The 72,089-nt window shown below is 36.7% G+C and overlaps 1 protein-coding gene across 1 annotated transcript; it reads right to left on the bottom strand.

Annotated features, from left to right (window-relative positions):
- Nucleotides 1-45,414: 45,414 nt before the first annotated feature.
- On the bottom strand, nt 45,415-68,716 carry LOC114301109 (anaphase-promoting complex subunit 7). Its single transcript, XM_082879383.1, has 4 exons — nt 67,338-68,716; nt 67,142-67,204; nt 66,555-66,670; nt 45,415-45,700 (listed from the first exon to the last, which is right to left on the bottom strand). Exons 1-4 carry the CDS (start codon nt 67,416-67,418, stop codon nt 45,604-45,606), a joined length of 357 nt encoding a protein of 118 aa, XP_082735509.1. The 5' UTR covers nt 67,419-68,716; the 3' UTR covers nt 45,415-45,603.
- Between the last annotated feature and the right edge of the window lie 3,373 nt (nt 68,717-72,089).

Genomic DNA, 72,089 nt, shown 5'->3' with positions numbered 1-72,089 from the left:
CAATAAACCAGTCGTTACACAACACAAACTCTACTATTTTAAGGTCACATTTACACCCACAATCATACAAATCGGTTAACCTATGCTTTAATACTAATTCCACAACATCTTGACCAATCATCCTGGCCATATTACTCTAGCTTACACCTTCTTCTTCGGGAAAAGGTATCCTCCTACATGAGAACATCCCGGGCACCCCAAGTGCCTCTATTATGGCCTCTCCCGCTTTATGACATCTTATATAAGAGACAGAATTTAGCACAGAAGTAAGTACTCCACACTAGTTCTAACACGCTGCATACGGCTTAAACATAAACCTACACATGTATCTACATCACATAAGGCAAACCATATAAGCACATAGTCACATAGAGCACATACGAGTTACCCCTCCAAGATATTGACTCGTTCCACAAACATTCAAAGACTTCCAAATAGAAATAGCATTGATCAGGTGCTTCTCTAAAAGGACCTTAAAGAATTTCATGGACGCAAATCACATCTCAAAAGTTTAACCCTATACCCACATAGTCACATAAACATGTTATCAAATAGCACATAAGATATGGCACTAGCGAAATGAACCCACTATGGTACAAACCACTTCTCACGAACCCCAAGTATTCAAACTCGGTAGCTCTGATACCAAGTTGTAACACCCCGAAAATTGGGTAGGGTATATCTATTTATGCTACAAAACCCACCTGATAGACAAACACACACACACAAATATATATATATATATATATATATAGCTAACTATTCTATATATCCATTTCCATTAAATCCAAAATGCCAAATACATGCAATTCAAATCTCAATGCCCCAGTTCCAATCCCAAGCATACATTTTATAACAAGTATGAAATGGAAGCCAAACAAGTAATAAGTGCCCTACAGGCTTACAAATTTATCCAAGAACATTCTTGGTTACACAAAATGGAGTTTCAACTCAACGCAAATACAACCTTGGGCTTACATTCAACAAATAACAATAAAACAAAAATAAAGCCTCAGCTCCGAGTCCTACCAAGTCAATGCCTTGGCAGAGGCATAGCACCTGTACCTGAAATGGTTTTCCTTATAGGGTGAGCCACAGCCCAGTAGAGATATACTACACAACATATGAACAATGACAAGACTAAAGAGGAGTATGCTCATGCCATGCTCATGATAAAATAATTTATCTCTCTTTTTGATAAAGCATGCAATGCTGAGATGCAACAACAGATATAAAACCATTTCCATTTTAAACCATATCTGTTACATGAATACAGGCTCTGTGAATCTCTAGGTAAGTGTCTGCAAGTAGGCCCTAATGCACTACCACTGTCATTTTTACTAGAAAACTAGAAGGCTGGACACCTAACCGCGCGGTTCTACACCCCCTACCCAAATTCACCAAGTATTCATCTTTTCGCAAACAAATACATTTCCAAACATTTCTCAAAAATCGATACATTTTCAATGAAATGAATGTAATGCAATGTCCAATGCAACAAATGAAAAATGTGGTTCAATTTACCTAAGTCTCATGCATTTCTACAACAATCATGGCTATCCTCCACCGATAGCCCAAAACAGATATTTCTAAATGGATATTTAAACAATTAAATTCCAAAAAAAATTTCGATAAATACAATCTATTCCACATCTCATCAAATATGAACAACTACACTAGTTTTCATATCACAATCACGTCCGGTAACCTCTCAAGGTCCATTTCTAACCGTGTCGGTTTTATTGAGAAAACAATTATATCATTTTATAGCTTATGTTACAAAATATTATAATGTTCCTAAAATATACCTTTAGTTATATATATATATATATATATATACACACGGGTGTACATTGATTTAAAAAAAAAATGTGAGGAGGCAGCAAGCCCACATGGAGGGGCTGCCCCTAAATCCCAATTAATTTCACTTTCACTTCTTTCATTCTTCTTTACAATTGCACAGCTCATTCTCTCTCTCTCTCTCTCTGAATTTTTTTTTTTTTTTTGTTACTTCTATCATATAAAGTCTTTGATCTACCAAAATCTATTAGGTTTTAGACCATAGTTCTTAAGATCAAAGTGAAAAGCTAGGCGAGAGCAACGTTTTGACCGGTGGAGATCGAAATCCAATTCAACAGAAAATTAGGGTTTTTGCTTGTTTCCTCTTCTAGCTTGAGGTAGGGATTTTTCCTACACTTCTTTATACACTTTTACTTGATTATATGGAGTTTAGAGTTGTATATAATGTAATTAAAATTTTTGAAAAATTTGTGATTTATTTGCTTAAAAGGGAATTTTGACAAAAATAAAGAGTTGATGCCTGGGAAAGTGTATGCTTGGAACATGTTTGTAAGGTTATGAAAGAGCTATGTTTTAAATTTGAACAAAAACAGACTTTGACTCAATTGGTTTTGAAATTTTTACTGGTTTACGACCAAAAGAGCATTTTTAAAGAAAACAAAGGAATTACGTTTAACTTTTGGGGTTTTTGATCAAAATAGGATGTCATAGTTGAATAATGCTTGGATAATGAGTTTGGAAAGAAAATGATGTTTTCTTGGGCATTAACGGTATTATTTTGTTTAATGTATCTATTAGAATAAAACCGACACGGTTAGAAATGGACCTTGAGAGGTTATCGGGCGTGATTGTGATATGAAAACTAGTGTAGTTGTTCATATTTGATGAGATGTGGAATAGATTGTATTTATCAGAATTTTTTTTTGGAATTTAATTGTTTAAATATCTGTTTAGAAACATCTGTTTTGGGCTTTCGGTAGAGGATATCCATGATTGTTGTACAAATGCATGAGACTTAGGTAAATTGAACCACATTCTTCATTTGTTGCATTGGACATTGCATTACATTCATTTCACTGGAAATGTATCTGTTTTTGAGAAATGTTTGGAAATATATTTATTTGCGAAAAGATGAATACGTGGTGAATTTGGGTAGGGGGTGTAGAACCGCTGGTTAGGTGTCGAGCCTTCCAGTTTACTTGTAAAAATGACAGTGGTAGTACATTAGGCCTACTTGTAGACACTCACCTAGAGATTAACAGAGCCTGTATTCATGTAACAGATATGGTTTAAAATGGAAATGTTTTTATATCTGTTGTTGTATCTCTACATTGCATGCTTTATAAAAAGAGAGATAAATTGTTTTATTATAGCGACCCCGGTCTTGTCCCATTTGATTATTGTATCCGGACTTAGGTTCCGTAGATTCTGTCATTGTATAATTGTTGTTGTTGTCCCTTATTTCTCATTTGGACCTATAGGATGTGTTGGGCAGGTTTGTTTCAGGTTGGTTGGGTTTAGAAACCAAGTGTTGCTGTCCAGAATTTTGGATCTTCGCTCGAGCGAGGAGTGTGTCGCTCGAGCGAGCTGTTGTTTTGGTTCTTCGCTCGAGCCGGGGTTTGGTAGCTCGAGCGAGAGTTTGCGTCTGATTTGGACCTGTAGCTTTGCATTCTTGGCTCGAGCGAGCTTTTCTTCGCTCGAGCGAGTTAGTTCATTCTTCGCTCGAGCGTGTGTCGGGTTACAGACCTGAGGGTTTGAGTTCTTCGCTCGAGCGAGTTTTCTTTGCTAGAGCGAGCTTTTGGGTTGTTGGCTCGAGCAAGGCTTCCTTGGCTCGAGCGTAGATTTTCTGTGTCTGGTCGCTCGAGCGACCAAGTCTTCGCTCGAGCGAGCCTGTCAGGTTTAAATAGGCAGCAGCGTGTTTCAGATCTGTTTTTCATACACTTTCATATTCCAAAACCTTAGTTACGAGTTTTCTCTCCCTATACACACCTTCTCTCTTAGGATTGATCTGCTTAGGGTGTGTTTCTACCCTAGATCCTTCATTAAAAAGAGTGTGTGAGTCGAGGGCTTCGTTTTAATCTGAATTGTTGGTTGTTTGGAGCACTTTGAAGTTTGGGTCTTCATCTCCACCTTCTCTTTTGGGGCTATTTCTTCGAGGTAGGGATTTCCTACTCCATTCTATAAGCTTTGTTCTAAGTTTTGGTATTTTGATATGTTGGGGACACTTTGGTAATTTTGGGAAAAACCCTAGTTGTATTATTAAATTAATTTGTATAATTAATTCATGGAATTGGAAAAAGAGGGTTAAATTCATGGAATTGGGGAATTCAGTGCTTAAATGGCATAGTTGGATAATTTGAATCATTTGTCCATTGAATTGTTGGCATAGTTATTTTCAGTGTAGAAATAACTGTTTTGGGCTATCGGTGGAGGATAGTCGTGCTTGTTGTAGACACTGCATGTGGATTAGGGATAACTGAAACTAATCACATTGGTTGAGTCATTCATTTTGACTGCTGAATTAATACAGACATTATGTGTATTGATTGTGTGTTGTATATGTTATATGTTTGCATACATTGTTTTGTGTGGGAGGAGATAGGGGATGTACTCCACGGTTTAGGGGAAGATAGGGGATGGACCTCTAAACCGGATTTTGTTTGGGAGGAGATAGGGGATGGACTCCATTAGCATCACTTTTATGTGTGCTTATTTATATAGAAGTGTTTTTATTGATACAGCACTAAAATGTGTATCAATCTGGAAGTATGAAGTGTTTTGATTTGAGCTTGAGTCTCACTTGTTTGTTGATATTGGAAGAATGTGAATATGATATATATATATATATATATATATAATTCACTGTTGTAAGTTCGGCCAGGTTCTGAGCCATACTGATAAAGTTGGATAGTAAAACGTGTATTAGACAATAGTGGCATGAGACTGTAAAATGAAGTAATTGATTAACTTGGTTAACCATCTGTTGAATGCTATTGCTTTATTCATTGCTTATATGTGGTTTAGTATATTTCTACTGGGCTGTGGCTCACCCTTTATGGGAACATCATTTTCAGGTTCAGGTGATAAGCTACCACCAAGGACTTAGCTTGGAAGGACTTGGATTCTGAAGACTATTTTCAGTTGTTTGCTTTTATTTGTTAGTACATGTAAACACTCAAGCCTAGGGCTTTATTTGTAATTGAGTTAGAACTCATACTTTTGTGTCCAAGCGTTGGCTTGGAAAGATGTAAGCCTGTAGGGCATTTAATTTAATGTTACATGTAATGCTTTTGTTTAGTAAGACTCTGATGAAGAATGAATTATTAAAGTGTTTTCTATAAATAATGCATGTCAATGATATATATAATGGGTTAATTCTGAGGGCGTGACATTTATCATGAGCATGGCATGAGCATACTCCTCTTTAGTTTTGTCATGGTTCATATGTTGTGTAGTATATCTCTACTGGGCTGTGACTCACCCTATAAGGGAAACCATTTCAGATACAGGTGCTATGCCTCCGCCAAGGCATTGACTTGGGAGGACTCAGAGCTGAGGCTTCATTTTTGTTTTATTGTTATTTGTTGAATGTAAGCCCAGTGCTGTATTTGCGTTGAGTTGAAACTCCATTTTGTGTAACCAAGAATGTTCTTGGATAAATTTGTAAGCATGTAGGGCACTTATTACTTGTTTGCCTTCCATTTCATACTTAGCTGAGGCTTCATTTTTGTATTATTGTTATTTGTTGAATGTAAGCCCAGTGCTGTAATTGCATTGAGTTGAAACTCCATTTTGTGTAACCAAGAATGTTCTTGGATAAATTTGTAAGCCTGTAGGGCACTTATTACTTGTTTGCCTTCCATTTCATACTTGTTGTAAAATGTATGCTTGGGATTGGAACTGGGGCATTGAGATGTGAATAGCATGTATTTGGCATTTGGGATTTAATGGAAATGGATGTATGGAATAGTTAGCTATATATATGTGTTTGTCTATCAGGTGGGTTTTGTGGCATAAATAAATATACCCTGCCCAATTTTTGGGGCGTTACAATCTCTTTGCGACAACCTTGAGTTTGAGAGAGGCTGTTAGTGAATATAATATATATATATATATATATAGAAGCAGCAAGTGGATGAAGAAAATGGATTACGAACTCAAATATGATTAAAACTAAACAACAGACTTGGAATGCACTAAATAATTAACATCATTTTATATAAAACTTTTAATTAAAATACAGAAAATAACTTACAATTACTTACAATTGTAGCAACTGCAAGGATCTTAACTGGGTTACAAACGGGGAGAGGTGATTATCACTCAGAGCACTTGTGTTTTTCTTATTACAATAGAGGGAGAGGAAAATTGAAGATTGCTGAGTGATTACAATTGATTACAATATATAGAAAATAAATTTAACTATGCAGCTTGTGACTTGAATGATCAGAGGTAGCTGGCAGCATTGGAGACTGAGCAGGGCTATCGGTTGCTTTCGGTTGATTGATTGAACAGTTGAGTAGCTTTGACAAAAGTTGATTGAGTGAATAGTGACAGTGAACAGTAAAAGTGAACAGTAACTTTTACTATTCATCACTTTCGGTGGAACATGTGAATAAAGGAATCGATATAAATACAAATTGGCAGCTTTTCTCAAAAAGAGTATTGATTGAAGCTAATTTGTATCTATATGGAATCCAATGTTGATCAGGCAAATGGATCCTGAGCATCTTGAAACTCTGGACCTGAATATTGATTAGTTGATTTTTCAGAAGAGTGGGCACATTCTGAACCTTCCTCTGAACTATCTGAACCGGAAGTTGATTGGGCTTCAGCTTGATCCACAAGTTTGCGGGCTAACTGGAGTAGTTCATCTTTAGATGACTTGGGCTTGATTTTTGACTTTATTTTGGACTGAGCAGGAGATGAAATGGGCTTAACTTTTGCTTTGGGCTTTGATTGAGTCTTGGGCTGAGCCAATTCTGCAGGGATCTAGGACTTAGCCTTGGACTTTGACTTATCATTTGTGGGTTGAATCTTGGACTTGGATGGAATGGGCTTGGAGCCACTAGATGAGGGGCTTCCAAGATTGATTGGAGGAAGACTGGGCTGACTTCCTTGGCTGATTGCAGCAGTTGGGTTCTGTTGGGCTTTAACAGTTGCAGGAGTAGGAGCACATTGATCAACAGGAAATTCCTCTTGAACAATTTCAAATATACGGGGCACATTGAATTTAGCCCACCATTTGACTGAGTGTTGACGAGTAATTATTTTATCATCAATCCTATAATGCCATTTAAATATCCATGGAATTTTATATTTGGATATAAAAATTAGCAATAATGGAAATTGCCTTTGATGAGCAGTGAATGGGTAAACAGAAGCAAAATAATTAATTAGTTCAAGAAGATCACCAGGGAGAATATCGGAGATGGCACCATAATGAGTCCACCATCTCAGAAACCAGAAAGGTAATTCATACTTGAATTTTTGATCAAAAGAAATGAACCAGGAGTGACTGAAAGTTTCATTTTGGTACAAGAAGATCTTGAACCAAGCATCAATGTAATCATGGTAATTATATGGAATGGAGTGACCGGGTAAATCACGAAGCTGATAAGGAGGACTCCATTCAGCTAAGGAAACAATGTTGTGAATGTAAATAGAATGGTACAGGACCTTGTAAGCATAGGTTTTATCCTGGATTGGTTTGATCAGAACTGATTGATGATGAATAAGAATATCTTTGTAATAGGAGAGGGTTTTTTCTGGATGTGAGAGGATGAAATGGCATCTAGAGCCAAAATAGGATTTAGCAATTTCATTGATGGTTTGACTCTTTGGGTGACTGGGTTCTTTGTAGAACAGGTTAGTAGTATGTGATTTGGTATAATCAGATCGAGATGACCTAACTGGGTTAGCAGGGAATGGAGTAACTGAAATTGCTTGGCTGGAAGAAGCAAAAGGATCAGTAGCCAAAGCAAAGGAGTAATTAGGTCGGTAAATGTTACCAAGGACTTGGTAACAGTTAACCATTTCCAGAGAGTGAGATTGGGTAATTGATTCTGGAGGAGGAGGAACAAGGAGTTGATTAGGTTTACTAGAGGATGGCACCAAAGCCTTAGAAGGAGGCCTTGGGCGAGACATCTATGAAACAAGAATTAATGATTAGCAACCAGAAAGAAGATCTAAATAATTATGGTAATAATTCAAATGACTAATGTAATTAGTAAGTAGATTACGACGAGCTTGAATCTGATGGTAAATGATATATTGGGCTCGTTTAGTAGTTTTTCTGGCTAATTGGAGGCGTTGGATTCGGAAGGTAACTTGGTGTATCAGGGTTTGGTAATGGGTGATTTGGGTTTTAATATAGGCAATTTGTGGAGTTGCACTCATCGGTTACCCCCCTGTAAAAATTCCCGGGTAAGAAAATTAGGAAGGGAATTTTGACAACCAGGGATATAGGTGATATCAAAATAAAAAATACTCAAAATAGATTGCCAACGGGAAAAAAATTGTTTACTAGCAAGGTTTTGAACATCTTTTTCCAAAACATATTTAGCAGATTTGCAATCAACACGAAGTAAAAATTTTTGATTTAAAACATCATCTTGAAATTTTTGAATACATAAAACAGTAGACAAAATTTCTTTTTTAATAGTACTATAATTTAATTGTGCTTTATTCCAGACACCAGAATGGTAACGAACAAGTTGTTCAGATGATTAAGGAGTGACTTTCTGAAGAAGAATGCCACCATAACCAATATCAGAAGCATCAGTTTGAATAATTTTGAATGAATTTTCAGTAGGAATACCAAGACAAGGAAGAGACTTAACATATTGTTTGACTTGTTGAACAATAGCAGTATGAACAGAAGACCAAGGAGGAGGATTATCCTTTAACCTATCAAACAGAGGTTGACAGACTTTCCTAAGGTCTTTGTAGAATTCAGCAATGTAATTGAGGGAACCTAAAAACCTTTGTAATTGGGTTTTATCAAGAATTTCATCAGGAAACTTAGACGCAAATTGAATGGAGCGACTAATGGGCAGAATAGTATTATGATGAATATCATATCCTAAAAACCTAACTTTAGTTTGAAACAATTTAATTTTAAGAGCGGATATGACTAAACCATGACTTTTAATTGTATAAAAGAATGCAGTTAAATGTTTCCAATGTTCATTGATTGATATGAAAAAATTAATATGTCATCTATGTAAACAAAAGAAAAATGACTAAATGGGTTGAATATATCATTCATTATGTTTTGAAATTCATTAGGAGCATTTTTTAATCCAAATGGCATGACATTCCATTCATATTGACCGAAGGGTGTATTAAAAGCAGTTTTGTATCTATCTTTAGGATGAATTTGAATTTGCCAAAAACCACTTTTAAATCAAATTTACTAAAAATAACAGCTTGACTAAGTCTTTTAATTAAATCTTTTTTTATTAGGAATCGGATATCGAATCCATTCTAAAACAGCATTTAATGGTTTGTAATTGATAACTAGGCGAGGGACACCTCGTTCTAATTCAGCATTTTTATTAACATAAAAGGCAGGACAAGACCATGGTGATTTACTAGGACTAATGATTCGATTTTTTAATAATTCATTTATTTTTTTTTTACACATTTCAAGTAAATCATGATTCATTTGAATAGGTCTAGATTTAGTAGGGATTTGTCGTTCATTGAAATTTTTAATGTAGGGCAAAGTAACTACATGCTTTTTCCTATGCCAAAATGCAGTAGGTAAAGTTGAACAAATAGTTGATTCTAGTTTTGATTTAAAGTCATTAATTTGAGAAATAAGAACGGGATCAGTCAATTGTTGGTCAGTACGTTTATAATTAATTTCTTCTTTGAGAAAATTTAAATGTCGAGTTAATCTATTAATAGTATGAGAAATAGAGCAATCTTTTAATTGATTTAATTCTAGCATTTCAAGTGGAGATAAAAATTTAAATGTAACAGACTGTCCTAAAACATGAGTAGTTATGTCAGTACTAGATGTAGTAAATGGATATAGTAAATAAATAAATGGTGTACCTAAAATAATTTTATCAGTCATATTTTTAACCAATACAAATGAAGTTTTAAAACATACATGATCTAGACAAACATGAACTTTAGGTAATTTATATTTAATATGCATTTGACTACCATTAGCAGAAGTTAATTTCTCATGACATTTCTCATAATATTTAGTAGGAAGTAATCCTTCTTGTATGCAATTTAAATCAGCACCAGTGTCAATTAAAGCAATTAATTCTAATTCAGAATCTTCAACAATGATTTTAATTTTTGAATACCATTTTTGAATATAAAGTTTATTAATTAGATTTAATCGTTTGTCTTCAGAATTATGAGATTGAGAACGATTATCAAATAAAAGTTAATCTGGATTAGTATGATCAGAATCATATTCAGAATTATTTTCAGATTCATGAGGTGATATATCTGGATTGGGTTGGAAATTTTCTAAACTTTGATTAAGTTTCAGAGTAATAATTTCGTCTTCTAATTTTTTATCTTTATTTTGTAAGTCACGGATAGTTTGCTTAATTTGATTGATTTCAGATTGTAAATCTTGAAGTGTAACTTCCTTATGTTTATTTTTAAACCTTTCTAGAGTCTTGGATAGACTAATAATAGGTTTATCAAATTTAGGTTTATTATCTGAATGAATTAATAGCGATTTTAATTTATCAATATATTTTTGTTTTAAAATAGGATCATCTAATTTGCTGATTAATTCAATTAAAGTAGATTCTTCTTGATTTGATTTAGTAAGAATAGAAATTTGTTTGACTGGTTTACAATAGACATCATTACATCCTAGGGTTATATTATTATCAGAATCACTATTAGTTGAACTATCATTAGAGGAAGTTTCGAGATTGTCAGAAGAGGAATTACTAACAGATTGGTTTAATTGAAAGATTTCAAATATTTGATTATTAGATTCATCATTTATGTATGATTGATTAATCTTATCTTTTAATTTTTGTTTTTCTTTGCATTTATTTGAATAATGACCTTTTTGACCACAGTTATAACATGTAATATCTTTATTAGATTTAGATTTTGGATGTGATCGTTTGTAATATTTCTTTTTGGGTTTAGTATAAAATTTATCATTGGATTTAGAAGGTGAATAATTCTTTTTGTATTTATTAGAATATTTGGATTTATATTTATGTTTAGAATATTTATGTGATTTCCGATGAGAGGGTGCTACAGGAGGTAAACCATATTGTTCACAGAAATTTCCTAATTCATATTTAGCTTTGTGTTTATCTTTAGTGGCTTTTTGACTAAGTTTAAGATCAATACACATTTTTAATCCTTCTCTTTGAATAGTACTAATTATATCACCATAGGTTAAATTATCATATTCAATAACACAAGTAGGTTGACTAAGAACATCTCTAATTTTGTGAGCAAATAAACTAGGTAATCCATTAATAAATTTTTCTTTCCAGAATGATTTAGTACAGTCTTCTCTTAACATAACTCTAGAGGTAAAGACATCTTTATACCATCTAAAATCACTTAAGGTTGGACAAGTAAGATTACTAAGTTGATCATGTATGCGAGAATAAATAATAAAATGTCTAACTATAGTATAGATTAATGCATTAATTCCATCAGGGTGGCAACATCCAATATTTTCATCAAAGATAGGCAAACCATGTTCATCAGTTTGATTAGCATGAATTATGGATTCTCTTTCATCTTCAGTAAGATATTTTTCCCACCAAGATTTGAGCATACCAGTAAAACCAGAGGTAATTAAATTAACAATTTCAGGTTGAGAATATTGGGAATAATTGGAGAGATAACTATTGGAAACCATAGATAAATGATTTAATTTTTGGAGGATTTGATCTTCACTAAGACCATCAATATTCCATTCGTATAATTTTTTAGTTGAAACAGAAAATTGATTGTTTAGATTAGTTTCTTCAAATTGGAGATCAACAGGAGTAGGTCTAGAATACCAATTTTTAGTAGTCTGAGGATTAATTTTGGGATAATGAATTTTGGCAAGCTGAGTAGAAGATTGGAATTGTTGAGCTAATTGATTTATTTCATTATCAGTGGATTCAGTTTCAGATTGGGTAGAAACAATTTCAGTATTAGGTTGCTGATTTAAAACAGTAAGACCTTTATCTTTAAAGGGTGAAGCATTATCAGAGGTAGATAATTTAGTAAATAATTTTTCAATAGCTTTGATAGTGGTTTGATCATTAGTAACTAAGCTGGTTCGTTTGGAGCGGTTACTGGGTAGATTAAGTGAAGGTGGATCTAAAGGTTGTTTAGTGGATATGTTTTGAACAGATTCTAAATTAGTTTCTATTTTGTCTAATTGTTTACCAATTGTGTTTAAACACTGATTAGTATAATTATTTTGTTCAATAACCTTTTTAATTTCATTATCATTACCAGGTAATTTGAAAGGTGAAGCAGGGATGTCAGAACCTTGTTGATTAAGAATGATTTTCTCTAAAGGAGGATGACTAGAACTAACAGAAGTAGTGTCAGAAGTTTTCCATTTATGTTTTGTGATTGTATTAATCTTTTTGTAATATTTGTCAACATATTCTAATAGAGGCAATTCAAAACCATATTCAACCATAAAATCATACCATTATTTAGCATATATATATATATATATATATATTATATTCACTATATATATTAGATGTTGTAATTAAGTTTACCATATTAGGATATTTCTATAACTTTCTTGTTGCTCACTCTTACCTTGCCTATATATAGGCATCTTCATTGTATTGTAAGGTACATAATATTGAATATACACATAATATAATATCTTTTTTTCTCTCTCTCGTAGATATTGTAACATAATAAATCACATAATACTTGCAAGTAATAAGTTTCATTGTGAGATAAACACCCTTATGAGTATTATGTGACCTATTATGAGATTTAATTATTTTGTACATATAGAATTGTTGTTTAGTCATTTAGGACTAGTTTGACAATTATTTTCTTAGTAACTCCTTTACCTTTTTAGAATAAAGTTGTTGCTAAAAAAATTAATGCGTTTGAATTGAAAATTAAAATTTTTCACTAAAGACAAAATAAAGTAGGATATGACATTTTTAGTAGTTGTGAAATAGGGATTTCCCTTCTTTTTTTTTTATTTGTCATCTAAATAAGACGAAATAAAATGGTATTTTTTTAGCTTAAATAGCCAAAATTAACTTTTCTAGCGAAAATTAAAAAAAATCAATAAATTTAACTTTAGGTACTTACAAAAAAAGAAAAAAAAAAACAATTGATCCAAATTCAACTATTATATAATTCTAATTACTTTTTCACAATACTTAAAAAATTGTAAATAAAGTTAGAGAAGGGCTTCGACATATATTCTAACTTGAGTGTTAGATACCTTGACCGCCTTTTTGTGCCGGAGTCTTATGAAAATGAGATACTCCGAGAGTTTCACCATCAGTGCATCCGGGAGGCACAAAGATATATCATGACCTTAGTCATCAGTTTTGGTGGAAAGGGATGAAGAAGGACATAGCTGTGTTTCTATCGAAGTGCCTTACTTGCAAACAAGTGAAGGCTGAGCATTAGAGGCCAGCGGGTTTGTTGTAACCCTTGCCTATAGCCGAGTGGAAGTGAGAACATGTCATAATGGATTTTGTTGTGGGCCTTCTGAGGACTCAACGGGGTAATGACGCCATGTGAGTGGTGGTTGACCGATTGACCAAGTTAGCGCACTATGTACTTATGCGCACGAATGACTCGGTAGATTATTTAGCTGACCTTTACATTAGGGACATTGTTCGACTTCATGGGGTCCCTGTGACTATTGTCTCATATAAAGATCCGTGTTTTATGGCTCAGTTATGGCAGAGCCTGCAGAATGCCTTGGGCACTAGGTTGACTTTTAGTACCGCCTATCATCCTCAGACTGACAGACAGTCAGAGCATACTATTCAAATCCTAGAAGATATGCTTCGGAGTTGTGTTCTTGACTTTAAGGGGTCGTAGGAGAGACACTTGCCTTTAGTGGAGTTTGTATAACAACTGTTTCTAGTCGAGTATTGGTATGGCACCATTTGAGGCCTTGTATGGCCGACAATGTAGATCTCCTGTATGTTAGGCTGAGGTGGGTGATGCACCTATGTTAGGTTCAGAGTTGGTCGGGGAAACGATGGAGAAAATTACACTTATCCGTAAGAGGTTGGTTACAATTCAAAATTGTCAAAAGAGCTATGCCGACCGTAGGAGGAGACTGTTATCCTTTGAGGTGGGAGACCACGTTTTCTTTAAGATATCACCTAGATGGGGTTTCATGAGGTTTGGGAAGAGCGGGAAGTTGTCTCCTAGGTTTATTGGACCTTTTGAGATCCTAGAGCGGATTGGAGAGGTAGCTAATCGTTTAGCCTTGCCACCATAGCTTTTCAGGGTTCATGACATGTTCCATAGCTGTATACTTCGAAAGTATGAGTAGAATCCTTCACACGTGTTGGATTGGACTGAGTTAAAGGTTGATGAGGATGCCTCGTATGAGGAGAGACCAATTAGAGTCCTAGATACCCGAGACCAAGTCTTGCGTGGCAAGATGATTCGACCAAGTCTTGCGTGGCAAGATGATTCCTTTGGTAAAACTGTTGTGGCGACACCATAGGGTTGAAAAGGTCACTTGGGAACGTGAGTTGGAAATCTGTGAGAAGTATCCAGACCTATTTATTGATATTTGAGCTTTTATTGAGAATCTTGTCTTGTTAATATAACATAGACATTGTCTATGTTTGGAAATGTGAATTGTATATTCAATGTTGGAGACTTGTTTATCATGGTTATAAGAGGAATGACCAGTGAATGGGTCATTGTGGTGAATTTGAATTACTATCATGGTTATAATTGTTTTGAACATGGTTTTGATGTTTAATTTTAAATTTCGGGGACGAAATTCCTAAAGGGGGGAGATTATAGCGATTCCGGTTTGGACCCGACCCGTTTGATGTTTTGAATCCGGTTTTCACTATCTCATATAGTTATCCATGTCTTGCTTCCCCTTATATCTCTTTGAGTTTGGCTTTTGGGACGTGTTGGTTACGTTTGGAACAGGTTGGTAGCTTGTTTTTCAAGCTGTTGTTGCCCAGAATTTTGTTTCTTCGCTCGAGCGACACTTCTTGCGCTCTAGTGGTCTTTGTGAACCTCCAGTACTTTTGCAGGTCTGCAAAAGTACTTGGAGTTTGTATGCTTTGCCCGAACGAAGCTCTTGCACTTAAGTGACGGTCTTTTGTCTGTAAAACTACCAGGAGTTTGTATTCTACGCTCGAGCAGTGAAACTTATTGTGTCTGGTTGCTTGAGTGACACATCTTGCGCTCAAGTGAGCTGCGCGTATATAGTTCATAAAGTCACTTTTCTGAGTCACTTTTTCACCTCTCTCCCTCTCTAAACAGTTCAAAACCCTAATTTCTCTCATTCTCTCTCTCTAAAACTCATCTATTTCACTCAAATCCACCTAGATCCATCAATCTTTTCACCTGTGTCCCTTTGTTAAAAAGGTAGAGCTCGGTGAGGGGTTCGTTCTAATCGGAGCAAAGTTGATTTTTGCTGTCTTTGAGTTTCCTCATCACTCTCTTGTTCTCTAAGCTTGAGGTAGGGATATCTTCACACTTTTTATGAGTTTTAACTTAGTTATTTGTTATTTCTAAGCAATATTGAGATTTTGAAAGATTTAGAACAAATCTAGGGTTTTGGGTAAAAATCAAAAGAGGGGTTTTTCAAATGGATTATTGAAAATGATTTTGATGTAGTAAATAATGTTGAGTTGGAAATAAATGGTTGATTTTGATATATGGGATTTATTTTGGAAGGAAAATGGGTTTTGCCCTAAATGCCTCAAATGTTGGTTTTATATAACTAATGAGATTGATATTGAAATTATGAAATTGGAATCATGTTGATAAGGATAATGGAGTTGAATATGTATTATCACTCACCTCTTGAAAATTTCGAGAATTTATCTTTACTAATAATTATTTATCTATTTAGAAAGACCTGTTTTGAGTTATTGGTAGAGGATAGCTATAATTGTTGTAGAAATTGCATGTGATTTAGGAGAATTGAAACCATTTTCTCATTCATTTGCATTGGGCATTAACTCACACTTGTACATTGGAAATATTTGTCTTTTGAGAAAAATGGGTGAACCTGGGAAACATGTTTTGCCTTGTTGAAATAAGTTGGCCTGAGTGTCCATGGTGAAAGTCCTAAAACAATGCGTATACATGGGTACTGATCCCGCGGATGAAATATCTGTAAAATGATAATAGTAGTGCTTGTATAGCCTACATTTACATGGGTGTCAGTTTCACGATTTCCTGCGAACGAAATTTCTGTGAAAGGTTGTATTGGTTTTGAGATTTCTAGAGTGTGATTCACTATCCTATTTTCTACTGAGAAGGAAATGATTTATGAGTCATGATATTAATTTGGGATTGCATAGTTTTGGAAAGAGATATAAAAATGTTTTGGCACAAGCATTGGATATGCATTCACCTTATAGTTTTGTTAAGATTCATATACTATGTTAGATTATTTCTACTGGCCTTTGGCTCACCCTATGTGGGAAAAATATTTCAGGTGCTGATGACATGGCTCCGCTAAGGCAATAGCTTGGGATGATTTAGAGCAAGAGCTTCATTTTTGTTAATTTTTGTATATGTTTTGTACAGACCAAGGGCCTTTAACTGTATTAAACTTAAATTCCACTTTTGCTGTTACCAAGCACTATCTTGGAAAGTTGTAAGCTTTTAGGGCATTTATTATCTGTTTTATTTTCTTTTCTTATCTCTTGTCGTAACATATGCTATAGATTCAAGATTGGACTTGTGAATGTATACTTGCATATGTTACCCTTTTGTACAAGTAATTAGGATTAATAGAAGATAACTATTTCATTGTATGTTACTATGCAATTAATATTGTGGGTGGTTTATAGTAATTATTTCGGGGCATTACAAAAGATAAGTGACTAATCATACAAGTTTTGGAATAATTTAGGGAGGAAAACATTTATACAAGAACTTTCATCATTCTTTTTCCCATTCCTAATGTGAGATTGTACACATTTAAAAAAAAAAAATCTCATGTGAATCCTTCTTCTACATCAAACCGACAAAACTAAAAAAATGAAACCGCGGTCCATTTCTTTTCCTCAACCAACAAAATCGAAAAGTTTTATTTGATGCTATTTTATTTATTTATTTTTTTTCTCAATTCCAACCGAACTGAACTGTTTGCACTCCTAATATATATATACATATATAAAAAACTCAATACAACAACTATTACTTCTTTTATAAATTTTAGCCTAAACTTAATAAGATGCATAAATAAGATGTCACATTTGAACAGATATCAGTAAAATATATTTTTATAAATTATTTTAAGCCCTTCATTACATAGTAAATCCCAAATATCCAGAGTCAAGTTGCAAACCGTCTGTCCATTAAATCCATAAATTTTTATCAATAAGTAATCCCATTATATATGAGATTTGCCGAATTACAATAATAAAGTATTTTAATTCCACTATTAACCCAATGTTCGTATCTACTTAGGAACCGTACAATTCTAATTCTTATTTTTATACCTTATGAATATGATATGAAGCTCTTGAACCATATGATTCCATTAAACAATCATTGGAATAGCATACTTCCAGAAAACATGTGAGATGTATTTATATGATTGGTTAATTTTTTGAAAAGAAAAACCAAATTCCAATCATGAAAGTTGGAAGCTATCATAATATTATACTAATTAAAAATAGAATACTTTATAATAAATGACGACCACATGTCTTGATGAGGTTAAGCACATTTTTCCCAACCATTTGGTGGAGCACAAACCTCTTTCGGTTTGTTTTGTCTACACCTATCAAGATTCTCTCATCATTCAGTTAATTTAATCAAGCAGTTGGGGGATTAATGAAATTTCACTATTTGCACTTCACTAAAAAAATTAATGATTCAATTTCGTATTATAGATAAGATTTTACATTCCCCAAATATGACCTTGTCTAATGTAAAAATAGTGTTAGTACATATAAAATTGTTAGGGGTTCAATCTGAGTAATCCAATTCAAAATAAAATAAAATAGAACTTTGATAATGGAATTTTAAATTGAAAAATGTTAAAAATAGCCGATGGTGTTGAAAAATATATAAAATTAGGGACATTTACAGGCAAGTCCCAATTTATGAACTTACACTTCATTAAGTCCTAACTAAGATTTTTTGGACCTTCAAGTCCCATTAAATTTTAATAGTCGGAATTGCAAATAATGATTTGTTCATCATTTATGATTATCTATAAAGAAACATGATGATTTGACATATATTTTGATTTTCAAAACTTTATATCATCAACTTTCAAATTAAGAAAACTAAAAGAAAAATGATGTGAAAAAAAAAAAAAAACACTAATATTTTTTTTTAAAAAACATTGAAAAAACTAAATTATTTTTTTATGCAAAACTAAAAATTTTGTGTCTATAAAGGAGTATGATGATGGAACATTAATATGCCAAAAAAAAAAAACTTTAAACATGAAAAAACTAATAATGTTCTCAGTTTTAAAACTGGAAAAAAAACTATTAATGTTCTCGATTTTATTAGATAGTTGAATCAAACCAATAAGTAGAAGGGCAAAAACATTTATCTCATGCTTTGTTTTTTTCATCAATTAATGAAACAATTATCTGAAACATTACTATGCAAAATTCATAATGTTTTTAGTTTTAAAAATTAGGAAAAACCGATAATATTCTCAATTTTATTAAATAAGACTTACTGGTTCAAAAATCTTAAATAGGACCTGAACTATCATAACATTTGTAAATAGGACTTGTATGCAATTAATTCATAAAATTATTTTGAATTGTGTAAAAGGTATATAAAAGTATGTTAAAACATGTAAAAAACTATATTGAAATTATAAATATTTCATCATTTTTTATTTCTTATTAACAACTCTTGAAACTGCCATTAATATAGCGATCTCGGTTTTACCCCGACCTTTGTTGTGTTCTGGACTCGGACTCCATGATTGTGTGTTGTTGTCTATGTCTTGTTTCCTCCCTTTAATTCTTTGAAATTGCATTTTGGGATTTGTTAGGTGAGTTTGGAGCAATTTGGGTGTTAGTTGGTATAAATGGTTGTTGCCCAGATTTTGGTCTCTTCGCTTATAGCGATCCCGGGTTTACCCTTGTTGTACAGTGATCCGGACATGTGTCCGTGGATGTTGGTAGTTGTTTATTGTCTTGTTTACATCCTCTTTACTTCATATTTGAGTTATAGGATGTGTTGGGCAGGTTTGTTACAGGTTGGTTGTGTCTGGGAGCCAAGTGTTGCTGCCTAGATTTTTGGCCATTCGCTCGAGCGAGGAGTTGGTCGCTCGAGCGAGAGTGAGGTTTGTGTTTGGTGGGTCGAGCCAGGGTGGCTTCGCTCGAGCGAGTGTTGCGTCTGGTTCTGGACCTGAGAGTTGTGTTTCTTGGCTCGAGCGAGATTTTCTTGGCTCGAGCGGTCTGGGTTTTTCTTCGCTCGATCGAGAACTTCTTGGCTCGAGCGAGGGTTTTCTGTGTCTGGTCGCTCGAGCGACCATGTCTTCGCTCGAGCGAGAGTGTTTTATATCAGCGGACAGCAGCGTCTTAAACATCACTTTTTCACTTCCTTTCTTTGAGCAAACCCTAAATCCGAGCCTCTCTCTCTCTAAACTTACATTCTCTCTAAGATTTGATCTCCCTAGGGTGTGAATCTAGCCTAGGGCCTTTGTTAAAAAGATAGAGGGTGTTGAGAGCTTCGATTTAATCTGAAAAAGTTTGGATTTGGAGCACGTTGATCTTCGAGTCTTCATCTCCTTTTGGGCTTAAACTTTGAGGTAGGGATATCCTACTCCTCTCTATGGATTTTGTCTTTAAATTTTGGTATTTTGAGATGTTGGGCTTGGTTTGGTAATTTTGTAAAAGTTTGGGGCTTTTGTGCAATTTTACAAAAGTTGGGGTTTTATTCATTATAAACCTAGATGCATGTTTGGCATAGAAAAATGGAATGATTGTTGGATCATTGATGAAAAATGGGACCTAAGGGTTGAAATGTTAATTATGGGAATTGACCTAATTACATTGTTTAATTAATTGGGATAATTAATTGAGAAGAATGAGGAAATGAAATGTTGATTGAATATCCATTGTGCATTTATTTTCTGTTTATAAATATCTGCTTTGGGCTATCGGTGGAGGATAGTCGTAATTGTTGTAGACAATGCATGATGATTAGGCAAACTGAAACTAATCATGAGATGTGTCATGGAACTTGACGATTGATAGAATACATTAATTATATGTATTGAGTGATTGTATATAGAACCATTGTGTTTGTATACGTTATGTGTAGAGGAGGAGAAAGGGGATGTACTCCGCGGTTTAGGGGAAGATAGGGGATGTACCTCTAAACCGGATAGTGTTGGGAGAAGATAGGGGATGAACTCCGTAGATACAGCTCATATGCTTGTCTAAAGAAGTGAAGATAGAGCTTATATGCTTATCTTTGTGATGTGTGGATATAGCTCATATGCTTATCTGTGGATATTGTGGTTATACATATCTGTTGTAGAATGTAGATATAGCTTATATGCTTATCTATGGATATTGTTGTTATACATATCTGTTGAGAATGTGGAAATAGCTTATATGCTTATCCGAATGTGGGATATAGTTTTTATACATATCTGTGGAAATGATGATAGAGCTAGCATGCTTATCTGTTGAAAAGGGAAAATGAAAGGTAACTTAGACTCATAAGTTGTATGACATAAATGTGTAATTTATGTGAATGTAACAGTGTTGGCCATCTATCAATTGCTAATATTTTAGTCATTGTCCATGGTTGGTTTAGTATATTTCTACTGGGCTGTGGCTCACCCTATATGGGAATATCATTTTCAGGTGCAGGAAGCATGCCACCTCCAAGGACATAGCTTGGGAGGCTTGAGGCGGACATAATGTTGTCGCTAAATTTTTGATGTATTACATGTAACTTCAAGCCAAGGGCTTAATGTGTAAACGAGTTAGTACTCTTTGTTGTAACCAAGTGTTAACTTGGAAAGCTGTAAGCCCGTAGGGCATTTTGTTTTGATGTTAACATGTAATATCTATGTAATGGAACACTAATGGATAATAGAAGGTGGTTTGTTTATATGTCAATGTATGCCTTATTTGATGAGTTTAATGTTGTTATTTTGAGGGCGTTACATCGCTCAAGCGAGGCTTTTTACGCTTGAGCGAGCCTTGTGCAGTTTGCTTCTTCGCTCAAGCGAGGTTTCTTGCGCTCGAGCGAGGATTGAGACTCCTCAGGTCTTTTTCCTAGACGCAGCTTTTCTGGAAAGGTGGAGTGCTTCGCTCGAGCGAGACTTTTTGCGCTCGAGTGAGCCTTGTGAAATTGTTTCTTCGCTTGAGCGAGACTTTTTGAGCTCGAGAAAGCGTCTGCGTTTGTGGCAGACCTGAAGCTTTGCATTCTATGCTCGAGCGCGTCGCTTAAGCGAGGTCACTTGTTATGTCTGGTCGCTCGAGCGACAACTCCTTCGCTCGAGCGAAGACCGCATATATCAGTTCGCAGCAGAGATATTTTACACCACTTTTGATCTTCTTTTTTCCTAAAAAACCCTAACCCAGCACCTCCTCTCTCTAAAACTCTCTCTCTACAAATACTTCATGATCTGGGGTCTTTCTACCCTACTTCCTTTCTTAAAAAGATAGAGAATTATAGCGACCCCGGTCTTTTCCCATTTGATTATTGTATCCGGACTTAGGTTCCGTAGATTCTGTTATTGTATAATTGTTGTTGTTGTCCCTTATTTTCTCATTTGGAGTTATAGGATGTGTTGGGCAGGTTTGTTTCAGGTTCGTTGGGTTTAGAAACCGAGTGTTGCTATCCAGAATTTTGGATCTTCGCTCGAGCGAGCAGTTGGTCGCTCGAGCAAGCTGTTGTTTTTGGTTCTTCGCTCGATCCGGGGTTTGATCGCTCGAGCGAGAGTTTGCGTCTGGTTTGGACCTGTAGCTTTGCATTCTTGGCTCGAGCGAGCTTTTCTTCGCTCGAGCGAGTTAGTTCGTTCTTCGCTCGAGCAATAGTTCCTTCGCTCGAGCGTGTGTCTGGTTACAGACCTGAGGGTTTGAGTTCTTCACTCGATCGAGTTTTCTTTCGCTCGAGCGAGCTTGTGGGTTGTTGGCTCGAGCAAGGCTTCCTTGGCTCGAGCGTAGCTTCTCTGTGTCTGGTCGCTCGAGCGACCAAGTCTTCGCTCGAGCGAGCCTGTCCAGTTTATATACGCAGCAGCGGGTTTTGATCAGTCATTTTCATCTTCTTTTTGATTCCAAACCCTAGGTCTGACTTCTCTCTCTCCCTACTCACCTTCTTTCTTAGATTTGATCTATTTAGAGGGTGTTTCTACCCTAGTTGCTTTATTAAAAAGATAGAGGGAGTCGAGGGCTTTCATTTAATCTGAACATTTGGCGGTTTGGAGCGCATTGGTATTTGGGCACTCATCTCTGTCTTCACCATTTGAGTTGTTTTCTTTGAGGTAGGGATTTCCTACTCCATTTTATAAGTTTTGTTCTAGGTTTTGGTATTTCGATATGTTGGGGGTACTTTGGTAATTTTGGGAAAAACCTTAGTTGTATTAATAAATTAATTTGTATAATTAATTTAAGGGAATTGGGGGAAATTGGTTAAATTCATGAAATTGAGAAATTCATTGATTAAATGGTGTAGTTGGATAATTTAAATCACTCACCTATTGAATTGTTGATTTATTTATTTCCAGTCTAGAAATAACTGTTTTGGGCTATCGGTGGAGGATAGTCGTGATTGTTGTAGACAATGCATGTGGATTAGGTATAACTGAAACTAATCACATTGGTTGAGTCATTAATTTTGACTGTTGAATTAATACAGACATTATGTGTATTGATTGTGTGGTGTATATGTTATGTGTTTACATACTTTGTTTTGTGTGGGAGGAGATAGGGGATGTACTCCACGGTTTAGGGGAAGATAGGGGATGGACCTCTAAACCGGATTTTGTTTGGGAGGAGATAGGGGATGGACTCCATTAGCATCACTTTTATGTGTGCTTATTTATATTGAAGTGTTTTTATTGATACAGCACTAAAATGTGTATCAAACTGGAAGTATGAAGTGTTTTGATTTGAGCCTGAGTCTCATTTGTTTGTTGACATTGGAAGAATGTGAATTTGATATTTATATAGTTCACTGTTGTAAGATTGGCCAGGTTCTGAGCCATATTGATAATGTTGGAAAGTAAAACGTGTCATAGACATTAGTGTCATGAAATTGTATAATGATGTAATTGATTATCGTGGTTAACCATCTATTGAATGCTATTGCTTTATTCAATGCTTATATTTGGTTTAGTATATTTCTACTGGGCTGTGGCTCACCCTTTATGGGAACATCATTTTCAGGTTCAGGTGATAAGCTACCTCCAAGGACTTAGCCTAGGAGGGTTTGACTTCTGGATTTTGAAGAAGACTATCTTTAGTTAATTGTCTTAATTTATTAGTACATGTAAACATTCAAGCCTAGGGCTTTTCTTGTATTGAGTTAGAACTCATATTTTTGTATCCAAGTGTTGGCTTGGAAAGATGTAAGCCTGTAGGGCATTTTATTCAATGTTACATGTAATGCTTTTATTTAGTAATACTCTGATGAATAAATTAATAAATTGTTTTCATTAAATAATGCATGACAATGTTATATATAATGGGTTTATTTTGAGGGCGATACAAGAATTGCGTGAGCTTCCATTTGATCTGAAAAAGGTGGAGTTTGGTCATCTTCAAGGTTTCTTCCTTCTTCTTCTTTGAGCTTCTATACTCAAGGTAGGGATATTCTACTCTTTAATATGAGGTTTAACCTAGATATTTGTCATTTTGTATAAATGGTGGGATTTGGGAAGATTTGGGTAAAAGTTATGGTTCGGGCTCTAAACTAAAGGGGGGTTTTCATGTTGACTTACAAAGTAACCTTGGGGGTTTGTGCATGAGGTTCTTTATTGTTGAAATTGTGAGATCTGGACCTATGGGTTGATGTTTTGGAATATGGGGAAAATTGTCCTAAGTTGAGTTAAAATAACTATTTGTGTAAATAATGAAATTAGTTTGGGAATTATGAAATTGGGGGAATATGTGATGGAATGGTGTAGTTTGGTTTGATAAATCACACACCTATGGAAAGTTGATAATTTATCTGTTGATAGATTTGTTTATCTGTTTAGAAAATATCTATTTTGGGCTATCGGTGGAGGATAGCTATGATTGTTGTAGAAACTGTATGAGGACTAGGTAAATTGGAACTAGTCATATGAATATTGTCATTGAATATGGCGGCTTGATTAAGTTGTTGAATGTGTGAATTTTGGTAGTCATTGTCTATGGCATGCTTTTAAATACATTGTATATGTATCGTTGTTTGGGAGGAGATAGGGGATGTACTCTATTGTTTAGGAGGAGATAGGGGATGGATTCCATTGATAATTAAGTTAGCCGGAGTGTCCAGGGTGAAAGTCCCGAAATTACACATATATAGGTGTCGGTTCCCTCGGATGTGATTCCGTAAAATGACAAGAAAATGGAAGTGTTGAATAATGTTTGATAAATGAGTTGTAGTCTCGTTTTGAATTGTTTAGACAACAATGAACTATGCCAATGAATTGATTTGGATAAATGAATAGAAATGGACTGAAATATGGATGTCAATATTGATTGGTCATGAAAGAGATGTAAGTTGATTTACTAGTATTGAACATTTATCTAATGCTGATAGCTTAGTTAATTCTCATATATCGTTTACCATATCTTTACTGAGCCTTGGCTCACCCTACTTGGGAAACCATTTTGAGGTACAGGTGACATGCCACCTCCAAGGACACAGCTTGGAAGGCTTAGGGGCTGAAAACTCCACTTTTGTGAATTTGTTTTGTGTTGAATGTTTATCCAAGCCGAGGGCTCTGTATGTAAAGAGCTAAGGCTCTTCTTTTGTTGTAACCAAGTGATAACTTGGAAAGTTGTAAGCCCGTAGGGCACTTATTTTGTTGTTAGCAGTTAGAGTTACATGCTATAATTTCAAGATGAACACTTATGAAAGTGTAATGCATGTAATATCTTTTGTAATACAAACTATAATGTATGAGAATATAACATTTCTATTATATTTATAGATCTTATGAATGGTTGATTTATGTAATATTTTGAGGGCGTTATAATTAACAGGACTCTTTTAAATTTAATCAATTTCTAAGATAAAATTTTTCAAACCAAAATTTTGATTGGTATCTAGGCATAACTCTCACAATCCAAACAATCTGTGTGATGATCGGGCCCCTTCTCCTCTCTTTCTTCTTCCTTTTTTTGGTTCGCTCTCTTTTGTTCTCGTTGGGTTGGCACTCCCGGAAATCATTTCCAAGATAAGACTCTTGTTCTTGTGTGTGTGTGTCAGTGTTGAAGTTTCTTGTTCCGAGAGGTGCAGGGTTAGGTCCGGAATGCCCGAGGGCGAAGCAGATGATTTTCTAGGCTACTGGGCAGGGCCGCACGTGCGGGGACCTAGGGCCGCACGTGTGGGAGACCAAGCCGCACGTGCGGGAAGAGGGGAGTTTGATGAAGTTCCATTCTGCATAAAAGGCACGAGCGGGGAAGGTGCAGGAGGACCACCGCACGTGCAGCGGTAAGGGCCGCACATGCAAGAAGGGGGCTTCGCACGTGCGCGGATGGGTGCCACACGTGCGACACTCTGGCAGTCCGAAAATCCCTATTTTTCTTCTCTTTTTGTCTAAAAGTGAATCATTTTTTTGACATTTCCCTCTCACTCTAAACTATATTTTCCCCCTTCTTCTCTCTAGAAATCATCCCCTAAACATTAAAAACTCTTGATTCTTATAATCCCTTGGGTTTAGATCATCATCCTCACCCCAAATCTTGAAGATCTAGCTTGGGGCTCTCCTTGGTGTAGTGGAAGTTGAGGAATCCACCATTGAAGTTAGGGTTTCATCCTTCTCCATCATCAAGACTTGAGGTAGGGATTCTTGAGTTATATATACTAGTTTTGCTATTTTGATGATAATTTAAGGGTCTTCTACTAGTTTTGAAAATTTCAACCTTGTGATTTCAAAACTGTAGAGATTTTCTTCAAAAGAGGGTTTTGCTTTAAACTTTCAAAATTTTAGTTAATCTTTGGGGGTTTCATCTTGTGGACCTAAGAAAAATGTTTTGATGAGGGTTTCTACCAAGAAGTAGGAAGTCATTGTCTTGAGGAAAAACCTTAGAAATTGGGGATTTTGAGAACACATGAAAATACTTGTGAAATCCTTTATTATTTTGCATCATGATGTTGAATGAGATGTTATTGTTGCATAATTGTTAAAAATGTTTGAAACATGTGTTGGAAGTGATGAATGACTTTGTATCATGGGTATGAAAAATTGTAAGATCTTGGAATTTTGTCGAAAATTTCGTATTGCCTTGAAAAGGTTGATTGTTGTGATTTGTTGTTGTGAGAAATGGAGGGCACATGGATGTTTTGAGAAATGGCTTGAAAAGAAGAAAAGAGGAATGGGATTGATTGATATTGTTGTAGAGATTTCTTGAGAATAGAAACATGTTATGACATAGTGATTATTGCATCTTGTTTAAATTGAATTATTATCATTATTGTGCATCTTGGCATGTGTTGGAAAACATTTATATTGGGAAAGAATACATATTGCAATGACAATTATGATAATGTACATGTGGTAAATACGTGGTAAGTCCGGATAGGGGGTGTAGTGGAACTTAATAAGTTGGCCTGAGTGTCCATGCTGAAAGACCAGAAAACCGCGCGGATAGGTGCCGAGCTTTCCGGTTAATACCGGTAAAAATGACAGTTTGGTAGTACTCGTAGAGTCTACTTGCAGACACCAGCCTAGGGATTACCAGTGTCGTATTTACCGCCCCTATTGAATTAATATTGGAAGTTTGAAATTGATGAGATTACAAGATAATATTGAGAACATGGTGATTTTGAAATAGTACATTGAAATGAACTTTTTCCTCATTTATGAACCTTGGCATGACATTGCATTTACGTTTATTTTTTTATGTTGAGGAAAAAGCACAACTGTATATACTTTGTGAGAATTCTCTACTGGGCTTTATGCTCACCCCTATGGGATTTGGTGCAGGTAAGGATGTGGTGATCTCGTCGAGTTGATGGCGTGGACGTGATTGTGAAGAGTACTTTGCTCTTATATTTTTGTGTAAATTTTTGTAAAGCCAAGACCTAATGTGTATGGGTCCAAGAGGCCATTTTCTGTAACCAGGCTATTGCCTTGGAATTTGTAAGCCCTTGAGGGCCTTATTCGTTTTGATTTGATGATCTTACATGCTATAGATTCATGTACTAGTTTATCAATGAATATATAACCGCATGTGAGATTATTTTTGTAAAACATTTGATCTTATGTAAAGGAATATGGTTAATATCTTATTTTGGAAGTGGGTTGATGTAATAGTTATGGGGTTACTTCATGTCGAATTATTTCAGGGCGTTACAATCTGAATACTATTGATATATAAGGATAAATTACAACCACACCCTCTGAAATTTGCTTAAAATATGAATTGTCTCCTATAATTTTTAAAATTAAACCCCCGCCCCTTAAGGTTTCTAATTTCATAATAAATAACCCATTTTATTAATATATCATCAAATTAATTAACAATTTTTAATGATTTTAAAAATGTATTTTAATTAATAATTTAAATAATTTTATTATTATATAAGAGAGCAGTTAGAAATTTTTTTCCCAATTAATTCTATTAAATAAAAAATGGGTAAATTATACTGACACGCCCTAAGATTTGGTCCAATTACATCCCATTCCCTGATGTTCTGAAAATTACATTCCCATCACTGTGGTTAATAGTCTCATTTCACAAATCCCCCTGCTTATATAAAAAGTAACAACTCCTAATAAAAAAATAGAAGCAATTACATTTTTAAAAAAAGAAAGTAAAGCAAAGGGAAAAAAAAAGTAAGGGAAGAGATAGTACATGAGTTCAATGTCTTCATTGCCGTCTAAATAATTACAATGATAGGAGATTAGTGTAATTTCCCAAACATCAGTGGGTGATATGTATTAAACCCAAACCTCGGGGGGTGTAAGTGTAGTTTACCCATAAAAAATTCTAACAATGGAGTATTTATAATTTTTCAAATCATAGAAGGCAATCTGTATTTTAAACAAATCTCAAGGGATATATTTATAATTTATCCTAATATATAATTATATATAATACTAGCTAATTATTTTTCCGTAGTTGAATTTAATTATATTGCAGTGACTTGGGCTTTGACAAGTTAGTTAAGACAAAGAGATTAGTTTGGATCGAATTTAGGCAAATCTCTGTATGTTTTAGAGTGAAATTGAATAACCAGACAACCCGATCGAATTTATTCAAGTTTCAGCCTGAAAAAACCGTTTGTCCCATCATTAGATAAGTCACTGGAGCAACAACAGTCTGAGAAGAAGGCATTTTATGTAATGAGGATGTCATGTAAATAATTTATTAATTAACATATGATAAAAATAAGATTTAATAAGTCATTTTGTACTTGACCCGAAATATTGAATGTTCGGCCATATCAAATTTTGACCTCACTTTGTATCACATGTGAATTATTAAGTGGATTCGAGAAGCCGACAATGTTGAATTTGTTGTAGATTTAACCTATCCAAAAAAATAGGTCAACTGTCCATATAAATCGGCCACCATCTTAGCCAAATAGTGGTTAAAAATATATAAATAGTGAGCTCTAAAAATACCCCCAAACAAACCCACAAAATATGATACCACAAAGAACCCAACTTTCCCTTTCCATGGCCACACTGCACCTGTTGTTTTGAGGCCATCCCACATGACCTTTTTTTTCACCGCTTAAGCTTCGCCGGAAAAATAAAAATAAATGAAATGTTACGTGTCACCGCCCGCCGACGAATCCTCCACTGGGCCTCCAGTACCCATACTCTGCTTCACCACCTCATGGGATCTTTTAAGGGAAAATTTCAATTTAGTATACATTATAATAAAATAATTATCGATAAGTGATAGGTTTTACAAATATTAATAATTAAAGTAATAATTTGTTTTTTTACAAATTTATAATAACTGTCTAAAAGTACTACTGAGTGGTAATTTCCCTATCTTTTTACCCAATTCTCTGTCTTTTAGTATTAATATATTCCCAAAAAGTAATGATCTACAAACCCATGTTTATGAAGAATGATGTTGCTTCTTATGATCTTTTAATTTTTTATCAAAACACTCATTATTGCCCTCATATTTTAAAAAAATGTCATGGACAATCATTTTAGATATATTTTTTGTACAAAATTTATGTTCACAAATCATTTTTCATTCATAACTTCTTTGTTCTTTTGTCTCAATTATATTCCTTGATGGATGATGTAGTGGGAATTTCAAGACAATCGTTGGGTTGAATTGAATGTGAATTAATTGAGATAGTATTACATGACATAAATTTTGAGACATAATTGTACAATTAAAACAAATGCATCAGATCAGGAGGACACAGAAATTTAAATATTGAGGACTCTTGACCTTGTCTCTAATTCATATTAACTAAAGTTTTTGTAATTGTTGTAGACAGCAATTCTAGTACTCATAGGGACTAAATTCAATGATTTTGTACAATTACCGATAGATGTTCAGTGGACAATTGCAAGTCAGGTAATATATTTGATCTCTTCTAATCATGCAACAATATGCATATGACCGATTCAGACACAAAATATATATGACAAAATTAACAATCTCTGAAGTCTTATCTATTTACAAATATTATGTACCAAAATGTGGACCAAGCTGGTGAGAATCATGGATCAATTAACTGAGAAATTTGCTGTAATTAATTTTCACATGATAGAAGAACAAACAGAATTAAAAGTAGAATGATTTGAAAAAGAAAAAAGGGGAGAGAAAACAAGGACATTAGGGCATGCATGATTTACTGGGTCATATACATTTAATGATTTTTAGCTCGAAAAAATATAGATCAAATTTGATTGTTCTTCTTTTAAGTATAGTCATAGAAAGGGATTGAAGGGACACAAACATCTTAGTCATTTCTTCAGTAAGAAACATCTTTTTCACTCTTGGAACACACTAATTAAGTGGCAAGCATGGCCTGTTCGATATTGTTTTCAAAAAGAATTAGTTTCGTATTTTTAGAAACAAAAATAATGAAAAGTTTCAAAAACAGGTTTCATTTTCTTTTTTGTGTAGAAACAATTTTCAAAAATTCATGAGACAGTTTATAAGTGTTTCCTAAAACAGATATGTTTCCAAAAAATAATTTTCAAAAAAACACAAGTTTTCAAAATCAACTCCCAAAAAAATTTGAGAGCGATACCAAATGTTTCCAATAATCTATTTTCAGAAGAACAGCAGTTCGTTATTCCCACCAAAACCCTAAATCCAATATCATAAACTATTTAACATGTGTATTGTTGTTAACAGGCAAGAGCATATGCAAGGGCGCTTAATGCAACACTTTTCTTTTCAAGTGCAACCTACAACATAAATGTGAACAGGATCTTCAAGTTCATCACGGTAAAGCTGTTCAACCTACCATGGGCTCCTGAGCGAAACCTCACAATCGGAGAACCCATCATCGATTTCTAGATGTTGCTTGGGATTAAATGTATTTGGTTTGTAAGTAGACTAAGAAATTTATGGATCCTAAGTAAGACGATTGAAATCAATCGGTTCACTGGGTTCGTATTAATTGTCTGTTCCAGTGAATATTCAGAGTTGTTTCATTTGAATATAATGAAGTGGATGATAAGAGGCTCAAGAGCCCACATCTCCATGTAAGAACAACTCTATTTCATTCAACCTATTACTGAGCTTAATAAGCTTACATATTATAAAAATCAAGCTACTTGAGTTCTACTCGTTATCAGCTCAATCAAGGCTTGTTTGAAATCGGCTTGAAAGGTAAACATGCCAAGCTTGAACATATTTTGGAAGCTCGTTAAGTTTTTAAATCAAGCTTGAATAACCTACTACTTAGCTCAACTCAGCTCATTTACAACCCTATATGTGTTCAGTTGAGGACATGATGCATCTTTTGAAAATAAGTGGGATTCTAAAAGACACACTGACTTGTTGGGGGAGAAAATGTAAGGAAGCTAGAGGGAATTTGAATGGTCACAAATGCTGCTTATCAAAGGAAGAATTAAAAGTGTCATCAATCGACTAGTTTACTTAGAACAAGCTTTTCCACCACAACGTGAAAAATCATATTATTTTGAACTTGAAAGCCGAAATATATGCCATGTTAGCGTATCAGGCAATGATAATAAAACTTGAAATTCAGAGGACAAAAGGGTCCAACCTAAAAATAGATATATGGCATTTGGAGACAAGCATCACTCAAGTTTCACTTCTCTTGTTGGTGGGTCCAATTGCAAATAGTAGAATTGTTCCGTTGGTTCTTCGCTGTACACCAAACATTCAATCAATTGATTAGCAGCAACAATTACTTCAGAATGTAATGGAGCAATTGAAATTAGAATTAAGCAATTAGTTATCTCAAAAGAGTATAAAAGACTTCAAATTATTGTGCGATGAAAATTTTGGTCAATGAAGCAACTTCTAACAAATTATAATCTACATATCTGGTGTTCTATGTGATTAACTACCAATGAAAAGCTTTCAGTGACCAATTAAAAAATTCTGAAGATTTAAAGAAGACATAATCTTAGATGCTTCATGACTATATCAAAAGAATGTACTATAGTATAAATGAATGAAAATAAAAAAAAAAAAATTAAAAAAATGATCTTTTTTGGGATAAGTCATCCAAATGAAAGAAAACATACCCAGGTTTTGAGCGCATGCATTGCCAAAAGATCTTGAAAGGACCAGAAATTGTCTTAAATGGGTTACCTTAAAAGCACGCCTACACAACACAACTGAAATAAACTCAAAATGTACTAAAATTGAGCATAAACTTATTAGTGAACCTTCAAATACAAGGCCATCATAATACATGCCGACAAAGGTCAAATAGTCATAATCTATTTCCACTTAAACATAGCGTTTCATTTGGGATGTCTACCATCTCCTTGCACATCTAAGCATTATTGGTCATTTTCATCTCCTTGCGAAGCGGTCATATTAAATTTTCTATAAATGAACTTACTTCTACTTTATTCCATGGTTGCCAGCAAGGGAAGCAAAAATGGAAAAACAACAATGAAGGCCGAAATGTGATATGGAATCAAAATTATAAAATAGGGGCTTGATAGGAAAACTTTAAGAAAACTTTGAAAAAATAACAATATGAAACATTAGAAGACTTCCACGATAAATAGACATGTGACCTCAACATAAAAAGATGAGTTTGATCCTCCACTTCTATGCATTGGGGTTCCTTGTATGTGTATGTGAAAAAAACTAGAAATCCCCTAGATGTTGATTTGTGATTATGTATCAATTTTAAGCAGAATATAACAATCCCAATCAAACAATCAAGATAAAGAGACACAATGATTTTACGTGGAAAAAACCACAATTGGACACCTCCAACTGTGATCAAAAAACCACGAGCAACAGCCACAAGAACAATCCACTAAGAAGATTTAAAGGAATTACACAGGTATACTCTCAATTACCTAGCGAATCCACAACGCCTAATTGAACCAACCTCTATGTGCCTCTTCCAACCCCATCTTCACCACGGAATTGTCTTTCTGATGAGCCACTCTGGATTCCACCAAAGCTTCAGGCTCGAATTCTTCAGAATCCACAACTGAAGAACAACTCTCTCTTTTGTGTATAACAAACAAACCTTTGATGTACTCTCTTTAAATCATGAGTTGAAGACTCAATAAAAACATCAAAGAAAACAAACAAAATATCTCCAGATATAAACCTTAAGATCCAAAAAATAAGATCTGGAGAACTTCAATCAAAATCACTTAGTTTTGGGAGAAAACCAAGTATTTATAGAGAACAAAAAGTAATCCTAGATTGGGAAGAAAACAAACTCCTTGAGAAATCCGGATTTTGAGGCTCGCTCGAGCGAAGCTTTTCTGGCTCGAGCGAGGAGTGTATTTTTCATGATTTCTACTAGTGCCTTGGCTCGAGCGACGAATCCTTGGCTCGAGCGCGGAATACACTCTTTCAGTTTTTTGTATGGACGCAATCCTTGGCTCGAGCGAGAACTCCTTGGCTCGAGCGAGAAAGCCTTAGCTCGAGCGAGAATTCCGTGGCTCGAGCGAACATGGGCGGACATGCAATTTTGAATGTAATTTTGCAATTTGCTTCGGCCGCGAGCTGACCGGGCAGCTCGACCCCCGTAATAATCAGCGAAGTGGCAATCTTGAAAGCATTAACATCACAAACTTCTCTGAACGGCACAATTCGGGTTGGATTTGCATCTAATAAACTCATAGCCTCACTGAAATAAAAAAAAAGTGCGAATAAAATTACAACTCAAAGGAGTTTTGTCAAACGGGATTGCCAAGAAATAAAACCTAACAGTATGTGTTTAGGTAATGGCTAATATAAATGCCAAAACCAGTATAACATATTCAATCAAGAAAGTCTATTAACTCTAGCAAAATATTATACAACATCCAGCTAAAATAATACTGATTTTAACAATGGTAGCATGCAAGTCCAATAGTATGAAGCTAAGACATACTACAAACTGTTACACAAGAATCTTTGTGAAATTGAAGACGACATGTTCTCCTAAATCCTTTCAAGGTAGGTTCTACGTGTGGATTGCAGCTCTTAGAAAGATTTTGTAAATTTATAATTGCATTTGAAGACGACATGTTCTCCTAAATTGAAGTTCAAAGTGCAAAGAGGTGAGGAAGTTGGAGGGCCATCTCCCTTTGTAAAGTGACTAGGGAGGTCTGGAATTGCTCTGGGTTAGTTTCATGCAGACCGGATGTTTTCCAGGTTGGTGGGTGAAGGCTGAGTTATTTCAAAGTTGGTGGGAAGTAGAGTAAGTAGAAGGAGAATCGAACTAAGGATGAAGTCCTCTATGTGGAGCATTTGGGGAAAGAGACTTTCATGCTTCTAAGGAGTTGAGTCAATTGACAAGAAGGCGAAGGACAAATTTAAGAGTTTGATATGTAGTTGAGCCCACAAAGAGTTTAGTCCTTCACTTGATGATTTTAAGAATTTTTTGATGATGAACATTAAAAATAGCTAAAAGATACAGTCAATAAATTCTAAAGATAGAAATAAAATAAACTAAAAATCCAACCAAATGAGGGATTTTCCTAATGAAACAACTACAGAAGCACTATAATGCCTTTTGCTCCCAAGGAGTACACCTAGGAAGAGCCATACTTAATCATATAAGCCTTGACGCATGTTTTGTGTGAACGTCTAAAAATATTTCTAAAACTGTAACCTTTACACTATATAGCTTTAGAAAACACAACCCCACCAGAAAAGGGTCCGTCAACAACTAAGATTGTTTTGCAAGACACCTTCATTCAGTCCCCTTTTGCCACAATTACAGGTATCACCCTCAAAGAAGTTTCTGAAAGATATATCATTCGTTCTCAAACCCCAAAACCCTTGCGCACTAATTCTTTGGAGAAACACCTATTCATGATGACAGGCCACAAAAAACTTCTCCATAGCACTACTTTTTCAAGTTTCATATGATTAAAGAAGAATCCATTGGATTATCAAATAAATGAGAAATCAATCTTTTTCATAAGTACAACATCCCTATTTTCGTAGTTTTCTACTACTAATTCAAAGCAGTGATCCTTTTCTGAAGGTCTAGCCACATCACAGTTAATTGGAAAAATCATACCTTAATTCCTTGAAACTGCGTTCTTCTGGTTACAAAGTTCGAGTAAATTAGAAACATTATAAAGCGGCATAATTCAATAAGTTTTGAGTAGTAATCACATTCTGGGTCTCGATAAATCTGAATAATTTTGAAGGGGAAGTACTCTAGGCTCATAAGCTTAAACAGATCATTCTACTTTCTTTCTACTTTCTTGCCTAGTAGTGGTTACTTTGTTCCCTTATGGAAGTTCAAGCCTTCGGTAATTGGCATTTCCTTCTATACTCTTTCGACGCATCTTAGTATTTCTGGTTCATCCATCATATATAACAACAACAACAACAAAAAGGTGCACATTGGAATAAGGATATCATCAGACAAAATTTCCCACAACTCACAACATAACATCATCAGGTAACAAATCATTTGAGATTCATCAATCTCTCATCAAAGAGTATCTGTAAAAATTACTTGATTTTGTATAATCTACATGCATAGGACTGATTCTTGAAAATTAGGGAAAAACTGTTTTTTTTTTTTTTTTTTTTGGATCAGAATGAGTTTACTTGTCACTTAAATCAATTCAATTGTGTCTAACTCTCTTAATTTCTAGACTTGCTAAAAATAAAAAGCTTAAATAACAACCAAACACAAAACTTTGACTCAGTACACATTGCAAAGCGCAATGTAACGCCCTCAAAATAAACCCATAATAACCATAACATTAACATGCATTTATAAAAGAAAATGAATCATTTGAGTTATTCATCAGAGTATTCTTATTGAAAGACATCACATGTAACATCCTGCAACATCAAAATAAATGCCCTAAGGGCTTACATCTTTCCAAGCTAACACTTGGACACAAAAAGGATGAGTACTAACTCATTTACAAGTTAAGCCCTAGGCTTGAATGTTTACATGAAATCTCAAAAATAACAAAATAAAACATATAACTAAAGACAAGTCTTCAAAATCCCAAACATCAAATCCTTCCAGGCTAAGTCCGTGGAGGTAGCTTATCACCTGAACCTGAAAATGATGTTCCCATAAAGGGTGAGCCACAGCCCAGTAGAAAAAATACTAAACCAAATATAAGCATTGAATAAAGCTATAGCATTCAATAGATGGTTAACCAAGATAATCAATTTTATCATTAAACAGTCTCATGACACTAATGTCTAAGACATATTTCCCTTTCTATTATTATCAACATGGCTCAGAACCTGGCCAAAATTACAACAGTGAATTATATATCACATTCACATTACTTCCAATATCAACAAAACAAATGAGACTCATGCTCATATCAAAACACTTCATACTTCCCATTTGATACACATTTTAGTGCTGTATCAATAATCATGTAAAAACACTTCAATATAATAAGCACACATAAAAATGGTGCTAATGGAGTCCATCCCCTATCTCCTCCCAAACAAAAATCCGGTTTAGAGGTCCATCCCCTATCTTCCCCTAAACCGTGGAGTACATCCCCTATCTCCTCCCACACAAAACAATGTATGCAAATGCAATGCTCAATCAATACACGTATTTTCTGTATTAATGCAATAGTCAAATTGATGACTTACCCAATGTGATTAGTTTCAGTTATTCCTAATCCACATGCAATGTCTACAACAATCACGACTATCCTCCACCGATAGCCCAAAACAGTTATTTCTAGACTGGAAATAAATATAACAACAATTCAATAGGCGAGTGATTTATATTAACCAACTACACCATTTAATCAATAAATTCCCCAATTTCATGGATTTAACCAAATTCCCCAATTTCCTTAAATTAATTACTCAAATCAATTTAGCAATTCAACTAGGTTTTGTTCCCAAAATTTTCAAAGTGTCCCCAACCTATCAAAATACCAAACTTAGAACAAAACATATAAATTGGAGTAGGAAAATCCCTACCTCGAAGAAAATAATCCGTATAGAGAAGATGGAGATGAAGACCAAAGACCAACGTGCTCCAAATCCCAAGTTTCTCAGATTAAAACGAAGCCCTCAACTTACTCTAACTTTTTAATAAAGGATCTAAGGTAGAAACTCACTCTAAGTAGATCAATCGAAGGAGAGAAGGTGTGTAGAGGGAGAGAAAGAGATAAAAACACTCCAGGGGCGGTTTTTAAAAAGTTATGAAGGAAAAGTAGGTCAAAAAGTGATCCAAAAAGTGAAATCACGGACTGATATAATCGACTCTACGCTCGAGCGTAGAAAGCCCCGCTCGAGCGTAAGACACAGAATCATGCTCGAGCGTGAAGAAAGCAGCTCGAGCGTCGATTGCCCCCTTCCAGAAGTTTTGCAGGCGCTGACACCCGCTCGAGCGTCAAACTCACCGCTCGAGCGGAGGAGCAAAAACAAGGGATCACGCTCGAGCGTAAAAACTACCGCTCGAGCGGAAGAACTACAGAGCAAAATACTGGGAGATGGAAAATCACGCTCGAGCGTCAAAATTACCGCTCGAGCGGAGAAGCAACAACGAAGGGACCGCTCGAGCGTTAAAACTTCCGCTCGAGCGTAAAGGCCAAAATCTGGGCATCACCTATTGGCATCTAAAATCAACCAACCTGTAACAGACCCGCCCAACCCAACCTATACTTCAAATACAAAGAGATTAAAGGACAACAACAACCAATAAGTAATGACAGGATCCACGGAACCTAAGTCCGGATACAATAATTTAAAGAGAAAAGACCGGGGTCACTATACGCAAAACAAATGAAAGCATTAAAACCTAGAACTAGTTCTTCAGATGCCTCAATTCAGACATTGAATACCAACCCACATTGCCCATACCTATTCTCTAATCAAATAATGTATATGAAACATATATGGAAAAAAGGATAAATTTTTGTATGCCAATAGGCACATCGGTGCACTACCTTCCACCAATTTATATACCTAACATAAATATAATGGATTCGACAGTCAAATTCAATCATAATAATAGAAAGTACGTGACATATATCTTATCTGCATACAAAAATTACTCGAAACAAGGGTTTGAGGGTTTGATGAGGAAGAGAAAGCTTACTTGGATGACATCTTCAGGTAGATCATTGCATCTGTGGGCCTTTGGTCGCCGATGATCTCCCTCGGGAGTGCCCCATGGGCTCTCTCTTCTAGGTACGGGTCTCGTATTACTACCACTGCTCATCTTCTCTCTCTCTTCTCAATCTTCGCTTCGTCTTTCTTTCTCTAAAATTTCTCATTAATTTATAATTATTTTTTAATATTTTTCCTTTTTTGAATCCACTCTATTTATTTACTTATTCTTTTTAAGAATTTGTTAACATAAACTCTCTGAGTATATGTTAAAAAAATTAAAAAAGCAATTGGAATTCAAGTGAAATGTCAAATATTTTAATAAATACTTACATGAGTGTGAAATTCGTGTAAGTATTTTAATATTTTATTAAATACTTACACGAATTTTACACTCATATAAATATTTAGTAAAATATTTGATAATTTATTTAGAGTTTTTACTATTTTTTAATTTAAAAAGATGGTACATTATGTATAAAAATAAGTGTAGTAAAAAAAATTTATAATTTTTTTAAACCATTTTACAATGTATTTTAAAGATACATTTTTAGAAAAAAAAATGAATAATAAAAAATCAAAGTGGACTGGAAGAGCCATATGTTTGGGTTTTTTTTTTTTTTTTTGCCCAACTCCCTCTAATAATAATTTGCCCATATAACTGTACTTTTTTTTTCTTTTCTTTTTTTAACATCCCATATAACCATACTTGATAAAAGGGAAATTTTACTATACATACCTTTTAAAAGAGGTGTATTATATGCACATTTAATTATATTATTTTTTTTAATTATGAAATTTTTTTTTTTAGTGTCTCATGTGATATTTCATTATATTTTATTTTAATTATGACTCAAAAAGTATAAAATTATATCATTTTTTCTTTAGTTATAAGGTGTGTATGGTACATAATCTTTTTAATAAAATATACTTATAATTGCTTTGGCCTGCAAATTTAAAATTACCAATAAAATTACCGAATAAACTACACATCATAAAAGTCATACTTCATATATGTAATGCGTATGTACCGTAATTTTTTTAGTGATTTTTGTTAGTAACTCCAACAATGTTCTTATCTAAACATAGACCAACACTATTTAGGGATGAAATTGACAAAAGTTAACACTTGTGACCTCACCCTCTTTGAGGATTCGAAAGACCTCAGATCCAATGGAGGACTAGTGGACGGATTGATTTTTGCCACCATTGTCTAGAGCCATGAACTAAAACCATGAATTTCAATTTTCTTTTCTTTCTTTTTGGTGGTGGTCTGATTGCAAGTATTTGTTGTTTGATTTGAATTTGTAGGTTTGAGGTTAGAGGTGTGACTGAGGTCTCGTTTGGCAAGCGACTTTTTTATTCAAAAAGCTAAAAAGTCACTAAAAAAAATCAAAAAGTTAATAACCTATATCAAAAAGTCAAATATTCCCTTTTCTCTCTACTTTTTGCACATCTTTTCATAAAAAACTAAAAAGTCATCCCAAAAATACTAGTTTTTTTACATCATATTTTAGCCAAAAAGTCAAAAAGTTACTAAAAAAACCTATTCCCAAACGAGGCCTGAGTACTTTGAGAGAGAAAAAAAAGGGGACGGGGAGGGGGCACTTGCTAGTAAATACCATATACAAATTTTAAAAATTATTTAAAACACTTGCACTAATTAGTCTTACATAATTTTAATTATTACCAAAAAATTCTTTTTTCTTTTAAATTTAAAGGCATTGCTACATCACACCGCCGCCGAACTTCTTTAGACAGCCACTGGAGACTCGGCAAAATGCTAAACATCACCAGGAAGTTACCGGAGTATCGCCCGAAATTCGTCAGAGTATCGCTAAAGTATTCTAAATATCATTAAAAGTCATCGGAATATCCAGAATGTTCGCTGGATATTAAGAACATCATCGAAAACTCACCAGAATAAATAGAGAAAATAGAGTAAAAAAACGTAGCAAAATGTGTTAAATATTAACAAATTGAAAGAGGAAAAAACGTAACATCAATAAACAGCAACAATGGGAAAAAAACATATGTTATTTTTTAATTTTTGTAGGGTTTAACCAAATAATCTCCAATATTGATCAAACTGAAAAGCAAGTTTTAAAACTGTAAAATTGTTACAATTTCAAAGCATGATTCTATTAAACATTTATCCTTATTAATCAAACTAAAAAGTATGTTATAAAATTACAACAAAAAAAAAATTTACTGTAAAATTTTACAGTTTTAAAGCATGATTCATTTTAGCACCAAAAAAATTAAAATTGGGAAATTTTACTATTTTCAATGCATGTAACTAAAACTTGAAAACAATTTGTTTAGAATTTAAAAATTTTCTCCATTAAAATAGAAAAAGAGAAGTGTATAGCAAAGAAAAAGTAGAAAAACTCAGAGATCGAAAGAGATAGACATATATAGAGAGAGGATTGTATTTCGATAACTACTTTTGATTTAGATCTAGCTAGATTTGATGTAGATCTATATTAAATTTGAGTAGAGCCACACATCTTCTTCTCTAGGAACTCATTCCATTCACCATCGGTGAGAGCGAACTAAGAAGTCAATAGTCGATGGTTGCCCGTGAACCCCAATTAATGATAATCGGTGGTGACTGTATATCAGAAAGAAAAGGAGAAGAATGAAGGCATGGTCGTCGATCACCGGACATCAGAAAGAGAGATACAGAGAAGAAAGAAGGTGTAGGACCTTTGTTATATCTAAAAGGTTTTGGGATTAAATAGAGTACACCTCTTTTCAAAGAGGACTTGCGATTAATTTGCCCAAAAGAAATTTTGAGCAAAATGAAGAGGTGTTACCTATCAAAGTTCTAGCTGAGGAAGATGAGATGTGGAGTTAATATTTTTAGAAGAAAACTGCTATGAACCCCACCTTAACTATCCTAAATTTATTCCGAAAGAGATTGTGTGGTTGAGATTAAATTTTTGTGATGTGCCGTCCACTTGTCGAATAAATCTAAACCATAAGATGATGATTCTGGGTAATTTCTGGATAGTTAAGTTTGAATTTATAGTATTACTGGATAACACTGAGAGCATGTTTGGCACGATGGAATGGACTAGAATGGAATACCTATTCTAACTTTGCATTCGTTTTCGCTTGTTTGGTACGCCTTATCTAACTGGAAATAGTCATTCCACTGGAATGACTATTCCAACAAAATATGAGAATGCCTATTCCTTCCTCTAATCTAATAAATGACCATTCTATCCCATCATAGAATTACTATAAAATTTTGTTTATTTATTTGTTATTTAGCTACTACCACTATTCCGTTCTCCTACCATCCTACCGCCACCGCCACTATCACCTTATTGTCACTACTACCGCCACTACCACCTTATTGTCACCACCACCACCACGGTCACCGCCACAACCACCACACCATCATACTACCACTATCGTACTACCGATGTCGCCACTATTACCACCACCACTACCGCCACAATCACTACTACCACATCTACAACATAAAACCACTACTATCACTATCGAGAGAACCACTTCCCTACTACCATCGCTCGTACTACCACCATTACCTCTACCGCCACAACCACTATCTTACCACTACTACTTCTACCTTTATAAACATCACACCACCACCATCACCATCGCGAGAACCATCACTTTACTACTATTAGCTGTCGCCGCCGCCGCCACTACCATTGCAATCATAACACCACCTTACCACCACCACTAAGGCCACAACAACCTTACTACCACCATGCTACTATCATTTCTATCACCGCCACCGATACCGCCACCACCGCTACTATGACTCACACTATCACTTTCACAACTATTAATATTATCATGATCTATATAAAATTTTAATTTATTTGTTACTAACTTGTTAAAAAAAAAAATAAATAAATAAATAATTTCAATTCCATGAATTTAATAGGCATAACCAAATATGAGAATAAGACTTGTCATCCTATTCTTATGTCATTCCATGTTGACAACCAAACAATGGAATAAGAATAGACATCCCATTCTATTCAACCTTATATTTATTCTCACTCTCATTTTATTCTCACTCTATTTCATTTTATCATACCAAACATGCTCTGAAAGTTTTTTTTTTTGTTATTTCCAAAATATCAAGATAGGTTTTTACAATTTTATTAAATTTTTGGGTGGGTCACTGTAAATTATCCTAAATAAAATCATTTATTTGTTTTTTTTTTAAATTTTATTTTATAATGTAGTTGCACTCAGTTCTCCGCAACTTTCTTATTCCCTTTTTTATTGGTATAATGCCAGGCCCTTTTTGTTTTTGATCTGAAGAAAGCCAGACCCTTGACCACACGAAACATGTGTTAAGTAATCTCTCTCTCTCTCTCTCTCTCTCTCTCTCTCTCTCTATATATATATATATATATATAAGAAAAAGAGTATTTTTAGTGAAGGAGTTTCAATATCTCATAATTTTTTTTTGATTTTTTTAATTTTAAATAATTAAGAAAATTTTTATTGGTTAGTTTTATTTGATAATTCCACATTAGAAAAAGAAGAAAAAAAATGAGTTGTTTTACTCATATAAAGGAAATTTTATACTCTCATCCCATTTATGAGGACCCTTGTGAGAGTTTCAATATCTTATACTAATTTTCTTGATTTTCTTAATTTTAAACAATTAAAAAGTTTCTATTGGCTAGCTTTTATTTGATAATCTCACATCGGGAAAAAAAAGAAAAAAATGAATTATTTTACTCATATAAAATGAAGTTTGCACTCCCATTCCATTTAATGTTGTAGTGTTGTGCATGTTTCAATTCAATATAGTTTAAATTTTAAAAATTTTAATTAATTAATCATGACCCAACCGATTAGGCGAAATCATTATTGATTTAATTGATTTGTTGGTTTAACCACAATTGTATCAGTTTTTCAAAATATATTAATTAGATTTCTTTATTTCGAAATAAACAAAAGATTAATGTAATTAAAGATTGAAAGTCTGAGATTACTTGATTAGAAACATACTTTCCGTCTGAATAATTGTTAACTTTTATTTTATAATCCCACATTGGAAAAAGAAAAAAAATAAAATAAATTGTTTCATTTATATAAAGTGAATCTTAATAGCGTAGTATTGTGTATATTTCAATTCAAAACAATTTAAATTTTAAAATTAGAAAAACATTTAAAAGTTTTAATTACTTAATTTTTATATAAGTTGGTTAGTCATTTGACCTAACGATTAGGCTGAACCATTTTTGGTTTGACCGATTTGTCGGTTTAATCACAATTTCTCATGATGTTTTTAGTAATTTTAAAAAATTAAAAAAAATTCATTGGCTAATTTCCATTAAACCATATAAAAATAAAACTTTAATTAGTTTATGATTTATTTTATAATCCCACATCGGAAGAAGAAGAAAAAGTAAAGTTTTTTTCACTATCTATTTATATATTATATAAGGAAAATGAGATTTTTAGGGAAAAACCTTCTAGGAGCTCCAAACCCTTATTTTAAAATTGTTGAATTTTCTTAATTTTAAACAATTAAGAAAATTCCCGTTGGCTAGCTTCCACTTACCTTTTATTTTATAATCTCACATCGAGAAAATAAAGAAAAAGTGAATTGTTTCACTTACATAAAGTGAATCTTATACTCTCATTTATATAAGCAAAATGAGATTTTTATTGAGAAGCCTTATGATCAATATCTCATACTAATTTTTTTGATTTTATTAATTTTAAACAATTAAAAAAATCTCGATTGATTACTTCCATTTAACTTTTATTTTACATAATATAAAAAAAATTAAATATAATTATTATATTTTTTTAAATAAATATTATTTAATCTCGTACATAGCACATGTGATATGCTAATTTGTTATTGTTACAATTTGATAAGAGTACAAAAGAGTTTTAAAAAGGTTTATAAAGCCAAGTATATTTTATTAAAATTTAAGAAGGCTCCTTATCTTACTTTTATCAGGATGGATTTACAAATAATATTTTTATTTAGCATTTTTTAATTAAGTGGTCTAAAGTAATATTAAGTAATACTATAATAAAATATAATTTATCCAATATTTAAATTACATATCTGTTCACCTTTCCAAACTGTGCCAACTAATTTGGGGCATGTCGGTTAAGGATTAAGTAACTTTTTGGGATACTATAAAATAAAATAAAATAAATTATTAAGAAATATTCTTTTAAGTGTTTGTATTTTAATTAGTTCATAATATATTATTACATTTCAATAAATTTTATTATGTAAACATTTGATCTATCAATTCCTAATTCTCATATTTAAGATATTTTATAAATAATTTTATTTTTACAAATATTTTTTGAACCCTTAGTAATTTTGTGATGTAAGCATTCATATTTGATAGTGTGAATGTTTACATCACAAAACATTCACACTATATTTACACTATCAATATGAATATTAATGCGCGTTTCACCTTATCATTAAAGGTATTTTGGTAACTATATCATCCATAGAACTTATCGAAACATAAAAAAATAATTTGAATTAAGAGAAACATAAATACGTGAATAGAAATTTATGAATATATATCCCTTGTATGGAAAAGATTATGATACACACATTTCAAAAGATATGTACTGTATGTACCTTTTAACTAAAATAAAAAAATAACAAAATTTCATACTTTCTGAGTCGTAATTAAAATAAAAAAAAATTATAACCAAATAACACATGAGACATAATAAAAAATCTTATAAATCATAACTCAATAAAAAAATTAATCATGACTTTAAAAAAATGACATAGCTTAGGGATGCCTATGTTAGGGGTATAGAATTTCTCCTTATTTATATAATATATATTTTTCATTATAGAAATAAATAGTAGAAATACTTACGTTTAGGTCTTAATAAATAAATTCATTATCTAATAAATTCTGTGATAATTAATGATATTTTTTATTAAACATTATTAAAAAAAATCACTAATTGTTAATTATTAACGACAGTTTGAATTTTTTATCACAAAAAAATATTACTAATTATAAGTTTTAGCGACAGTTTAAAAAAAATTATCACAAAAAAATATCACTAATTTTCAACTTTGGCCTCGTTTGGCAAGTGGTAATTTTAGTTAAAAAGTCAAAAAGTCACTAAAAAACTTAAAAAGCCAACGACCCATGCTAAAAAGTTAAAGATTCTTTTTTCTCTCTATTTTTTACACATCTTTTCGTAAAAAATTAAAAAATTATCTCAAGCATACTAAATTTTTTTATATCATATTTTAGTCCAAAAAATCAAAAAATTATTAAAAAAACCTATTCTCAAACGAGGCCTTTAACAATAATTCTAAAAATTCATCACAAAAAGAGTTGCTAATTACACATTTTTGAAGCAATTTATAAAATCGTGATAAAAAGATTTATTAATTATAAATTTTTAATGATATAATACAAAAAATTTAGAAAGAAATAACTAAAACTAAAATCATAGCTTGGCAAAACAAATACCTTTAATTAATCAAATTCAGATGTAAACCACTACACCTCAACCTTTACTCCACCTTTACTCCACTTGTCTAGCACAAGAAAACATCAGCAAAATGGACTATTTTATGTCCCCTTTTCATCTTTTCCAAGGAATGGCATAGTGCGTAATTAAAAATTCTTCATAAAGCATGATATGCTAAATTTATATCAAAACATGAATACTTCTCAGAAAAATAATAATCATAGAACATCATATTACATACACTTTGAATCAATGGAGCGGCACTCTGATTTTTATTTTACCAACAAACCTGAGCAAATAATGAAATAATATCTTTCGAAGCAACTCCTAGTTCAGCCAAGGCTATGATAGCCTCAATAACATAAGGGCAATGTCTGTCAAAAACAAAACAAATAAAGAATGAGCATGCTATAAAAGTACTGAAATCTTCCAGCAATACATAAATGATAAAGAGATAACAAGAAGAACAATTAAATATCTTAGTAGCAGTGTTAGCAGTACGGTCGATATTGTTGTTATTATAGTAGTAGTAACAGCAGAAACTGTCCTTGGATGTGAATCTACGAGGCATTCACAGTCAATAATTACACTGTTACTCACTGATTCCGCACTGTTACTTTATGGGTTGACCCAATCAAGACTCTGTAATCATATTCAACCACCAGGCCCCAGACATAAAATGAAATTTTAAAATAAAAGAAAAGAAAGAAAGTTACATACAAAATAAAAGCAAGGAATGAGACACAATTAACATACTTTTACATAGAAAATGAAATGGACAAAAATGATTCATGTAGCCGACCTCACTTGATTGGGACAAAAGGCTTATAACTTGGTTTGGTTTTGACATAGAAAATGGAAAAAATTGTTACTGTCATTCTCATCATTCAAAATTTTGACATAGAAAATGAAAAAAATTGTTACAACCATTCTCATCATTGAAATTTTGAGGAAGATTAGTTTCAAATGGATTGGTGTTGTATGTATAAGGAGACGGGGGAGTCAGTCAATCATCTATTGCTTTATTGCAAAGTGGCCTCAGATAATTGGAGCTTAATTCTTTGTCTTTGGTGTCACTTGGGTTATGCTGGGTGGGTTGTCACGACCCCAAACCGCCCCTAGTAGTTTGGTGCCGTGATGGCCAGTAATCCGTAATTACCGAAGGCCAACTTTCAAAAACTCAAACACAATCAGAGTAAAATAAACGGGGCTCACAAATGCGGAAGCAATAATCTAAAATACAAAGGGTCCATAAGAGCTGTGCATAGATCAAATGTAATGCCAATCATCTTTACAATTCGATATAACAAAACAAAACATGTGTTACATCTTGATCAAAAGGCTTCTCGAGCCGACATGTACAAAATACAGCAAATACAAGCCAAGAAGCATGATTTTCAAGAATTGCCGACATAATCACGAGTCCAAACAAGCTTTCAAAACAATCTAGGCATCGCCGACGTCCTGCTCATCACCTACATATATATAGAGAGGGTGAGCTTGGATACTCAGTGAATGGTACTAAAAATAAAGGTTTTGCATGAACATAGCCGAACTCTTTCAAAACAAAACTCATCAACTTTACCAAGACAAGGGATGAACTGTATTCATCAATCAGATATTACAAGTCACAAGAATGCTTACTGACATCGGCGAAACAAGGGATGAACCGTATTCATCAATCAGATATTACAAGTCACAAGGGATGCTTACTGACGTCGGCGAAACAAGGGATGAACCATATTCATCAATCAGATATTACAAGTCACAGGGGTGCTCACTGACATCGGCAAAACACATCAAGCTTATCAAAACAAGGGCTGTACGATCCGTAATCGTGTAATCAAGGGTACTGCGAAAGTTTATAGTCCTCCAGCACAAGGGACTTGTGTTACTTAGGCCCGTAGCCCGATTTAACAAGGACCGTATCCCTCCATACTTAGTACTGCGAAAGTTTAGAGTCCTCCAGCACATGGGACTTGTGTTACTTAGGCCCGTAGCCCGATTTAACAAGGACCGTATCCTTTTATACTTAGTACTGCGAAAGTTTAGAGTCCTCCAGTACAAGGGACTTTTCAAGGTTCACATCAAACGAAGCTTATACTTGATACATCAAAATAGAGCTATTCATTCATGCTTAACAAATACTTTCGTCAAAACAAAGCAAAGCAAGATTTATCAAAATAGTGTAACATAGCTTTATCAATAATACCACTCACCTAGTTCTTCAGGTGTAGACTCAAAGCAAAGATCAAGGTCCTACAATCACATGGCAAATCACATTCTCAAAACAAGTCTATATGCAAGCGAATGACCTCGGCATTCGCGCAAGGTCCAAGTCAACAACAAAGCAAAACGGGCGGGGAGTTTAAACACTGCTCCCATCTCACGAAAATACACTGGGTACCCACCAGGTCTTTGCCGAGGTCCACACATCCTTGCCGAGGTGTGGTCCCGTTGGCCTCATTCAAAAGCAAGGTCGGGAAAAACCTGGGTTTCCCTTTGAAGAACATGCATATTATGATGAGCATGGTCAAGAGAAAGATGAATGCAAAGTTCAAAACTCGTTACAAAGATCTGAGGTTTCATGCCAAGAGTTCAAAACATGGACCTGGGTACCCATACAAGAAAGTCATGCAAGAACAAACACAAAAACATGGTTTTCGTTCCAAACTTTCGGATCAAACGAGACTTTTCTTTAAGAACATATGAAAACCATTTTTTCCAAAACCAACTTCAAAGCAATTGTAACGCCCTCAAAATAATAACATTAAACCCTTTAAATACGACATGCATTTACATATAAACTAACCACATTCCTTTATCTCATTGAGTTTCATTACATAAGTATTACATGTTAACCTCATAACAAAATGCCCTACGGGCTTACAGCTTTCCAAGTTAACACTTGGTTACAACAAAGAGTTCTAACTCGTTTACACATTAAGCCCTTGGCTTGAAATTACATGTAATACATCAAAAGTAAAACGACAAAACTATGCCCGCCACTAGCCTCCCAGCTATGTCCTTGGAGGTGGCATGCTTCCTGCACCTGAAAATGATATTCCCATATAGGGTGAGCCACAGCCCAGTAGAAATGCACTAAACCAACCATGGACATTGACTAAAACATTAGCAATTGATAGTTGGTCAGCACTGATACAATCACATAAATTACATATTTATGTCAACGACTTACAAGTCCCAATTACTTTTCATTTTCCCTTTTTCAACAGATAAGCATGCTAGCTCTATCATCATTTCCACAGATATGTATAAAAACTATATCTCACATTCAGATAAGCATACAAGCTGTATCCACATTCTCAACAGATATGTATATCAACAATATCCACAGATAAGCATACAAGCTATATCCACATTCTCAACAGATATGTATAACAACAATATCCACACTTCACAAAGATAAGCATATGAGCTCTATCTTCACTTCTCTAGACAAGCATATGAGCTCTGTCTACGGAGTTCATCCCCTATCTCCTCCCAATACCTATCCGGTTTAGAGGTACATCCCATATCTTCCCCTAAACCGCGGAGTACATCCCCTATCTCCTCCTCTACACATAACGTATATAAACACATTGGTTCTATATACAATCACACAATACACACAATTAATGTATTCTATCAACCGTCAAGTTCCATGACACATTCCATTGATTAGTTTCCGTTTACCTAATCATCATGCATTGTCTACAACAATCTCGACTATCCTCCACCGATAGCCCAAGCAGTTATTTCTAAAACAGAAAATAAATGCACAAATGGATATTCAATCAACATTTCATTTCCTCATTTCTCACCAATTAATTATCCCAATTAATTAAACAATGTAATTAGGCCATTTTCCATAATTACTATTTCAACCCTTAGGTTCCATTTTCATCAATGATTCAACAATCATTCCATTTTTCTATGCCAAACATGCATCTAGGTTTATTATGAATAAAACCCCAACTTTTGTAAAATTACACAAAAGCCCCAAACTTTCACAAAATTACCAAACCAAGCCCAACATCTCAAAATACCAAAATTTAAAGACAAAACCCATAGAGAGGAGTAGGATATCCCCACCTTGAAGTTTAAGCCAAAAAGGAGATGAAGACTCCAAGATCAACTTGCTCCAAATCCAAACTTTTTCAGATTAAATCGAAGCTCTCAACGCCCTCTATCTTTTTAACAAAGGCCCTAGGCTAGATTCACACCTTAGGGAGATCAAATCTTAGAGAGAGTGCAAGTTTAGAGAGAGAGGGTGTCGGATTTAGGGTTTAATCAAAGAAAAGGACTGAAAAAGTGATGTTTTAGACGCTGCTGTCCGCTGATATAAAACACGCTCGCTCGAGCGAAGGATTGGTCGCTCGAGCGACCAGACACAGAAAACTCTCGCTCGAGCCAAGAAGTTCTCGATCGAGCGAAGAAAAACCCAGACCGCTCGAGCCACGAAACTCTCGCTCGAGCCAGAAACTACAACTCTCAGGTCCAGAACCGGGGCAACACTACTCTCGCTCGAGCGACAAACTCCTCGCTCGAGCGAAGGACCAAAAATCTGGGCAGCAACGCTAGGCTCCCAAACACAACCAACCTGTAACAAACCTGCCCAACACATCCCATAACTCACTATACAAGGTACAAAGGATGCAAACATGATAATAAACAACAACCAACATCCACGGACACATGTCCGGATCACTGTACAACAAGGGTAAACCTGAGATCGCTATAACCTCCCCCCCTTAAAGAATTTCGCCCCCGAAATTAAGCACAAGTTTTCAAAAACAAGTTTTCCTTCATTTTAAACAACAATGTTACACCTGAACATTCAACAATTCGACCCATTACCGGTCATCCCATCCCTTTAACAAGAGACATATCACAAACATATGTATTATTAACATGCACTAACATCATGCACTAACTTTCCAATGTCAACAATATACTTAACACATATAATGTTACATTCAACTTCCATATGAGGCAAGTTCCAAAACATACTTCCAATAACCAAAACATTTTCTATGTTTCACAACTTAAGACATATATAAAAGCTCTTAAGTTCAACAAAATGTAAAGTTTTAAATACAAGATTACATATCAACAAACAAGTCCGGATATTTCTCACGGACTTCCAACTCACGTTCCCAAGTGGCTTCCTCCACTCCGTGATGTTTCCACAAGACTTTCACCAAAGGAATGGTCTTACCACGTAGGACCTGATCCCGCCTATCCAAGACCCGAACCGGTCTCTCCTCATACGAGGCATCCTCATCTACCTCTAAATCAGTCCAATCCAACACATGTGATGGATCTGGCTCATACTTCCGAAGCATACTCACATGAAACACGTCATGCACTCCGGACAACTGCGGTGGTAAGGCTAATCGATAAGCAACCTCACCAATCCTCTCAAGGATCTCAAAAGGACCAATAAACCGAGGGGATAACTTCCCACTCTTCCCAAACCTCATCGGGCCTCGTCTAGGTGATATCTTCAGAAAGACATGATCACCTACCTCAAACGCCAAAGGCCTCCTCCTACGGTCGGCATAACTCTTTTGTCGACTCTGGGCTGTAACAAGCCTCCTACGGATAAGCTCAACTTTCTCCGTCGTCTCCCTAACCAACTCCGGACCCAACAAAGGTGCATCACCCACCTCGGCCCAACAAACTGGAGACCTACACGGTCGGCCATACAAGGCCTCAAACGGTGCCATACCGATGCTAGACTGAAAACTGTTGTTGTAGGCAAACTCTACCAATGGCAAGTGCCTCTCCCACGTCCCACTGAAATCCAGGACACAACCCCGAAGCATATCCTCGAGGATCTGAATAGTACGCTCGGACTGCCCGTCAGTCTGAGGATGATAAGCCGTACTAAAGGTCAACTTAGTGCCCAAGGCACTCTGCAAACTCTGCCACAACCTAGCAGTAAAACGAGGATCTCTATCTGAGACGATCGTCACTGGGACCCCGTGCAATCTCACTACATCCCGAATGTACAAATCGGCAAGATGATCTACCGAATCTCTCACGCGCATAGGGATAAAGTGCGCCGACTTAGTCAACCGGTCTACAACCACCCAAATAGCATCACTACCCCGCTGAGTCCTCGGAAGACCTACAACGAAGTCCATAGTGACATGCTCCCACTTCCACTCGGCAATAGGCAAGGGTTGCAACAAACCCGCTGGCCTCTGATGCTCGGCCTTCACTTGCTGGCAAGTAAGGCACTTCGATACGAAAACAGCCACATCTCTCTTCATACCCCGCCACCAAAACTGGCGACCCAAATCCTGATACATCTTAGTACCTCCCGGATGCACCGCAAGGCGCGAATGGTGAAACTCTCGGAGTACTTCCTCTCGGCAAGACTCCGGTACAAACAAACGGTTTCGGTATCTCACACTCAGGTCGGGATACACCGTCAAACCCTTCTCAACTTTCCCACTGGAGATCTTCTCTCGGAGGGATTCTACCTCAAGGTCACCTCTTTGTGCCTCTAACACTCTAATCACAAGTGTAGGCTGCGCTACAACAGAAAACAAGGCCGCAGCCTCGACAGATTCGCCCAGTAGCAAATCAAACTCGCCAAGTGCTCCTAACATCTCCCATTCCCGGATGGCTATACAAGCTACATCACTAATGGTCTTCCTACTAAGGGCATCGGCCACAACATTGGCCTTTCCCGGATGATAATGTAACTCAAAATCATAATCCTCGATGAACTCCATCCATCTCCTCTGCCTCAGATTCAAGTCTCTCTGTGTAAATAGATACTTCAAACTCTTATGATCCGAGAATACCTCAAACCTCTCACCATAAAGGTAGTGCCTCCAGATTTTCAAGGCAAAGATCACAGCTGCTAACTCTAGGTCGTGTGTAGGGTAATTTTTCTCGTGTATTTTCAACTGACGTGAGCCATAAGCTACCACTTTCCCCTCTTGCATCAACACACAACCCAAACCCTCTCGTGAGGCATCACAATAAACCGCATAACCCAACCCTCTCTCCGGAATAATCAACACCGGAGCAGTGGTCAATCTAATTTTCATCTCTTGGAACGACTTTTCACAAGTCTCACTCCACACAAACTTGACTCCCTTCCGAGTCAATCTAGTCAACGGTGACGCTAACCTGGAGAAATCTTTCACAAACCGACGGTAATACCCAGCCAATCCCAGAAAACTGCGGATCTCAAACACACTCTTAGGCTGTGCCCAATCTTGCACTGCCTCAACCTTGGATGTATCAACAGACACCCCTTCCCCGGATACCACGTGGCCTAAGAATTTGACTTCCCCCAGCCAGAACTCACACTTCCCAAACTTGGCATACAGCCTATGGGCTCTAAGTAACTCAAGCACCACTCTCAAGTGTGCCTCGTGCTCCTCCTCAGAAGACGAATAGATAAGGATGTCATCCACAAAGACAACCACAAATCGATCTAAAAACTCCCGGAAAATCCGGTTCATCAAGTCCATAAAGACTGCCGGTGCATTGGTAAGTCCAAATGGCATCACTAGAAACTCATAATGGCCATACCGCGTACGGAATGCCGTCTTAGGAATATCTTCCTCCCTGACCCTCAACTGATGGTAACCCGATCTCAAGTCTATCTTAGAGAAATAACGGGAACCCTTCAACTGGTCAAACAAATCATCTATACGGGGCATAGGATACTTATTCTTAACCGTAGCCCGATTCAACTTCCGGTAGTCTATACACAATCTCAAGGCACCATCTTTCTTTTTAACAAAGAGGGCCGGTGCTCCCCACGGTGAAACACTAGGGCGAACAAAGCCCTTATCTAGCAATTCCTGGAGCTGAACTTTCAACTCAACCAACTCTGCTGGAGCAAAACGGTAAGGTGCCATAGAAATCGGCGCCGTACCAGGCACTAAATCAATAGAGAACTCTATCTCTCGGTGAGGTGGCAAACTAACAAGATCTTCGGGAAAAACATCCGAATACTCACAAACCACCCTCGGCAATACATGCTGGGTCTCACCACTCTCACCACTCTCAAAGCTAGCAAATAGGCTACTAAGCTCACTTCGCCCTCGCGAATCATACCCCGGTGGCAAAACACTACCAACCCGGTCTCCCAAGAAATGGAACCACTCCCCGCTCAAGGTACATAACGTAACCCTCTGGCGGTAGCAATCAATAACAGCCCGGTATGACGATAACCAGTCCATACCCAAAATAACATCAAAACCCTTCATGGGCATGACAACAAACGGAAAAGGAAGCCTATAGTTGGCGACCTCTATATCACATCCTCTAACACCCTGTTTCAGAATCAACTCACCACCCAAAGGCGATACCACACAAATAGGAGATGCTAACTGTGCTAACTCCAATTCCAAAACAGATGCAAATGCAGCAGATACAAAAGAATGAGATGCACCCGTGTCTATCAACACACTAGCAACTGAGTTGCAAAACAGAAAAGTACCTCTCACTACTGATGGAGCTGGTACTAAATCCTGCGCGGTAACAGCATACACGCGCCCCGTAGGCCCCTGGTCTACCTGCTCACCTCTCGGAGCAAAAGACTGCTGCACAGACTGGGATGACGAAACTCCCGGATTGGCCCTCGAGGCCTGCACAGACTGAGCTGGCTGAAAACCCTGCGTCTGTCTAGAACCAGACGCTCCCGAAGTGGCACTCAACTGTGGGCAAAATCTCTTCATGTGCCCAGGTTGTCCACACTGATAACAAGTCAAGAGCTGCCCCCTGCCCAAACTCTGACTCGGCAGTCTAGCTGAAGAAGAAGCAGCTTTCTGACTCCCACTCTTCTGCGGGCAAACCGAAACCTTGTGACCCAACTGGCCACACTTGTAACAAGTGAATTCCCCCTAACTGCCTCTCCCCGAGCCTACACTCGGCACTGGAAAGGTCGATCTAGAGACTGCACCCTGAGACTGCTGAGGGTTATAACCCCTCTGCCTCCTGCCATCACTCTGACTATCCTGGCTCCTCTTGGAGCCTCTCTGACCCTCATCCTCCTCCTGCATCATAAGCTCCATATGAGCTGCAGCGTCCACTAGGTGTCTATACTCTCGAATATAAGACCCACCAATTCTCAACTTGAGGCCCCGCCTCAACTTCCGCTCAAACTCATAGCAACGGCGTTCCTCAGACGCCACCAGTTCAGGTGCAAACCTAGACAGACTGGTAAAAGTAGCCTCAAACTCGGCCACTGACAAGCCCTGCTGATTAAGCCGGCTAAACTGATCCCTCAGCTTCTCCCTAGCTACTGCTGATAAAAACCTCTCCTGAAAAGCATTCACAAACGCCTCCCAAGTACCACCAACACGAGCTTTCTCGTACTTCCACCATTGACCCGCATCTCCCTTCAGTTGGAAGGATGCCAAGGTCACTTTCAGTGCTCCGTCCTCGATGCCAAGCATCTCAAACGTCTTCGTTGTCTGTTCGAGCCATTCATCTGCCTTAAGCGGCTCTTTAGGATCCCCGATAAACTCGTCCGGATTACACCGGAAGAACTCCCTCTTCAAGAAGGAAGGCCCTGTCTCAGCTGCCTGATTCCCAGCTCTAAGAATACCCAAAGCTCCTGCTATCTCTCTGGCCAAGGCACCCATAGCCTGCTGACCTACTGGCTCGACCACATTGGCCTGCCCAACTCCCTCCTGCACTGCCGGGATCTCACCCTGTAACGGTATTTCCTGCCTCGCAGGTCTACCACGCCTAGCACCTCTTCCTCGTCCTGACATCCTAATAAAGGCAACACAGAACGTTAGCACATTCATAAGTGTGCCGAAACTAAACACTCACGTCCTAATGCATGGACAACTGTAATTCACTCCACATAAGCACATAAACACATAAGCACTTACGAACTTCATTTCCGGATAATGATAGTCCCGAGGCGTTACTAGAGTTCCGGTTAGAAATAGCATTGATCAAGTGCCTTTCCAACAAGACTCCCAGAAACTCAAGGATCCAATCAACATCCTAGAAATTAAATCCCATACCCACATAGTCACATAAGCATGTTATCAAACAAGCACATAGCATATGGTACTACATCTAAGTCTCTATCAAGCGAGACAAACCCATTGTGATCCTAATCACTTCCCACGTACCCAAAGTATTCGAACCCGGTACGCTCTGATACCAAGTTGTAACGCCCTCAAAATAATAACATTAAACCCTTTAAATACGACATGCATTTACATATAAACTAACCACATTCCTTTATCTCATTGAGTTTCATTACATAAGTATTACATGTTAACCTCATAACAAAATGCCCTACGGGCTTACAGCTTTCCAAGTTAACACTTGGTTACAACAAAGAGTTCTAACTCGTTTACACATTAAGCCCTTGGCTTGAAATTACATGTAATACATCAAAAGTAAAACGACAAAACTATGCCCGCCACTAGCCTCCCAGCTATGTCCTTGGAGGTGGCATGCTTCCTGCACCTGAAAATGATATTCCCATATAGGGTGAGCCACAGCCCAGTAGAAATGCACTAAACCAACCATGGACATTGACTAAAACATTAGCAATTGATAGTTGGTCAGCACTGATACAATCACATAAATTACATATTTATGTCAACGACTTACAAGTCCCAATTACTTTTCATTTTCCCTTTTTCAACAGATAAGCATGCTAGCTCTATCATCATTTCCACAGATATGTATAAAAACTATATCTCACATTCAGATAAGCATACAAGCTGTATCCACATTCTCAACAGATATGTATATCAACAATATCCACAGATAAGCATACAAGCTATATCCACATTCTCAACAGATATGTATAACAACAATATCCACACTTCACAAAGATAAGCATATGAGCTCTATCTTCACTTCTCTAGACAAGCATATGAGCTCTGTCTACGGAGTTCATCCCCTATCTCCTCCCAATACCTATCCGGTTTAGAGGTACATCCCCTATCTTCCCCTAAACCGCGGAGTACATCCCCTATCTCCTCCTCTACACATAACGTATATAAACACATTGGTTCTATATACAATCACACAATACACACAATTAATGTATTCTATCAACCGTCAAGTTCCATGACACATTCCATTGATTAGTTTCCGTTTACCTAATCATCATGCATTGTCTACAACAATCTCGACTATCCTCCACCGATAGCCCAAGCAGTTATTTCTAAAACAGAAAATAAATGCACAAATGGATATTCAATCAACATTTCATTTCCTCATTTCTCACCAATTAATTATCCCAATTAATTAAACAATGTAATTAGGCCATTTTCCATAATTACTATTTCAACCCTTAGGTTCCATTTTCATCAATGATTCAACAATCATTCCATTTTTCTATGCCAAACATGCATCTAGGTTTATTATGAATAAAACCCCAACTTTTGTAAAATTACACAAAAGCCCCAAACTTTCACAAAATTACCAAACCAAGCCCAACATCTCAAAATACCAAAATTTAAAGACAAAACCCATAGAGAGGAGTAGGATATCCCCACCTTGAAGTTTAAGCCAAAAAGGAGATGAAGACTCCAAGATCAACTTGCTCCAAATCCAAACTTTTTCAGATTAAATCGAAGCTCTCAACGCCCTCTATCTTTTTAACAAAGGCCCTAGGCTAGATTCACACCTTAGGGAGATCAAATCTTAGAGAGAGTGCAAGTTTAGAGAGAGAGGGTGTCGGATTTAGGGTTTAATCAAAGAAAAGGACTGAAAAAGTGATGTTTTAGACGCTGCTGTCCGCTGATATAAAACACGCTCGCTCGAGCGAAGGATTGGTCGCTCGAGCGACCAGACACAGAAAACTCTCGCTCGAGCCAAGAAGTTCTCGATCGAGCGAAGAAAAACCCAGACCGCTCGAGCCACGAAACTCTCGCTCGAGCCAGAAACTACAACTCTCAGGTCCAGAACCGGGGCAACACTACTCTCGCTCGAGCGACAAACTCCTCGCTCGAGCGAAGGACCAAAAATCTGGGCAGCAACGCTAGGCTCCCAAACACAACCAACCTGTAACAAACCTGCCCAACACATCCCATAACTCACTATACAAGGTACAAAGGATGCAAACATGATAATAAACAACAACCAACATCCACGGACACATGTCCGGATCACTGTACAACAAGGGTAAACCTGAGATCGCTATAACCTCCCCCCCTTAAAGAATTTCGCCCCCGAAATTAAGCACAAGTTTTCAAAAACAAGTTTTCCTTCATTTTAAACAACAATGTTACACCTGAACATTCAACAATTCGACCCATTACCGGTCATCCCATCCCTTTAACAAGAGACATATCACAAACATATGTATTATTAACATGCACTAACATTATGCACTAACTTTCCAATGTCAACAATATACTTAACACATATAATGTTACATTCAACTTCCATATGAGGCAAGTTCCAAAACATACTTCCAATAACCAAAACATTTTCTATGTTTCACAACTTAAGACATATATAAAAGCTCTTAAGTTCAACAAAATGTAAAGTTTTAAATACAAGATTACATATCAACAAACAAGTCCGGATATTTCTCACGGACTTCCAACTCACGTTCCCAAGTGGCTTCCTCCACTCCGTGATGTTTCCACAAGACTTTCACCAAAGGAATGGTCTTACCACGTAGGACCTGATCCCGCCTATCCAAGACCCGAACCGGTCTCTCCTCATACGAGGCATCCTCATCTACCTCTAAATCAGTCCAATCCAACACATGTGATGGATCTGGCTCATACTTCCGAAGCATACTCACATGAAACACGTCATGCACTCCGGACAACTGCGGTGGTAAGGCTAATCGATAAGCAACCTCACCAATCCTCTCAAGGATCTCAAAAGGACCAATAAACCGAGGGGATAACTTCCCACTCTTCCCAAACCTCATCGGGCCTCGTCTAGGTGATATCTTCAGAAAGACATGATCACCTACCTCAAACGCCAAAGGCCTCCTCCTACGGTCGGCATAACTCTTTTGTCGACTCTGGGCTGTAACAAGCCTCCTACGGATAAGCTCAACTTTCTCCGTCGTCTCCCTAACCAACTCCGGACCCAACAAAGGTGCATCACCCACCTCGGCCCAACAAACTGGAGACCTACACGGTCGGCCATACAAGGCCTCAAACGGTGCCATACCGATGCTAGACTGAAAACTGTTGTTGTAGGCAAACTCTACCAATGGCAAGTGCCTCTCCCACGTCCCACTGAAATCCAGGACACAACCCCGAAGTATATCCTCGAGGATCTGAATAGTACGCTCGGACTGCCCGTCAGTCTGAGGATGATAAGCCGTACTAAAGGTCAACTTAGTGCCCAAGGCACTCTGCAAACTCTGCCACAACCTAGCAGTAAAACGAGGATCTCTATCTGAGACGATCGTCACTGGGACCCCGTGCAATCTCACTACATCCCGAATGTACAAATCGGCAAGATGATCTACCGAATCTCTCACGCGCATAGGGATAAAGTGCGCCGACTTAGTCAACCGGTCTACAACCACCCAAATAGCATCACTACCCCGCTGAGTCCTCGGAAGACCTACAACGAAGTCCATAGTGACATGCTCCCACTTCCACTCGGCAATAGGCAAGGGTTGCAACAAACCCGCTGGCCTCTGATGCTCGGCCTTCACTTGCTGGCAAGTAAGGCACTTCGATACGAAAACAGCCACATCTCTCTTCATACCCCGCCACCAAAACTGGCGACCCAAATCCTGATACATCTTAGTACCTCCCGGATGCACCGCAAGGCGCGAATGGTGAAACTCTCGGAGTACTTCCTCTCGGCAAGACTCCGGTACAAACAAACGGTTTCGGTATCTCACACTCAGGTCGGGATACACCGTCAAACCCTTCTCAACTTTCCCACTGGAGATCTTCTCTCGGAGGGATTCTACCTCAAGGTCACCTCTTTGTGCCTCTAACACTCTAATCACAAGTGTAGGCTGCGCTACAACAGAAAACAAGGCCGCAGCCTCGACAGATTCGCCCAGTAGCAAATCAAACTCGCCAAGTGCTCCTAACATCTCCCATTCCCGGATGGCTATACAAGCTACATCACTAATGGTCTTCCTACTAAGGGCATCGGCCACAACATTGGCCTTTCCCGGATGATAATGTAACTCAAAATCATAATCCTCGATGAACTCCATCCATCTCCTCTGCCTCAGATTCAAGTCTCTCTGTGTAAATAGATACTTCAAACTCTTATGATCCGAGAATACCTCAAACCTCTCACCATAAAGGTAGTGCCTCCAGATTTTCAAGGCAAAGATCACAGCTGCTAACTCTAGGTCGTGTGTAGGGTAATTTTTCTCGTGTATTTTCAACTGACGTGAGCCATAAGCTACCACTTTCCCCTCTTGCATCAACACACAACCCAAACCCTCTCGTGAGGCATCACAATAAACCGCATAACCCAACCCTCTCTCCGGAATAATCAACACCGGAGCAGTGGTCAATCTAATTTTCATCTCTTGGAACGACTTTTCACAAGTCTCACTCCACACAAACTTGACTCCCTTCCGAGTCAATCTAGTCAACGGTGACGCTAACCTGGAGAAATCTTTCACAAACCGACGGTAATACCCAGCCAATCCCAGAAAACTGCGGATCTCAAACACACTCTTAGGCTGTGCCCAATCTTGCACTGCCTCAACCTTGGATGTATCAACAGACACCCCTTCCCCGGATACCACGTGGCCTAAGAATTTGACTTCCCCCAGCCAGAACTCACACTTCCCAAACTTGGCATACAGCCTATGGGCTCTAAGTAACTCAAGCACCACTCTCAAGTGTGCCTCGTGCTCCTCCTCAGAAGACGAATAGATAAGGATGTCATCCACAAAGACAACCACAAATCGATCTAAAAACTCCCGGAAAATCCGGTTCATCAAGTCCATAAAGACTGCCGGTGCATTGGTAAGTCCAAATGGCATCACTAGAAACTCATAATGGCCATACCGCGTACGGAATGCCGTCTTAGGAATATCTTCCTCCCTGACCCTCAACTGATGGTAACCCGATCTCAAGTCTATCTTAGAGAAACAACGGGAACCCTTCAACTGGTCAAACAAATCATCTATACGGGGCATAGGATACTTATTCTTAACCGTAGCCCGATTCAACTTCCGGTAGTCTATACACAATCTCAAGGCACCATCTTTCTTTTTAACAAAGAGGGCCGGTGCTCCCCACGGTGAAACACTAGGGCGAACAAAGCCCTTATCTAGCAATTCCTGGAGCTGAACTTTCAACTCAACCAACTCTGCTGGAGCAAAACGGTAAGGTGCCATAGAAATCGGCGCCGTACCAGGCACTAAATCAATAGAGAACTCTATCTCTCGGTGAGGTGGCAAACTAACAAGATCTTCGGGAAAAACATCCGAATACTCACAAACCACCCTCGGCAATACATGCTGGGTCTCACCACTCTCACCACTCTCAAAGCTAGCAAATAGGCTACTAAGCTCACTTCGCCCTCGCGAATCATACCCCGGTGGCAAAACACTACCAACCCGGTCTCCCAAGAAATGGAACCACTCCCCGCTCAAGGTACATAACGTAACCCTCTGGCGGTAGCAATCAATAACAGCCCGGTATGACGATAACCAGTCCATACCCAAAATAACATCAAAACCCTTCATGGGCATGACAACAAACGGAAAAGGAAGCCTATAGTCGGCGACCTCTATATCACATCCTCTAACACCCTGTTTCAGAATCAACTCACCACCCAAAGGCGATACCACACAAATAGGAGATGCTAACTGTGCTAACTCCAATTCCAAAACAGATGCAAATGCAGCAGATACAAAAGAATGAGATGCACCCGTGTCTATCAACACACTAGCAACTGAGTTGCAAAACAGAAAAGTACCTCTCACTACTGATGGAGCTGGTACTAAATCCTGCGCGGTAACAGCATACACGCGCCCCGTAGGCCCCTGGTCTACCTGCTCACCTCTCGGAGCAAAAGACTGCTGCACAGACTGGGATGACGAAACTCCCGGATTGGCCCTCGAGGCCTGCACAGACTGAGCTGGCTGAAAACCCTGCGTCTGTCTAGAACCAGACGCTCCCGAAGTGGCACTCAACTGTGGGCAAAATCTCTTCATGTGCCCAGGTTGTCCACACTGATAACAAGTCAAGAGCTGCCCCCTGCCCAAACTCTGACTCGGCAGTCTAGCTGAAGAAGAAGCAGCTTTCTGACTCCCACTCTTCTGCGGGCAAACCGAAACCTTGTGACCCAACTGGCCACACTTGTAACAAGTGAATTCCCCCTGACTGCCTCTCCCCGAGCCTACACTCGGCACTGGAAAGGTCGATCTAGAGACTGCACCCTGAGACTGCTGAGGGTTATAACCCCTCTGCCTCCTGCCATCACTCTGACTATCCTGGCTCCTCTTGGAGCCTCTCTGACCCTCATCCTCCTCCTGCATCATAAGCTCCATATGAGCTGCAGCGTCCACTAGGTGTCTATACTCTCGAATATAAGACCCACCAATTCTCAACTTGAGGCCCCGCCTCAACTTCCGCTCAAACTCATAGCAACGGCGTTCCTCAGACGCCACCAGTTCAGGTGCAAACCTAGACAGACTGGTAAAAGTAGCCTCAAACTCGGCCACTGACAAGCCCTGCTGATTAAGCCGGCTAAACTGATCCCTCAGCTTCTCCCTAGCTGCTGCTGATAAAAACCTCTCCTGAAAAGCATTCACAAACGCCTCCCAAGTACCACCAACACGAGCTTTCTCGTACTTCCACCATTGACCCGCATCTCCCTTCAGTTGGAAGGATGCCAAGGTCACTTTCAGTGCTCCGTCCTCGATGCCAAGCATCTCAAACGTCTTCGTTGTCTGTTCGAGCCATTCATCTGCCTTAAGCGGCTCTTTAGGATCCCCGATAAACTCGTCCGGATTACACCGGAAGAACTCCCTCTTCAAGAAGGAAGGCCCTGTCTCAGCTGCCTGATTCCCAGCTCTAAGAATACCCAAAGCTCCTGCTATCTCTCTGGCCAAGGCACCCATAGCCTGCTGACCTACTGGCTCGACCACATTGGCCTGCCCAACTCCCTCCTGCACTGCCGGGATCTCACCCTGTAACGGTATTTCCTGCCTCGCAGGTCTACCACGCCTAGCACCTCTTCCTCGTCCTGACATCCTAATAAAGGCAACACAGAACGTTAGCACATTCATAAGTGTGCCGAAACTAAACACTCACGTCCTAATGCATGGACAACTGTAATTCACTCCACATAAGCACATAAACACATAAGCACTTACGAACTTCATTTCCGGATAATGATAGTCCCGAGGCGTTACTAGAGTTCCGGTTAGAAATAGCATTGATCAAGTGCCTTTCCAACAAGACTCCCAGAAACTCAAGGATCCAATCAACATCCTAGAAATTAAATCCCATACCCACATAGTCACATAAGCATGTTATCAAACAAGCACATAGCATATGGTACTACATCTAAGTCTCTATCAAGCGAGACAAACCCATTGTGATCCTAATCACTTCCCACGTACCCAAAGTATTCGAACCCGGTACGCTCTGATACCAAGTTGTAACGCCCTCAAAATAATAACATTAAACCCTTTAAATACGACATGCATTTACATATAAACTAACCACATTCCTTTATCTCATTGAGTTTCATTACATAAGTATTACATGTTAACCTCATAACAAAATGCCCTACGGGCTTACAGCTTTCCAAGTTAACACTTGGTTACAACAAAGAGTTCTAACTCGTTTACACATTAAGCCCTTGGCTTGAAATTACATGTAATACATCAAAAGTAAAACGACAAAACTATGCCCGCCACTAGCCTCCCAGCTATGTCCTTGGAGGTGGCATGCTTCCTGCACCTGAAAATGATATTCCCATATAGGGTGAGCCACAGCCCAGTAGAAATGCACTAAACCAACCATGGACATTGACTAAAACATTAGCAATTGATAGTTGGTCAGCACTGATACAATCACATAAATTACATATTTATGTCAACGACTTACAAGTCCCAATTACTTTTCATTTTCCCTTTTTCAACAGATAAGCATGCTAGCTCTATCATCATTTCCACAGATATGTATAAAAACTATATCTCACATTCAGATAAGCATACAAGCTGTATCCACATTCTCAACAGATATGTATATCAACAATATCCACAGATAAGCATACAAGCTATATCCACATTCTCAACAGATATGTATAACAACAATATCCACACTTCACAAAGATAAGCATATGAGCTCTATCTTCACTTCTCTAGACAAGCATATGAGCTCTGTCTACGGAGTTCATCCCCTATCTCCTCCCAATACCTATCCGGTTTAGAGGTACATCCCCTATCTTCCCCTAAACCGCGGAGTACATCCCCTATCTCCTCCTCTACACATAACGTATATAAACACATTGGTTCTATATACAATCACACAATACACACAATTAATGTATTCTATCAACCGTCAAGTTCCATGACACATTCCATTGATTAGTTTCCGTTTACCTAATCATCATGCATTGTCTACAACAATCTCGACTATCCTCCACCGATAGCCCAAGCAGTTATTTCTAAAACAGAAAATAAATGCACAAATGGATATTCAATCAACATTTCATTTCCTCATTTCTCACCAATTAATTATCCCAATTAATTAAACAATGTAATTAGGCCATTTTCCATAATTACTATTTCAACCCTTAGGTTCCATTTTCATCAATGATTCAACAATCATTCCATTTTTCTATGCCAAACATGCATCTAGGTTTATTATGAATAAAACCCCAACTTTTGTAAAATTACACAAAAGCCCCAAACTTTCACAAAATTACCAAACCAAGCCCAACATCTCAAAATACCAAAATTTAAAGACAAAACCCATAGAGAGGAGTAGGATATCCCCACCTTGAAGTTTAAGCCAAAAAGGAGATGAAGACTCCAAGATCAACTTGCTCCAAATCCAAACTTTTTCAGATTAAATCGAAGCTCTCAACGCCCTCTATCTTTTTAACAAAGGCCCTAGGCTAGATTCACACCTTAGGGAGATCAAATCTTAGAGAGAGTGCAAGTTTAGAGAGAGAGGGTGTCGGATTTAGGGTTTAATCAAAGAAAAGGACTGAAAAAGTGATGTTTTAGACGCTGCTGTCCGCTGATATAAAACACGCTCGCTCGAGCGAAGGATTGGTCGCTCGAGCGACCAGACACAGAAAACTCTCGCTCGAGCCAAGAAGTTCTCGATCGAGCGAAGAAAAACCCAGACCGCTCGAGCCACGAAACTCTCGCTCGAGCCATAAACTACAACTCTCAGGTCCAGAACCGGGGCAACACTACTCTCGCTCGAGCGACAAACTCCTCGCTCGAGCGAAGGACCAAAAATCTGGGCAGCAACGCTAGGCTCCCAAACACAACCAACCTGTAACAAACCTGCCCAACACATCCCATAACTCACTATACAAGGTACAAAGGATGCAAACATGATAATAAACAACAACCAACATCCACGGACACATGTCCGGATCACTGTACAACAAGGGTAAACCTGAGATCGCTATAGCAATGCATGACATGCAAGACGAATCCGATCACGCAATGCAGCTAGATGATTAATAAGAACAACCAAAGTAGATCAAGATTCTTACCTCAAAGCTTAAATCCAACGGATCAAACCACAAAAATCAAGCTTTGAAGACTTGCTCTCACTCAAGAACTTCTCTTCCTCTTCTCTAGAGCTTCTCTCTCTAAAAACAAGGATTTTGAGACAAATGATTTGTTTCTAAGTCTGTCGGCTGTCTTAACAATCAGCTCGGACACGTGGCGCCAACGGATTGGTTTAACTCAAGAAGGTGATTGATAGATAAGACAAGTCTCTGACACAGCGTATGCAGCAAGCTCGGGTAAGACACATCGGCAAGAAATGACATCGGCTAAGGTCAAAGCTTTCGGCAACAGTGTAACAAAGACATCGGCTAGGGAGGACGACACTTGACTAAGCTGTGCCACACCTTGGCCGGGTTGTGCCACATCTCGGCCTAGGCCATACCTGCCCGGGAACAATGATCACTGAGTGCAAAACATCTCGGCATCAAGCCCGAGGTGAAGGTGGAAGTCGACCAAGGTCTCAAAACAGTTCTGAGTACAAAGGTTCAAAGGCGAACTAAGCTCAAGGTGACCTCGGCCACACACACACCAAGCAAAGAACAAAATCATACAAGCAACTTTAAGCAAATCAAGGCAAGACAAAACCTTCAAAACAATATAACAAGGCAGGATCATGCATGAATGAGTGCAAGTATGACAAGAGTAAGATGAGGGTTGTTACATGGATAAAGAACCTCTTTGATTCTTGGCATAGGGGTTGCCCGAGTCGGGTTAGTTGGAAGGCTTGGTAGGTAGCTCCGTTGTGCGTTTTGTGGCGCAATTGTAGATCATTTGAAGGGAGGGAGAATTCCATTAATTCCTTGAAAGGATCAGTGCTTGCACAACTGTATTTTTGCCTCAAGGGGGCTGCCCCTTTCTTTATACTATTTTGTGGATTTTATTTTTTTATTTTTGGTGATTTGTACATGCTTGTTGATATATAGGTCTTTGTCTTGTTTGGTTTTGCTTTGCATTTTTTTTGTTTATTTTTTATTTTTGGTGATTTGTGCATGCTTGTTGGTTGTGGTCCTTCGCCGTCTTTCATAGTTACATTTACTTATAATAATAATAAATGCACTGCCCAACTTTATGTAGTAAATAAAGAGTTGCACGGTCACAGAAATGCCAGGACTCAAAAGCTTCGTTGGATTTCTAGAATTGTATTTTTAACAAGTGAAAGACCTGCACATTGATGAATGGGGTTAGGTAAACTAAAAACAATTCAATAAACCACTCTAATTAATAAGTCAAAAACAATGGGAATGATCAAGATGTTGAAATATAACTACATAACTACGGGCAAAAATAGACACTCATGCCTTTTTTTTAAAGAACACACCAATCATCCAATCAAGAAATATCTATATAAGAGCAAGCACGAAGCTTTATAATGCTAGATGTGTTCAGATTTTCAAGTGAGACTCACAAAAAGCACCCAAAAAATCTTATGCTATTGCTAAAATGCAAACTGAATAAAAGAAGCATACACAAAATGATATAATAATCAAATTTAAATTGTTATCCTCGGAATGAAAATTGGCATTAAGAAATCCAACATGACAAACCTCAAACACTCTTTGTACCAAGCAATGGAAGAACGAGTGTGTCTCGAATTTCGATAAAGCTTGCCCATTATTGGATTCCTTTGCAAATTTCTTGCTTTGTTAGGAATTCCCTCCACCTGTAAAATAAAGGAGCCAAGCATATTCTTATATTCTTAAAATGAAAGAAACTAAAAATGAATAAAACCACGTCCAAGTTAAATTGTAGAAAGACCACATAACAAACCCAAGTTGCTCAAAACACTCATCCTAGAACATACAATGTAATTGTAACATTACATGGATAACATGAACATTTACACAAAAGTGACAAACAATACAGCAAGTTCCTTAGCTACTGGATGAAAAGTGTAATCTAAGGTCTTCCTGATAACAATAATTCCCCCAAATTATGATGACATTTGACAAATAAAGGGAGCAAGGAATGGACGGCAGAGAGAGTGAGTGTCAAAGACTATATCAATTAGCAACAAAATGCAAAATTTATACATAAACTACACATTCATATACTAAAATATAACCTCACCAAAAGTGACTTAACAAATTGATTAAAGACACACGAATGCAAACAGAGAGTATGGAGATGGAACCTCAACAAGAGAAGCTCTATTCTCATTCAGTGAATAGTGACAAGATGCAATTTTGAACTTCACCTGCACCAAGATGTGAGAGTAAATTGTTTATGAAATGACTAACCTTAAATATCCAAGATTTATAAACAAAACTTGTTATGACCCAAATATGTCAAAAAAGGAAAAGAACAAGTAGGGGAGCATGTCAAACTACCTCATTTTCATTAATCCCCAAATTATTAAAAGAATTTGGAGAAGACGACCTGTTTGACGTAGGCAATGAATTCCTAGTCATTGTACTTTGTTTGGGAACAATCTTGCAACGTTGTAGCGCTTGCTTGTATGTATGCTGTCACAATACAAAAAGATATGATGACATGCTATGTTTGAATATCTTTGTTCACATGGAAAGAGGGGAGGGATAAATTAGCACTATTTAATGAAATATGTTCTTTTCAACTTAAAAGGCACTTCTGCCCAAGGAAGGAGTGGATGATGGTGAGAGAGGGCATAAAAAATAAAAATAAAAAGCGTAGCAGTGGAAAAGTATAGCAGATGAAAGAGATGAATCACAAATTAAATGGGAAAAAAATAGTAGCTAGTAGTGTTGACATATAGTAAGTAACATTCAAAAGGAACAGAAGATGCCCAAGCCATTCTGTGACATGACAAACGTAAATTGGAGCTCATGATCTTCCAACAACATAAAATCGTGTTTTGAAATTAATTTTACCCTTTGGTTTGTCCATCTAAAGAACTGTCATACAAACTTAGATTACAAATGTTATGTGTTTTGAATTTTCAACAAAAAATAAAACTATTGCAGAGTCCAAACAAGTGACATACTCATAACAAGGGCACCTATATTGAAAGCCAATCAAGCAGTATCAAACAATAAATTATTTCGACAATACCCAATATCAAAATTTAAAATAATTGAAGCCCCTGGAAAAATTATCACTAGATGTGATTTATTTATTCATTCATTAAAATTATTTTTAATAATAATTTTACTGTGACTAACTATTGGATCTTTGGATTCACCCCCCCAAAAAAACTATAGGATCTTTGGTTAAACAAGAACATTATATTTTATTTTATTTTATTTTACTAACAAAAAGAACTCTGTTGAACTTTCAAAGATCAAGATCCCCTCTTCCTCCTATATAACATAATAACAAATTTGATCTTCACATCAAAAACCAGAAAACAAAAACCAGAGAGAGAGAGAGAAATGGGGGTTTTGATTAAGCTAATAGATGCAATTCTGTTATTCTTCTTCTTGGTGGTAATTTTAGCAGCTCCAGCTTTCGATGCACAAGTGTGCTTTCCTTCTAAGTTCTTCCCAAATTTCCTCGTTGACCTCAATCTCTGGTTCACAAGCGAGTACGGTGATTACTTGCTCACAGAAAAGCCTTCTTTCTTTGTTGGGCTTATGTGGCTCGAGCTTCTCTTCCAGTGGCCACTTGCCATTACAAATCTTTATGCTATTCTTGTGGGAGGGAAGCTCTGGTTCAATTCTACTTGCCTAGTCTATGGAGTCTCTGTTTTTACTGGAATGCTATTTTCCTTTTTCTTTTCATTTCTTTGTTTGGTTCTCGGGAAAATTTTGTATAATTTATTGAATTGCAATTGAAGAGGTGGATTTCACACTCTCAGTTTAGTCGTATTGTTTTGGCATAGTACGAAGGATAGCATTTGACTCCCCCAAAAAAAAAAAAAAGAAAAAAAAATTATTTCACAAATTTCACGAAATAGAATTGGTAAAGAAGATGTTATGTTTGGATTTTATGAAAAATGAAAGAGACATTAAAATATGTTTAGATTTTTTCACTTTATGTTCTTATTTTTTACTTTATAAATTATGATCCAAACAATGGACCAAGTACACAAGACACATGATTTAAATTGACCTGGTCTGGTGATTATTAGGTCCAAATTTGTTCATATTTTATTGGTTCAGGGCTGAAATACATCAATTTGGTGGTATCCTAGAATGAAATACAATAATTTTAAATCTTATACTATTACTAGGCTAAAAAAACAAGGATCTGGTCCAATAAATCTAAATTCACAATCTAATCTAAATTAAAGGGGCATTATAGACTATGTAAGTTGAATTAAATAATTTTGCTTCTAAAAGTGTCAGAAGAGTAATATTTTACTGGTATGTTCTTTTTGTTGGTTTAGTTTTTATTTGATATGATAACTTGAGATTTTATTTAATGTGTTTTAATTTTTGTAATGATTTCTTTATGTCTTGATCATGAAAGTAAATTTAGTATATAATTTTAGTGATTATATATGCAGGTTGTAACGCTCCCAAAATAGTAACATTAAGCCCATCAATCTAGACATGCATTGATACTAAAGATAACCGTCGTTCTATTCATCAGAGTAATTCATTACAAAAAGTATTACATGTTAACAACAAAAGCAAATGTCCTACGGGCTTACAGCTTTCCAAGTTAACACTTGGTTACAAAAAGAAGAGTACTAACTTAAATACACATTAAGCCCTTGCCTTAAATTTACATGTAATACATTCAAAAGATAATAAAACGACAAAAGTCTGTCTGCCTCTAGTCTCCCAAGCAATGTCCTTGGAGGTGGCATGTTACCGGTACCTGAAAATGATGTCCCATATAGGGTAAGCTACAGCCCAGTAGAAATATACTAAACACACTATAAACAATGACTAAAATAGCAGCATTTGATAGATGGTCCACACTTATATTCCCACTTATCACATTACAGTTTCATGACATTCAAGTCCATGTTACATTTCATTTCCCATTTCTTTTTCAACTTTGAGTTTGAAAACAAGGCTCAGAACCTGGCCAAACAGCTTAATGAGATTGAGACTCATCTTTAAAACACTTTCGAAATGATGGACACACATTTTGATGTTGTATCAATAACATAGAAATACTTTTATACTTCACAATTGATAACGATATACATTTTAGTACTATATCAAATCAATTCAAACACTTCCATAATCAACACTTGATACACATTTTAGTGTTGTATCAATGTCACACAAAATCCGGTTTAGAGGTCCATCCGCTATCTTCCCCTAAACCGTGGAGTACATCCCCTAGCTTCTCCCACACAACACATGTATATAAACATAGATCATATACAGTCAATCAATACATGAAGTTAATGTATTATTCCAACCGCTAAATTCGATAGCATACTCAATCGACTGGTTTTTGTTTGCCTAATCATCATGCATTGTCTACAACAATCAAGACTATCATCCACCGATAGCCCAAAGCAGTTATTTCTAAACAGAAAATAAATGTACCAAATGGATAAAACATCAACATTTCAACCAGGTGAGCGATAAATGAATCCAACTACACCCTTTAATCCCATACATTCCCAATTTCAACACTCTTAATTCAATCCTCACTTCTCAAAATTAATTATACAAATTAATTTATCAATGTAATTAGGGCATTTCCTATAATTAACCAAACAATCCTAAGGTTCCATTTCTATCAATTTCATAACATAACTTCCATTTCCAATGCTACAAATACACATGGATTCAATTAGTCCAAAACCCCTCTTTTATGAAAATTACATAAAGACCCCCAAACTTTCTCAAAATTACACAACAACCCCTAACATATCAAAATGCTAAAATTTAAAGACAAAGCTCATAAGAAGGAGTAGGATATCCCTACCTCGAAGTTAGAGCCCAAACGGAGATGAAGGCCAACAATCAAAGTGTTCCAAATCCCAAGTTTTTCAGATTAAAACGAAGCCCTCAACCCACTCTATCTTTTTAACAAAGGACCTAGAGTAGATTCACACTCTAGGTAGATGAAACCTTAGAGAGAAGGAAAGTTTAGAGAGAGAGAGTGTCGGTTTCTAGGGTTTTCAAAATAAAGAAGATAAAAAAGTGATGTTTTTCCCACTACTGTCTACTGATATAACACAGGCTCGCTCGAGCGAAGACTTGGTCGCTCGAGCAACCAGACACAAGAAACCCTCGCTCGAGCGAATAAAGTCTCGCTCGAGCCAAAAACTCAAAGCTTCAGGTCTGCAACCCAGAAGCTCGCTCGAGCGACAGAATGCTCGCTTGAGCGAAGAATTTGAAAACATACACCTCGCTTGCTCGAGCGAAGAAAAGCTCGCTTGAGCCAAGAAACACAGCTCTCAGGTCCAGAACCAGACGCAGACTCTCGCTCGAGCGAAGGAACTCTAGCTCGAGCCACCAGACGCAGACTCTCGTTCGAGCGAAGGAACTCTAGCTCGAGCCACCAGACACAAAACTCAACTCTCGCTCGAGCGAAGAAACCCTGGTTCGAGCGAAGGACCAAAATTCTGGGCAGTAACCATTTGCTCCCAAACACAACCAACCTGTAACAAACCTGCCCATCACATCCTATAACTCAAATACAAAGTATGAAAGGACGTAGACAAGATTTATACAACTACTAACATCCACGGAACCAAGTCCGGATCACTGTACAACAAGGGGTAAAACCCGGGATCGCTATACAGGTGGAATATAGTTAAGACTTTTAAGCAGTAATCACTCTTTCCCTAGCTGTTTCAATTATGAAGATGTGAAAATGCATTTATCTCTGTTAAATTCCAAAGACTTGCATGTAATAATTGGCAAAGTCAGATTTATGGCTGGCCATTTCTTTGAATTTTAAGCTCAAATGTATATACTATATGATTTATATTATTTTAAGGTGGCTTTGAACAAGGAACAAAGATATCATAATCTTGCATTTCAGCAGGTCCAAACTCCTACCAATGAGTGCATTGTGGTTATGGTTTTCCATAAATTTAAAAAATGGATAAGCCACTAATGCAGCTCAGTTTCTGGTGATTAAGTATTACTGATTATGATCCTGTTCTGATTCCTGATGTATTCAGTTACAATCAAATCTTGCTTAAGGTTCAATTTTATTTTATTTTTTTACAAATTATAGGACAT

Source organism: Camellia sinensis, chromosome 7, assembly GCF_055761805.1.
Source record: "Camellia sinensis isolate YWXY chromosome 7, ASM5576180v1, whole genome shotgun sequence".
NCBI classification, from domain to species: Eukaryota; Viridiplantae; Streptophyta; class Magnoliopsida; order Ericales; family Theaceae; genus Camellia; species Camellia sinensis.
The sequence above is the reverse complement of the archived record's forward strand: the minus strand, read 5'-3'. Positions and strand labels throughout refer to the sequence as shown.

What these genes read in the sequence shown, in the direction of transcription:
- LOC114301109 (XM_082879383.1), bottom strand. Translation starts at nt 67,418, where the DNA reads ATGACTAGGAATTCATTGCCTACGTCAAACAGGTCGTCTTCTCCAAAT. An exon ending in TGGGGATTAATGAAAATGAG is followed by an intron (nt 67,205 to 67,337) that starts GTAGTTTGACAT and finishes ATCTTGGTGCAG; the next exon opens with GTGAAGTTCAAAATTGCATC. An exon ending in ATAGAGCTTCTCTTGTTGAG is followed by an intron (nt 66,671 to 67,141) that starts GTTCCATCTCCA and finishes TTTATTTTACAG; the next exon opens with GTGGAGGGAATTCCTAACAA.